The sequence below is a fragment of the Mytilus trossulus genome, chromosome 7, assembly GCF_036588685.1.
Source record: "Mytilus trossulus isolate FHL-02 chromosome 7, PNRI_Mtr1.1.1.hap1, whole genome shotgun sequence".
In the NCBI taxonomy this organism is placed as follows: Eukaryota; Metazoa; Mollusca; class Bivalvia; order Mytilida; family Mytilidae; genus Mytilus; species Mytilus trossulus.
Window position 1 is genome coordinate 79,331,196 of NC_086379.1, and position 72,089 is coordinate 79,403,284.

Below are 72,089 nucleotides of genomic sequence, written 5' to 3' on the forward strand. Positions count from 1 at the left end.
GACCTGTCATAAGATATATCTTAGGACATATCTTATGATATATCTTAGAACATGTCTTATGATCCTGTTATGTCTATCTATGGTCATATTTTAAATTGATGAAGTATAATTGTGAGTGTCCACTTTAAAGGCAATAGTAAAATACTTTCATTCAAGTTGACACAAAAAGACATAAGAAGATAGCCAGGATAGATGTCCACAAATAAAATTTAGAATGCAAATGGGGTATGTGTCTAAAAGATAACAACCCGCCCATGGAGCAGACAACATCCAAATGCCACAAAAACATGTTTTCAAAGTAGAGGATATATATTTAAAACATCAAAATGACATTTGCCTCATGCAATGATCTTATACTGATTTTTTGTTTATAAAAAAAAAATGAGTTATAAATTTACATAAGTGACACGCTGAAGGCCAAAAATGTTGAAGAGAAATCCAAAGACATTGATAATGAAGTGTGGTCCAATGAAAACTATTCCAGCTCTCTCTTGCTTTTACAGAGTAAGCATAAGACATTGTTTAAGTCTTTGCATGCTATACAACGAGAGGGAGGAATATTACCCAAAATTATTAGGCATTGTTCTTAAATTTTGTGGAAGAATTTAGTTACTAGAACCAGTATTTAATGTAATTGTCATTTAGGAAATGCAAGCTTATAGTAAATAGTGTCACACTTATTTAAGCCATGATGGACTGCATATAACATACAATTACATGAAAACACATTTTGCCAATAGAAGTCATGAAACAAAAATTCCTGAAACTTTGTGATCATTGTCCTCTACGGAATAAAATACGTTCTGGACTTTTTATTGTTGTTCTTTATGCATTGGTGAATTTAAATGTATATTTTACTTCATTAAGATTTATCTTAAATTTTGTACAAGTTAAAACCATTTTAAAGCAGTACAGGTTATAACATGTATGAGGTACTTTTGTACATGTTATAACTTGTATTTTTGCTTTATACAAGTTATAACATGTACAACATTTTTGTACATGTTATAACCTGTACAAAATCGCAACTTGTACACGACATATATATTTACAATTACAAGGAAGGATCAAATAGAACACGGAAACTGGAGACATTTTATTATCGCAAAGAAATATGGAGTATAGAATAAATCTCGTCTAATTGGACTTTATAATCAGTGCATACAGGGAGAACATGTCTTATTAATTAGTTTGGAAGTAGCTATTGGTGACTTCGAGCGAGAACTCTCATATCCATCACGGAAGGTTGACCGAATTTAGCGGGTTTTTCTGTCCCTTTTGGTTGTACATGTATGATGATAATGGTAAATGAATAAAAAAAAACTATATCATACTGCTAAAATGTTTTGCTAGTAAGGATGGTTTTACATATTTACATCCCTTTTATTCAAATGTTATGTGCCAGAGCAGTGGCCAGAGCGATTTTGGTGAAGGTAAATACACTTTGAACGCATGAAATTTATTTAGACGTACCGCACGAACGTTACGCACGATGTTCCTACAACACGACGTTACAACACCACGACGTCAAAGAGAGTTTTCTGAAACTTTTGACGTACATTTATTCAATTTGCAAGTTGCCTTTGCTTTTTTATGTAGTTGGTTGATTCTATATCTGTCTCTATTAATTTTGTGATGTCTATTTACCATGAATTTTATATTTATTTCAAATTGTGGTAATCGATTAAATAATTTTTACCCTTAATTCACCTTAAAATGGTGTATTGCCGTAAGTAATGAACTTGAAGGAAGGAAAAATGGGACAGAAGTATACAGTTTTCAATAAATGAATTATAACAAGACTTGAATCGCAGGCTGCTAAAATTGTTTGGTGAATATCATGTCTTTGTTAATTTTTCATATCTTGATTCAACCCTAATATAAATATATCCGACACTCTGTAAGTAAATAAATACATAATTATTTACCCTTGAATAATTTGAATTGAATTGTATTAAAAATTTGCTTGGCACATACATTGTCGAAATAAAACCATTAGAGAAAATTATTACAACCCGATCTTGAAAACTATTTTCCAAGTCATTTGAAGTGGCTTGCTTTTAAAATGTACTTATCTTCTCCTGAATCTTCCGTATAATACAGGGTTGCATTAATTCAATGAAACTGTTTTTGTCGCTGTTTCCAATAAGTCTTTCAGTTACCTCCGTTTCATGCACAACATGCACCGTGGTTTTTTTTTCGACAACCAGCAATTTTTTTTTAAATTTCACCACACAATTGTATCAGGAATATATATTGGAACATAATTTGGCACATGTAACGTCGGAATAAATCGTTTGTTTGGATTTTTCGACGTTTGGACAAAATGGCTACCGTTTTGTAATGTTTCGTAGCGTTTTATTTCTTTTGAGACCCAAACATGCAGTAAATAAAAAAAAGAATCTAGACTTTATGTTCTTTTCGTGTATCTATCTTTTGTTTTGGTAAACGATAAGTTACTTATTCAAATATCAGGTAAAAAAAACCCGCATTAATTGCTTGGACATATGAAATAACAACTTGGACAAATGAAATATCAACTTGGACAAATGAAATATCAACTTGAACAAATGAAATATCAACTTGGACAAATGAAATATCAACTTGGACAAAATGGCTACCGCTTGAAAAACGACTGTGTAGAGATGGTTTTATAGAATCTACAATTTATGAACGACCAAGAGCTATAAGAACATAAGGGAAAACATATACTGAATTAGTTTTTACAGTGGTTAGTGTTTGTTAACATTTTATTTTGTTTTGCGGAGGAAAGTTCGAAGATTCTGTTTTAAATCATAGGGGTTGTAGGAACAGCGTGCGTGACGTTACGGTGTTCGGTTTAATAGTGGTACCATTGCGCGACGTCGTTTTTCTTTCATATTTGCCAATCTCTGTACAAAAAGCCAAATAGTTATCAAAGGTACCAGGATTATAATTTAGTACGCAAAACTTTGCAATTTTTAAAACAAGATTTCATTTTCATTCCTAAGTTTTTATGTAAAAAGATGAAGACTGTTTAGATGACTGATTATACATTTTTGACACATAAATCTGTATTAATTCATTATCCTAATTTATTAAAGCATACAATTTACATATTTATCACTTTTAAAGACTATCAATTATTGCAAGATGTGTATCCTCGAGCATGGTCATGATTCCTTCAACTTCGTACTTTATTTGGCCTTTTTAACTTGTTTGGATTCGAGCGTCACTGATAAGTCTTTTGAAGACGAAACGCGCGTCTGGTGTATATACTTAGTTTAGTCCTGGTATCTATGACGAGAGTTTAGTCCTGGTATCTATGATGAGTTTATTCATTACTTGCATCTAAGTCCATGCATATTAATCTCGTTTAAACAGCAGGTACCGAAGCTGTTTTGCGCTGCAGAAGTTTTACCATTCCATCTTTAACTGTCAATTTGTTAAAGTAAAGTCCGAGAATAATTTCACTACCTTTTAGAAAATGTGCACCCCATTTATCAGTGGTATCAACGCTTTTAACTTGTGTTTTCCCCGAAGCTTTCAAAAAATATGATCATCGTTAGGATCATCAACAACAACGGCAATGGTACATCCTCTGTTTACTAAGTCTTTTATCTCGGTTTCATACTCGTCTTCAAAATCGTTTTCTTATTAGGCTCATCTTCTCATGTCATTGTTTTTTTGACAAAGTGAATAGTTAGCATTCAAACACGAATCACATGAGTAACAGGATATTGATTTACCGAAATAATTCCATTTTCAACGCAATGTACACCGTGAATAGACCTATTGCCTGTCACTGGTTTAAATCGCTTTAGTTCGTCACGCTCTATATTATCTAATAGTCTTAAAATTCTACGTTTAAAACTTACACTTTCATTTGGTTTTGTCAAATTGTGAATAGCGAATTGATACATATCTTCAGCAGTTTTGATATTAACTTTTTTCTCGAAGAACATTTATATCGGTCTGCCGTTTAACAAAACCACCTGCGGCGTCATGTGGTCCTTCATGTCTTAAGGAACAGTTCTGTGTTGGACCAGCCCGAATCTGAGACTCCAACGTATGTTTCAGGCATTCCACTTTTACCCGGAAACAAAAAGATATGTGTACCTATTGCATTTCCACCATCTATTACTGTCACTTTTTGTGATCTCCCTGATAATACTGATTGTATACTAGTAGTTGCCTTTTTATCTCCTCTTACACTACTTGGTTTATGTTCTGTATTGAAACCTTTTTCGTCAATGTTGAAAATGCAGTGTGGTTTCCTTCTTAAATAATTTTTATCCAGTAATTATTCAACTTTTCAAAAAATATCAACTTTTTATTTTGTGGCAGACCATAAGCTGCCGTCATCTTAACATGGTCAACCTGTTGAGCTTCTTCCTCTTGGCTAAACAGTGGAGCTGGACCAGACTTTACAGTGTCAATGTGGATTCTTCCATCAACTTGATCTCAGAGTGTTGTAAGTGGTACATGTACACTATATATAATGGAAGCTCTGTGAACTGCTATGCCCGTATAGTATATTATTATATTATGCTAATATATGAAAGAGCTTGCGTAAGAGAAATATTTGTTGAGTAGTATGGGTTATATATATATGCGTTGTAATTGCTATGGCTGTTTGTCAATTCATTTTTGACTTGTTTCCTGGATGATAAAATCTCTATCTTTGTAGTATATAGTATGACGTTTGAATGTATGAAAACAAAATTAAATTTTTCTGATCCAAAGTTTTGATTATAATGGGCTTGGGTGAAAACCGTCTTTGAGTATTTAGAAGTCCATGTAGTATTTTGTTTTTTGACCGGGAATTTTTTTCTGACGTACGAGATCTCTGGTGAAAATCGGTGTGTAGTGCAGGTTTGACTTTTTATTTCTGTCTTTAGTGGTTTGGCTGTTGTTGTTTAGGTCCTGTACAAGTTTGATTGTAGAACTTACTCTAAATATCTGTGTGTTAGACTTTCGGATTTGCCGGTTCAGATAAAAAAATATATGATTGTCTAGCCTTGCTCTGTGCTCTGTAAATTTGTCCTTGTGCCCTTGGTGTTTATTATATAGTTTGATACTATAAGGTGGACATTCCAGGAGACAGACTTTAGTATGTTTGTACCTTGCTTCCATTTGAGCTTTAAACGTTGATAATTTGGTGACTAAAGTTATCTATTTTGCAAAAACTGAAATTTTTAGATGTGTATGCTATGTTTATAAAGGAACTACGAAGGTTTATGAATGAGAACAAAACAATATCTCAAAATGTATTTTTCATAAAGTTAAAAAGAATGATATAATTGATGGAAAAAAAATAATGTTTATATTTTATTATATTCTGTGTATTTTGCTGGATACTCAGAAAGTATATCACAGGGATACTTTATTGAAGCTTGGACAAAGAAGTAAAGTTGTAACAAGCAATTTGATGAATAAAGAATATTTATTTGTTGTTAAAAAAAAAAGAAAAAAAAAGTTATCTATTTTGCTGTGATACTTAGTTGTTTTGTAAGTAAGGGTGATGAATTTCCCTTCTTTTGTTATTAGGTCACGTGGAGCTATCCACAAACATACAATTGCTCGGGTCTTTTTTTTTTTTTTTATTTATGTTGGTCTTGATTTATTTCTAGATGATATGGGTTTTGTTAGTACTAAGTCAAGGTTCGGAGTCAAGTTTGATATGTCGGCTATGAGGAGACCTTTTTTTCCTGGCGTCACCAAACATATGTTAAATATGTTTTTTCTAACTTTGACTGTTGACATATGTGTTTTGGTATTCTTCTTTTATAAATATCAGGATTTATTGACTTTCATCTCAGAGATTACTCTCAGTTTCGCTGTGGTGTGTAAAATTAAGAAATGTATCTCCCTCATGCAAAGCTCTGATTCCTTGCTCGGCTTTGCCTATTTGTTTTTTGTCCTCTGCATCCTTTCACTAAGCGTCGGATTTTAAAATATTTTGGCCTCGAGCATCACCGAAAAGACATTAATGCGCATCTAGTGCATACAAATGGGTACCGTTTACGTTATTCCTTAGATTTCGAAATCTTTTTAACGATAACTATTGAATTCAACCTTCGAATACTAACCAATACCATTACATTTATTACATTTTATTATTCTATCAAGTCGAGAATTATGATAAATAAGGAGTTGCATTAATGATGAATTTATGTATTTTCGAAATAAACATTTTGGTTTTAGTAATAGCATGTCCTTCAAACCTAAATATTGCATGTAAATTTACCGCGTTATATCCTCTCCGCCCACCAGAAAACGTTTGGAGAGATTAAGTATATTACTACAAATGTCTATTACTGAGTTTTTCATTCATGGAACGTCTGGAAATATGCATAGAATTTTTATTTCATCAATGAATAGATAGTTCAGAATAATGCTTCAGAGGATCGTCAACATTGTTATGTGTTGTAATAATGAACAACGATTAGAGTTACTTATATGTATATATTTACAATAACAAGGAAGGATCAAATAAAACACGGAAACTGGAGACATTTTATTATCGCAAAGAAATATGGAGTATAGAATAAATCTCGTCTAATTGGACTTTATAATCAGTGCATACAGGGAGAACATGTCTTATTTATTAGTTTGGAAGTAGCTATCGGTAACTTCGAGGAAGAACTCTCATATTTATCAGGTTGACCGAATTTACCTGGATTTTTCTGTCCCTTTTGGTTATACATGTGTGATGATGGTAAATGAATAAAAAAAATCGGACGCATTAAAATTATATAATACTGCTTAAAAATTTTGCTAGTAAGGATGGTTCTACATATTTACTTTACACATCCCTTTCATTCAAATGATGTGACAGAGCAATCTAGATTAAGGTTAATACACTTTGAACGCAGGAAATTTATTTAGACGTAACGCACGGTGTTCGGTTTAAGGTCAAGGAACAGTAAATGGTCTATGTCGCAGATTTTGCTAAAAATTTGCATACATCTTTGGCTCGTTGAACTACAACTGAAAATCGAAAAAATAATACATTTATCTCTTTTATTATCTGAAAAAATGCAGATTGATTTCTTTTAATATGGGTGAATATTTGTATAGAAAGCACATAAAATCGGCGAAAAACCTTCTAAAATTTGTCTTAAAATCGCCAAATCTCTAATTCTACTCCATATATTTTTCTTAAAAAACTATATATTGTTGACACATACATTTCTGTTTTAATGATATAAAATAATCATAGAGTCACCGACTTCGTTTTTTGTCTAATAATCAATTTGATACCTTGTTGGTGGTGAAAAACGTCAAAAACCAACGTTTTACGGCCTGCAACGCGATAACGTTACGATTATTTCGACGTTTTGTTGGATATTTTCACAAAGAACGCAAAATGAATGATGTATACCGTAAAAACGAAGTCGGTGACCCTATCTTTCTTTTGCATCATTATAACGGAAATTTATGTATCAGCAACATATATTTTTTTAAGAAAAATCTATGGAGTAGAATTAGAGATTTGGCGATTTTAAGACAAATTTAAGAAGGGTTTTCGCCGATTTTATGTGCTTTCTTTACAAATGTTCACCCCTTTTGTAAGAATTCAAACAGTAATATTTCAAATGATAATTGAGATAAATACATTATTTTTTCGATTTTCAGTTGAAGTTAATCGAGCCAGAGATGTATGCCAAATTTAACAGAAATCTGTGACATAGCCCATTTACATACCGCCATCTTGAATTGTACAATCACAGTAAATTATAGGTCTAGTTATTTGACTAAATCTGCAAATTTGGAGACAGATTTGCAATTTAAAGGTTAAACTGCTTAATGATATGAAGAAAACTTGGTAATTTATTGTATAAATCGAAATATTTAAACAAATGTATTTGTTTTTGCTTACAGAATGAAGGTTTTTTTTTCTTCAAATGAGCCATTTAAGGGAAGATAACTCTTTTAGTAAAAAAATAAACTGGTCTGATAGGGATTTATTTTTCTTATTACTTGCACACAAATGTGTATTCCATGAACAATCTAACCAAATTTAGGCAATTTTCAACGATCATAGCTTGAAAAATAGCACGGTGACCCATACTTTTTATAATATTTTTGAAAAGAGCATAGTAAAATTTTCATTTTGGCTAATTTTAAAAGTGGAAACATTACGAGAATTCGTTTTTCTTTCATATTTGCCAACTTCTTTACAAAACGTCAAATCTTTGCAATTTTTAAAACCAGATTTCATTTTCATTTCTAAGTATTTGTGTAAAAAGATGAAGACTGTTTAGAAGACTGACTACATTTTCGACACATCAATCTGTATTAATTCATTTTCCTAATTTGTTAAAGCACATAATTTACATAACTATCACTTTTAAAGACTGTCAATTATTGCAAGATGTGTATCCTCGGGCATGGTCATGATTCCTTCATTACTTGTATCTAAGTCCATGCATATAAATCTCGTTGAAACAGCAGATACCAAAGCTGTTTTGCGATGCAGGAGTTTAAGTTTTACCATTCAACCTTAAACTGTCAATTTGTTAAAGTAAAGTCCGTGAATAATATAACGGAATTTGATGAGACTGTTATTAAAGTGAGAGGGTTAGCGCTATAGAACCAGGTTTAATCCACCATTTTCTACATTTGAAAATGCCTGTTCCAAGTCAGGAAAATGACAGTTCTTGTCCATTCGTTTTTGATGCGTTTTGTTATTCGATTTTGCCATGTGGTTATGGACTTTCCGAATTGATTTTCATTTAAGTTCAGTATTTTTGTGATTTTACTTTTCACTACCTTTTAGAAAATGTGCAACCCATTTATCAGTGGTATCAACGCTTAACACTTGTCTTTTTCCCGAAGCTTTCAACAAAAAATGATCATCGTTTGGATTATCAGCAACAACGTCAATGATACATCGTCTTTTATCCTGGTTTCATACTTGTCTTCAAAATCGTTTTCCTATTAGGCCCACCTTCTCTTGTTATTGTTATTTCACGTTCAGTTCCGGTGATATGAAAATTTTGACAAAATGAAAAGTTACCATTTAAACACGAATCACATGAGTAACAGGAAATTTTTTTACCGAAATTATTCTATTTTCAACGCAATCTTCACGGTTAATGGACCTATTGTCTGTCACTGGTTTAAATCGCTTTATTTTGTCACGCTTTAAATTATATTATCTAATAGTCTAAAAATTCTACGTTTACAACTTGCACTTTTATTGATTTTGTCAAATTTTGAACAGCGAAATGATACATATCTTCAGCAGTTCGGATATTAAGAACATTAATATCGGCCTACCGTTTTACTAAACCACCTGCGGCTTCATGTGGCCCTTTAGCTTGCCTGGTTTTAAAACCATTGCGAAAGTATTGATCAAATCCAAAATCTTCTCTAGAATAACTAAAGTTACCGGCTTTTGTATTGAGCTTGACAACCGTCCGTAAAATCATGAAGCGTAGTAACAGATGTAGAAATGGAACTTAAATAATTGGTTACAAGTTTTTCAACATCATGCTTGAAATTCATGTCGGGTGAGTCATCTGGACTAAAAAAATAAATGTTCTGTTATTATAGATGGGTTTGCAACGGTACTTTCTTCTCCGTCAATTTCTAATACTGCGTGTCGATATATTAATGTACCATGAATAGATATTTCGAGTCTTGCAAAATAAGAAGATTGAATTTCAGTTTTTTCGAAGCACCGATAATTTTCTGAAAAATTGTGTACAAAAAGGCAGTGTTATTGTGAATGATTTGAATTGAGTTTTTTGCCAGTTTTTGCGAAAGGTTTAAACATATCTGTGTTGAAGTAGGTCAACATTTCACCAGGCTTTGTTGTTTTGTTGATAAGCATTTACTACCTACGGGACGAACCTTTTGTTTTGACATTAACATACTCGTATCGTTCCTATTAAATATCTGGAGCCAATTCAGATTTTGTTTTCTTGAATTAAAATCAAACTGTGAATACCGCAATTGTCACAATTTCTATCGAGATACTCAATTTTGTAATTTTTTTTTATGAGAGTCTTTCTCTCACAAAGATGTTTTAATCAAATCTGAAAGCATCTCGAATACCTCAATGTGGAGTGTATCGGCAACATCATGATTTGTCAAAACATTTTTTCGGAACTTTTCCGGGCTTCTATATGGTATTTACAACAGCAAGTAGACCTGTCTTGTTATCTAGCTGCTCTTACAAGGTGTGGTTTCAAGTTTTCAAACTTTCGCTGTGTAATTTTATTATCAGGATGTGTTGTTCGGAATTTGTAAAAATGCTTCTGTTTGTGTTTTATTTAATACACGTATCATGTGGCTAAAGTAAATTTTGGGTCTAATCTTACGCGTTGTATGCCTTTTTTGGTTCCGGTGGGCCGAGATATTGATGGAGAAAGGCAAAAGTCATAAACCGTTTCTTTTCATCTTCATACATTGCGTCAGATCTAGTTTTTGTTGAAGTATACGTCCGACTTGATTTTTCAGTTTGTAGAACACTCATTCTCGACTGTTGACCTTTTGCCAAAGTTTTTGAAGGTATTCCTAAATTTCTGGCTATTTTTAGTACTTCGTTTCAATTTACAGCTGAGGTTATAATAGATACCGTTTTTTGTGCATCGTCGCTTCTTTGTCCGTTTGAATGGTCTAGTGTAATTTTTTATTATCTTTAATGATAGATGAACCCATCGTGCACATTTATTTCTGTTCATTAGATGTTAATATTTGAAGTTTCTGTAAAGTAGCGATAGTTGGTGATATACTCGCACGTATTATATGGATATATGAAGATATCAATGCTGCAAGTTTTGTTTGGGTTTTTGGTAAAGTGTCCTTCATGTTTTTCAATGACCTGCATTTTGACATTTTAGTATTTAAAAAGTTATCAAGTTCCTTCATTGAATATGTCCTGACTATCACCTCCCTGCGTTTTCCTCTATGTTTTCTTACATACTGTTGTTTTTTTTCCTTTACCTTATTCTTGTTATGCCTTTGTTTTCTTATGACAAGCGCCTCAACAAGGGTTGAGACTACAAGCGCCTCAACAAGGGTTGAGACTAACATTATACTAATTTTTTTATGTTTTTATTTGGAATTATTTTTCTGTTCTTTACGCTTCTCAATTGTTTTTGGACTTGTATCATATTATTCTTTCACTTTCAGTTTAAAAATTTGGTAGTCGTTGACCCTGTACACTCATCTTCATACAAAAATAAGAAAGACAAGGTTTCTATGACTTTGATCTTCAGTGCTGTACAACTTTGTACTTTTTTCACTTTCGATCTTTTATATCTGGGCGTCACTGGTGAGTCTTGTGTGGACAAGGCGCGTTTTGCGTATTGAATTTTAAACCTGATGCTTTTTGTTATCTATTAATCATGTTTTTCTGTGTCTAATATGTTCTCCTATTTATTTGTATTGTAGTCCTGTAATATTATGTTGTCATTTCAATGTTATATTTAACTTTGCCATTAAAGTGCGAGGTTTGGCATGCTTTAAAACCAGGTGCAACCCACCACTTTTATTCCCCTTTAAAAGTGTCCTGTACCAAGTCAGGAAGATGGTCATTGTTATAATATTGTTCGTTTCTCTTTGTGTTGTATTTTAACGTTGAGTCGTTTGTGTTTTCTCTTATTTTTGAGATATTGAGATAAGACGTGGCACGGTACTTGTCTATCCCAAATTCATGTATTTGTTATTCTCGTGGTGTTTTGTCTGATGATTGGTCTGTTTCTGTGTGTGTTGCGTTTCGGTGTTGTGTCGTTGTTCTCCTCTTATATTAATGCGTTTCGCTCTGTTTTGGTTTGTTACCCCGAATTTGTTTTTTGTCCATGGATTAATGAGTTTTGAACAGCGGTATACTACTGTTGCCTTTATTTGGGTAAAAAAATAACTAATGATTTTTTTTCATAACTTGTTCTATACATGTTTTATAGTAAAAGTTGAATTTTCAGTGGCAGATGTATTAGACATACTTGTATTCCATTCGATAAGATTACTGCGAGATTTGCAAATATTATTAACTTTACATGAATGTAACATTTGTCACTGGACTTCATGCAAACAACAATTAAATGAGTAAGAATGTAACGACAGTATTCCGGTAATAAAACTTTGATTAGTGAAAATACCTATTGTTTATTTGACGCGAATTTTAATTTTCAAATAAACTGCATGATAATGCATAATTTTTTCAGAAAATATCTGATCGGAAATGTTTATGTTTTCTCTGCATGATAATCGTTATTTTTTTTCGGAAAATATCTGATCGGAAATGTCGATGTTTTATCATTAAGTGTTAAGGGTCCATGAAAAACATTTTTTTCCAGCGTCTTATATTTAAGCGCATTAAAATGGAAATCTTACTAGTAAAGACTTTAAAACAAAATGTATACATCTATAATGTTATTTATAAAAGCTTGTGCGACTGTAAAATACAAGTTTTAGTTAATAAAAATAAGACAACTGTGTTGATACATGCGAAACTTTCGGTAAATGTTACAAAATTATAACGCTTAGTTGACGTTACCGTGCGAAAACGTTCTTTTTTCACTTGATAACATTTTTGGGAGCCACAAATAACTTAATAGAAATTAAGGATATTTTGTGCGATTCCCTAAAACTTAAGGCTTCAGTTACTGCTTTCCCACTTGTAATTTTGAATAATGTTTTCATAGGTTTTGATGGCTTTTTTGTTGGCACTTTTGAAACACGTACAGTGGAGAATGTGTTTAAGTCTTGTAAGGGGATGTCATTTTAATGTTCCTGGTTAGCATTTTGGTCCTCTTCAGCCAGTGTGTGAATAACTGTATTTTTCTGGATTAACACGATAGATACAGAATTGTTTGATGTCAAATTAATAGGCTCAGTTCTATAAGTTCTTGAAATACTTCAGAAGGTTTCAGTACTGATTTGTCGAAAGCTTGTGGATTAAATTGATCAATACCAGTAAGTTTGAAGGAAGAAAGAATGTTACTAATGAAATTAACGGTACCAATTTTCTTGCACAAGATGCGCATTTCGACAATATATGTCTCTTCAGTGATGCTCGTTGCCAAAATATTTGAAATCCAAATCTTATATAAAAGATGAAGAGCTATAATCCAAAAGGTCCAAAAAGTACTAAGTGATATCACGTATGCTTTTAAGGCAAGACTATACATTTCTTATCTTGTGACTCCTATATTACCACTCATATAGCTCTGGCATTTCTGATTCTATTTTTTTTGCATTGGTCCAAAAACAGGTAACATATAAAGGCTGAGGAAAATGACTACAGCGTGCAGGTAAAAGTTGTATAAAAGTGTGGTGACAGCGGGCCCATTCCAAGAGTTCAATTAAAACAGGAGATTCATAGCCATAATATATTACCAAAATTAAATTGTCTGCATTGCAAGATGGAACATATTTAATGAAGTTTTCCTGCATATATCTTAGGAACAGTTCTGTGTTGAACCAACCTGAATCTGAGACTCCACTATTTGTTTCAGGCATTCCATCGCTAAGTAATTTGCTTAACATTCTTTTACCTGAAAACACAAAGAAAGGGATGTACATGTTTACCTATTGCATTTCCACCAGCTATTACTGTCACTGTTTGTGATCTCCCTAATGTTATTGATTGTATAGTTGCCTTTTTTTTCTCCTACTACATTACTTGGTTTATGTTTCGTATTGAACTTTTTTCGTAAATGTTGAAAATGCAGTATGGTTTCCTACTTAAAATCATATTTATCCAGTAATTTCTTCAACTCTTCAAAATAAATATCAACTTTTTCTTTTGTGGCAGACTACCTCTTATACTCTTGGTTTGACTTATTTTATTTCTTATGACCATCTACTCATAAAGTTGTAGTACCACTGATTCGTATGTAGTTTCTTTTTTGGGCGTTTATGGAGGTAGACGGCAAAATCAGAGACCATCATAATAGATTCTGACCTTTAGTAACTATAACCATAATCTGCTATCATCTTAACATGGTCTACCAGTTTGGCTTCTTCTTCTCGGCTACACACTAGAGCTGGACCAGACTTTACAGTGTCAATGTGGATTCTTACATCAACTTGATCTCAGAGTGTTGTAAGTGGTACACTATACATAATGGAAGCCCTGTGAACTGCTATGCCCGTGTAGTATGTTATGCTAATATATGAAAGAGCTCGAGTATGATAGCTGATAAATATTTGTTGAGTAGTATGGGTTATGCATGCCTTGTAGTTGCTATGGCTGTATAACAAGTCTCTTTTAACTGTTGTTTTTCTGGCTGATTAAATCTCTTATTTATCTTTATAGTATGTAGTATATAGTATGAATGTTTGTAGGAAAAAATAAAGTTTGCAAGCTAAAACGTTGCTTAAAACTGTATTCCGTAAGCTAATAGCAGAGTTTTACCACTCGTTTTAAGATTTTTCTGATTCAAAGTTAAAATAATTAATGGGCTTAGGTGAAGACCGTCTTTCAGTATTTTGAAGTCTGTGTAGTATTTTGTTTTTTTATGAAATTTTGTCTGACGTAGGAGATCTCTGGTGAAATTCTGTGAGTAGTTCAGGTTAGACTATATTTCTGTCTTTTGTGGTTTGGCTGTTATTGCTTAGGTCCTTCACAGGTTAGATTGTAGATCTTACTGTAAATATCTGTGTGTTAAGCCTTCGTATTTGGCGGTTCAGATAAAAAAAAATATATGATTTTCTAGCCTGCCTGTGCTCTGTAAATTTGTCCTCGTGCCCTTGGTGTTTATTATATAGTTTGATACTATATGATGGACATTCCAGGAGTCAGACTTTAGTATGCTCGTACCTTGCTTCTATTTGAGCTTTTAACGTTGATAATTTGGTGACTAAGTTATCTATTTTGATGTGGTACTTTGTTGTGTTGTAAGTAAGGGAGATGAATTTCCCTGCTTTTGTTGTAAGGTCACATGGAACTATCCACAAAACTAAAATTGCTCGGTCTTTTTTAAGTTTATGTTAGTCTTGATTGATTTCTAAATGATATGGGTTATTTAAGTACTAAGTCCACGTTTGGAGAATATTTTGATATCAACGAATTTCTCAATTGATATTTCGTCCGCCAAATATCTGTTTGTGCTGTCGGCTATGAGGAGGGCTTTTTTCCTGGCGTCACCCAAACATATGTTAAATTTGTTTTTTTCTAACTTTGACTGTTGACATGTGTGTTTTTGTATGGTTCTTTTTTGTATATATCCGGATCTGGTGTACTAAAAAAATATTGACACCGTATGTTTGTGGCACAACATCGTGGCCACAAGTTAAATTTTTTCTGTTTAGTATTAAATGTAAATTAAGATCTATTTTGTTACATCTTGTGATCAATTTTATTTGGCAATCGCCAATGGCAGTCAGCAGGGTTAAAGAACATCAATTGTTCGACCTGTTAGTCTAATGCGTTTTGTTAAAATAAACTTTTTCACTTTTTTCGTCTTTTGGAAATTGTTGTTTGTGCTGTTTTTAGACCCTTGAATAACGAAATTTGTTTTACATGCACACGTATGAAAATTGCGGTTTTTATCCAACGCAATCATAGGTTTGAACGTTGTTTCAATAATATTTCGTTTGAGTCGAACTATGTGTATCTCGAAATATTTCTCCGGTCCGGCTGACTTCGAGATAACGAGAGTCGACTGTATATATAACAAGTCTAAAGGTACAACATCACCATTAAATAACTATAAAATGAACAAATATTAGATATTTCGAATGACAGATATCCTTCTTCAATAATAGCACGATGTCAAATGAATCATGTAAATATATTCAAACCGAAAAACGTTTTTTTAAATTTTAAAATTTATACAATTTAAGCGAACACCACAGACGCCGATACAATTTTAAAATTTCCTAACACGGCGCACAGATTACAAAGATATGCCAAATGAAATAGTTATTTTCGATGTGAACTGGCACAACTCTAAATTTCCAAAGGTTTTGACAGTGTTTATGTTAACAACTTTGAGGGCAGTCCTCAAACAAAAAAAATATCAAAAATATCCTAACCGATCCAAGTTGGTATAATATTTCAAATATGACATCGGTAGGGCAATTGCAACAGAAACTACATATTTAAGCCTCCCAAACGAATAGCAGTCTAATAATGATTAGAAAAATAAGTTTAATCTAATGAGATAAAATATTTGAACGTGGCTTCGTACTTATACATCCATCCCGAATGAATAGAGCCCTATAATTTAAACTGGTATTTTAAAAAAAAATCGTACTGTAAAGCCAGTACTACAGTCGGAGTTACTGGAAATAAATGATGACAGGAACATGAGGGACTCATTCTCATGTATGCCCTCTGGGGAAACTCCGCAACTTTCTTATCCAAAATCTTTCCTGAGCGACTCTGTCGACCTTCGACCAACCCTCGGTGTGATCTACGAGTGTGATGCAAGGTTTTTGAGATCAGCTTGTGTGTGCCCAGGTGATCTCAAATGACGACTTGCAGGTAGGTCAGACTTGCAAGTGTAGTCACTTCGATGATCATTCATGCGTTTGTTGAATGGCTGTTATGTCTCGCCAATATACTGCATGCCACATCAGTTGAAAATCAAGCAGAATGTATTTGAAGATAAAGTAGTGACCTGGTTTTGTAATAGTTCCACCTCTTTCAGAGCTGCCTGTAACTTTTCCTCTGTAAACAAGAGTTTCGACAACATAGTCTTGATCATTCTTGACGAATGGGGTAACAATCTTTTCTCCAAAAATCTTATTTGCCTCATCGGGTCTGGTGCTTGTACATGACAGCTTCGGTGCTTTAGCAATACTGAAAATATAAACAAGAAATCAAAATTGAAAACCAGATACAGGCAAGAATATTGTGATGAAAAAAATAATAGTAGAAAAACTATTTTTTGCCCACACTAGCTAGCATAATATACCTACTATGAAGAGAAGATAATTCTGTAAACGGGAGATATATCCTGTTTTCCGCAATTAATGGAGAATAATGAGTTTAAAATGACTTTTAGACTAATAGCTTGTCAAACATGGACCTATAATATTGTTTACAGTGCTATTAAAAAAATTTAATAAACAGCTACTTACCTGTACACCCATTCATCACTGATAAAAAAAAACAGATACTTTTCAGGAAAATCAACAATAAATTTAACTTTGTACACAAATAAAATTGCACTTTTTTGTTGTAGGCCAGAACCATTTCCTCCATTCCGATATATACTGTTTCATATTCAAAATGCATGTAATATTTCAAATCATATGCTTTTATTTACATTTTTTAGTGCCATAAAGTTTATTGTAAAATGAATTTAAATGGAATGAACAACATGCACAACAGGAAGGTTAAACATTTTAACAAAAACATTAGTGGGGAAGTCTAAATTTGAATTTACATGATTAAAAAGATCACGACACAGTACATTGATATGAACGTCCTGTGTGGGAGTCGAACCCACTGGCCAAAAAAAATTATTGCAATTAATGGTAATTCTAAGGGGTATTGAATGGAGTCAGCAATGCTAAATCTTTCGTCTTCAACTTTAATAGGTGATCTGAAGATGTGCTGTGGTGTCTATGTACATGTATACAATTCAAAAAAAAAGAATGCTGAAAAAAATTACATTTGATGAAAATAAGTTAGTAGATTAATTAGAAGTCTGTATTCAATCAATACATTAATATATTCTTATCAATACCAATAATAAAATAGACAAGAAAAGTGTGATCCATACATATATCATTTATACACATTTAAATCAAAAAATAATTTGATCATTATATTTATTATGATGAGTTACATTTTATTAAGTCACATCCCTCAGTTTTCTAATTATAAATCTGTCAATCAAAAGAACAAAAGTCTTTTATTTATTCTTTTTAATTTTTTATATGTAAACAAGTGTAAATATAATTATGAAACAACACGAACAACTTACTTGTCATCAAAATTCTGTACTAATCTCCGACTTGGCCCCGGTCTTTTGGGTCACTTATTGACCATGCAAATAGGGAAGGAACTGCACCTTGGGCCAATTTTCTCTTTCCAGTCAATGTTTTCTGTATTTCCGTAGTAAGAAAATGTGAAGAACACACTCTTGTAGCATCTGAGATCTAAAATGTATCATATATCATGTATCCGGGAGATATTCTTACAAATTCCAACGCTTTTCATTACCATTCCCTGATTATGACAAATAACACAGAATTTAAAACCAATTTAGTTTTCATCATGACACACAATGACAATTAATAATAAAATAGGGCAACCAAATGGAAGTACAGCTGTGGTAGTATCAATGATATACCATGTCTAGTTTAAATATTTGTACCTGTTTCCACCTGACTAAACATTTTGATGGTCAAAGGGACATAGCTCCCCCTAAAAATAATTGGACAGTCCTGATATTCGAACTTGTCTATAGTCTTCACAGTACTGAGTAGTACATTAGTAATACCCTCTGGTAAAATTTCATTGGAATCCATAGGGAATTGTAAACACACGCTCATGTAACACATGGCCATTCATGCATTATTTTAAGAAACTGTATTGTGCCAAAACTGGGTGATTTAATGTTGATCTGATGCATTTTGACCTGGGTTGGGGTGCGTGAAGACTGAAGCCAGTGAAAGTTTGCAAGGTCACTGTTATAATCACCCTGAAATTTGCTCCTAGGTCGCGTTTGATCTTTATGATCCAAGTCTTCCTCACAGAGGCATCTTAAGGGAGCTTATGAAAGGAAATTTTCCTCTCGGGATTGTATCGAAAGTCGTTGGTGCACTTTGGTACGCAGCAATGATACGTTCCGCCTAAGGAGGCATCCATTTTGTTTGTATCCCTAGCCTCGTTTTCGACTACGCAATGGCGACCGATCCCTGACTAAGGAGTATTGTTGTATAAACATATTTGTCCTATAACATTTGGTTTTACATGAAACTTGTCCCTTTTTATAATAACCTTGGAACTTTTTCTAAACAGTCATTTTTTTTTATTGTGTAGTGCTGGTTCCCTGTTTTACTTTGACCTGATCCGGAAAATCAGCGCATGCGCAGTCTCTCCACGTCGACTACCAAAATGAAACAGACAGCCTTGTAAGTGCAAATACTAAATCCGTTCTATCTAAGAGAACACTTAGATCGGAACAGCCATCGTTGATAGCCACACTCAGAATAATATTCATACATTCTATCAATTGTATTACTTTCAAGATTTCGGAAAATTAATTTAAGAAGGGAATGCTTCTTTTTGTAGTCATTGGGATGCAAAAGCGTTGACCGAAGTCAATTTTGTATAGAGCTCGGAGTTTTAAAAAAGTCAACGGTTTTACAACCCTATGAAATTACTATAAGAAACATTCATCACTTATGATTACATTTTTCGCTATGATGATAAAAACACGATTAGTTTACTATCAAGTTTTATCTTATAACTTCCAACAAGATGCCCTTTATTGAGGGTGGCAAGGGGTTTAACTGTTATGTTGTTATCTGTTATTGTGATAATGTATTTGCTGTTAACTGTTATTGAAAATTGGAATGTAAACATTTTTTTTTTGACAGTCAATATTCAGTATAAATTGAAGATCATTGGACATTGGGGTCTACCACTACTAATATGTTTGTCCCGTATTCAGAGTAGGATTCCATTAACATATATCCATCACAGAAGTGAGGTCCAGGACAATTCATGTAAAATGTATATCTTATGGTTATCCTTTGTAATAAATTCCATTTTTTTTTATGAATGCGTATTTAGACTTATTTTTTTGTTTGAGAATAATGTTCCTTGTTTCCCCTACGAACATATTAAATTAAAACAATTCCTAATATGACAAAAAGGAAACCATATGGCCAGGAATATCTGATCAGGATCTCAATTAAGGACTAGGTCCTAACAACCACTTAACCTTTTATATAATATGGTACATAGACTCAGCTCTGTGATTCTTTTCAAATCAGAACCAAGTGCATTGTACAATAAAAGTTTCAACCATGTACTTGGGTCCGAAGCTGCACATAACTCATTACAAACAAATATTTATTTCGTTTCAAGCCATTGTTTCCCTACTAAACTATGTATTCTATTTACTGGTACACTTTGTACAATCAAAAACCTGATTAAAAATTGTTTAAGGTAAGGTTTGAAAATAGTGGAATGAACTGCTTTTGGAGCGCCAACGTTGTACTTGATAAATTGCATGATTATAATTGGTGTTTTTGATTTTTCTACCCTATATACCACTTATAGTCTTATTAAGAAAAATTTACACACCTCATTAAATGGTCATTTAGAAAAAGTCAGAATATTCAAATCCTTTTGGTCATTTTTTTTATTAGCAACAAAGGGAGCTTCCGGAAGTACACCACTAATTCATGGTCCCATTGCTTTCTATGTTAAATTCCTCCGTTTCAAGCAGGCACACCTCTTTTATTTTAAGTTCAAATAAAGTGGCAATCATTGCATTTCAAAGCAACACTGTATGGTGTCTTGTACTGAAAAAATCAACATACCTTACATGGCACATAAGAAAGAACTGGTTCCCGGAACTTCAGATGTACCAAAACAGGTACTTCAGATCTGACAAACAGACACAATGTACCCTCTTTTTAAAATTTTGTGCAGTTTTTTTAATATTCAAAATTAAAAGTCCAAAAGTGTTCTACAATGATCACCAGTCCTTCAGCTTTCATTTGATACCAAAAATACCTAAATATTCTACATATTTTGAAAGTTACACTCATGCGTAGGAACTATTTTGTGTTAAATATGTACTACTTTCTGGTATGTGCTTTCTGGCCGGGCCTGAATTAGTGGTGTTACACCTTCAGCCAATATATATAAACAATACCTCAACGTTTCATGGGAACTGCTGAAAATATTTTTGAGTTATTTTTGAAAACTAGAAAATACCACCCATCTCTTTCTTGTGAATAAATCCCTTAAATCAATAACATAAAATCAAAAATTAATAAAAATCGAAAGGGAGTTTACAACAATAGATATAAACATTACTGCAAAGTTTCATGAGAACTGCTGAAAACATTTTTGTGTTAATGTCTGAAAACTAGATAATTCACCCTTTTTAATTAATAAAACCCGTTAACTCGGAAACGTAAAATTAAAATTAAAAATTAAAAGTGACCTCATTTTAATAGATATAAACAATTCACCAAAATTCCTTGCTTTGTGAAAGCATTTTTGAAACATTATCAGAAAACTGGGAAAAAAAACACAAATTATATTGAATAAAAACCCATTACCCAGAAACTTAAAATCTAAAATTGGAAAAAAAGGGAGCTCCCGTCAATAGATGTTAACAATTTCCCAAAGTTTAATGCAAATTGGTTAAAGAGTTTTTGACTCTTTATGTTTTGGCTTTTTCACTATTTTGATCTGAGCGTCACTGATGAGTCTTATGTAGACGAAACGCGCGTCTGGCGTACGAAATTATAATCCTGGTACTTTTGATAACTATTTGAGTTAATGTCCAACATGTTGACAACAGACGGACAACAGTATACCATAGTACATTCCGTTAACGAGTGTATAAAAAATATCATAATATATTGAGTAGTAATGTAAACACATTCTAGAAACATAAATTAATACTAAAAACATAGTGACTGTCATAGAAAATGGAATGCATTACAAAGTAATAAAAACGGTAATAAGACCGAATTATTTTAATATTTCATTTACTGTTATCTGTTTTTGTCCCATTTCAATTCCTTGTTATCTGTTATGAGCCAAATCAATTTGCTGTTATTGGGACCCCCCTCTTTATTGAGGAAACGTTTATGTCATCTTGTATCTTACAACTCGTGAAATCTATTTTGAAATAAAGAATGAAGCGAGATTGTTTTATGCCAAACTTAAAAAGATGCCAATTCAAACAGTCGGCTCATATCAATGAGAGATATTTGTTATCTATACATATTGTTGGATAATTATTTTATATAATCTTTATTGCAAAATTACACCCATGAGGGTCAAGCAATACAATTAAACAATAATTTTATACTATACAATGCAATACAATGAAAAACAATGTAATACAATGAAATACAAAATAATACAATACATATATAGAATAATAGAACATTAGAGTTTAATTATAAATGTATGTAAAAAAAAACACCATCATAACCTTGCCTGACAGGGGTCTGACTCTCTCAGTTCTAAAGACTGTTTAATGAAGACTCCAATATGAGAAACAAGTTCAGGGATGGGACTTAGAATGTGTTTAAGTTTATTGAATGCATTAAGATGTTGAAATAATGGTACATAGTCTTTTAGATAAGCAAAAAGATTAGAACGCAAAGATATGTTAATGTCACAATACAAAAAGAAATGAAATTCATCATCTAGGACTTCACATTTTTTACATAATCTTTGTGCTCTTGGAATGTTTCTGTACCTTCCTAATTCAAAGCCTAGGGAATGATCACTTAGTCTAAATTTAGAGAGTAACTGCCTATGTATAAAATTATTGCAATTTAAATATTCCTCAGACTGACAATTATTTTTTAATTTCCCATAAAGACAAAGTTTGGATGAGGAATCCATTTTTATATATCTTTTAGTCGCTGTCAGCTGAAATTCGTAGCGGTTATCGGTTAAGCCTCGATCACACCTTACCGGATAAGACGAACGGACGCCGAACGGATGAAAATAAAAGTTGTCCGTTGACAAAATTGTTATCCGTTGGGAGTCCGTTGATGTACTGAACAACTAAAACGGACGAATGCATAACTGACGAGACACGGCGGACAGAACGGATATCGAACGTACATCCAACAAACAAGTACTGCATAAAACGGACGCCTAACGGAAGCGTACCGGATAAAACGGATAAATAAAGGCAACAGTAGTATACCGCTGTTCAAAACTCATAAATCCATGGACAAAAAACAAAATCGGGGCAACAAACCAAAACCGAGGGAAACGCATTAAATATAAGAGAACAACGACATAACACCGAAACGTAACACACACAGAAACGGACCAAGCATCAGACAAAACACCACGAGAATAACAAATATAACATGAATTTGGGATAGACAAGTACCGTGCCACGTTATAACTCAATATATCAAAAATAAGAGAAAACACAAACGACTCAACGTTCAAATGCAACACACACAGAAACGAACAATAATATAACAATGGCCATCTTCCTGACTTGGTACAGGACACTTTTAAAGGGGAATAAAAGTGGTATCGGATAAAACAAGATATACGAAAATATTAAAGGCGACAACCACAATACATGTAAATCGCATTAATATTGAAAATGTTTCTGTGTTACTGGTTCTGGTCTGTTCTTCTAAATGCCGCTAATTATAAAGGACAATGTCTGACCTTAATAACAGCTGCTTGATTGTGAAGATGTGCCCTTATTCTAAGATAGATTCTGTACTAAGTCAGGAATATGACAGTTGTGATCCATTCGTTTGATGTGTTTGGACTTTTGATTTTGGATTTTCCTTTTTGAATTTTCCTCGGAGTTCGGTATTTTTGTGTTTTTACTTTTTATGAATAATAAGAATTCAAGAACCTTAAGAAATATAATTGGCATTTCTGACGAGAAATTTTCAATTGGCATATATCCGTTTCAGATCCGTTTTATCCGTTATACGTCCGGTAGAAGTCTGTTTCACATTCGTTCAACATCCGTTTTATTCCGTTAGAAGTCCGTTGGTGAATTTATCTGCCAGACCTCCAACGGATGTATAACGGACACGTAATGGATACAAAATGGAAACGAAACGGACGAGTACCGTACAAAAAGGACGTCTAACGGACATTTTGTCCGTTGGACGTCCGTTCAAAGTTTTGGACATGCTCAAAAGTTTCCACCGGACATGCAACGGATATGGACGGATTGGAAAAAAGTTATCCGTTAAGCGTCCGTTTGAGCTATCCGGTAAGGTGTGACCGAGGCTTTAAACATAATCTAAACTATCAATCGCGTTCACTCGAGATATAGTTTTTCACATTCCATTCATAATTCGCAAAACCAAAAACCACTACTGACCTACCTTTTAAGTGATCACAAGTTGTAATAATCCTGACCTTCACATTTTTTAGAATGTTTTCCATTGTAATTCCGCCATCTTCGTTTCTATGAGGATCATTTGTTTACATATGACATTCGTCACTTACGCAGTTTCCTGAACTGTTCTTTTCATTGATGTGATAAGATTCCCCGCGCTTTATGCAAGTTTTATGAAATTAAACTCCACGGATTCCACCATTCAACATCGTCTTGGAAAATGTTAAGGTCAGGATTATCACAGAGCAATCACTTAAAAGGTAGGTCAGTAGAGGTTTTTCTTTTGGCGATTTATAAATAGAATGTGAAAAACTATATCACGAGTGAACGTGGTTGATAGTTTAGATTATTTTTACCGATACCCGCTCCGAATTTCAGCTGACGGCGACTTTTTTTTTAATAGTTCTGTTGTACATTCCTTATTCCAAAGAGAAAACAGGGATGTGCTGTTAATTTTTTCACTGAAATAATAATAATATCAATAAAGAATACCTAATATACAGATGTTTGTTATAAAAGTAATCAAAGGTAACAGGATTATAATTTAAAACGTTTCGTTTCATCAGCGACGCTCCGATCTAAATAGTTGTAAAGCCAAAACAAGTACGCAGTTAAACCAGGCGACGTCTCAGCCTGTTTGTTCTTTGTTTTCATCATGCATAAAGCAACCAAGTTAATGATGCCCTCGGGGAATAATCCACAAGCAGTAAGGTTCATTCTAAGAATACTTTCAGATATGTACTAAAGTGTCATATTGTTGTTTGAATGTACAAGTACCCTGCCCTACTGTTGTTAGATTGATCTCTATATGTATCTACCTGATAAGTAGATTTTTTTCAGCAGATTTTTATAGTTCGTTATTATGTACATCAGTAGTTGCCGTTTGTTGCGATACATATTTAATTTTCAATTGGGAAGTTTTCTAGTTTGAATTGTTTTTAACATTCTTCATTTATAGGGCCATTTCGACTTTCATGACTGATAATGCGTTATAAACATAACTCACTTATTACCGTCCAGTGACCTATAGTTGTTAACTTCTATGTCATTTTTTTAATGGCATTTACACCACATCTTCGTTTTTTTATATTTTCAAGTTTGCAATCAACATAAATAAACTCATAGATGCCAGGACTAAATTGAATATCAGATGTATTGAAGAATATACCATTTAGATCTGACAATGACAACATTGAATGTATAAAAAGATGTATATTATTTAGTAGCTTTTCCGCTTCACATTTTAAGGGAACGACCATTCAATTTCCAAAAATTGTGGAAAAGAAGGGGTCATTGTATTTTACTGACCCCTATTATTTGATGGAAAAAACCCTATTCTGAATGCAGAGTTTCATCAAACCAAAGTCAAATTTTGAATTTTTAAAACAACATGTTAATGGTTTTGCCCGCCATTATAAGGAAATGGTTGCTAACATAGAATATGAAGTATCAATCCTTGATGCGGAATCAACACATTCACAGCGGAAAACACTATGACGTATGATTGCTGTTCATCTTCTCAAAGTCACAATGAGGCTTCCAAGATGGAGTAAAAATTACCAACAGTATAACCGGCATAATCCTATGCTGCACCAAATCTTTATAACCAGGGCTAACAGGCATACTTCAATTATCAAGTTACTATTAAATTTAGTTGATGTTCATGTAACCACCACGTTAAAAGTCGCTTGTCAATTATTGATGACATTTTAAGTATAAGGTAATTCAGGCATCATGATGCTAAAGTACAACTATAGGTTAAGATTAATGTGTACCTAACAATAATTCCATCGCCTTAAAAAACTTGAAGCACTTATCCAGTTGAGTTTAATTTCTAGTCGTGTTAAACCCATAATTAATATCGATATTTTATTGTAGAAGTTGTTAATGTGGTGGTTCACGAACTGATTATTGACATTTAAATGAGAGTTATGCCAAATTTAGTCTGGTTTCCAAATGGTAGGAAATTATCTTACTAGAACACGACATTCCTTTTGCCTTTTTTACTCGGAAAATAAATTAAAACTTGTATACCACCGTAATGAATTCGATGATCAATCACGATTTACAGCTCTTAAAATTACGATATCCTACAGAACATTAATGACGGTGCGAAAATGCAACAACCAAATAATTTAGCCGATAAACCGAGAGCTACCACTGGTAAAGAGTGTTCGTCCAATTTGCGTTTTTCACGATAGTCCTGACCAGACTGAGTGAGCCAAATACAAATCAAAGGTTTAAATTGATCATACCTTAGACATGGCAGGGTAGGCAAAATTGAGAGACCATCAATGTCCACTCCTGATACCATCTTGAATATCCCCTGCATATTTTTAAAAAGGTATCTCAGTAGTCCCAACTTATGGTATGACATGCCCTAAAAAACCAAATTCATCTCAACTGACTAGGACCTGTCACTACATGTAGAGGGTATTTCCTAACGGATTCCGTTTCCAGTTGCAGACTCACAATAGAAACACAGGTATATACTGAGTCCATACCTCTATCCTAAAACTCGTCAGAATAAGTGGTCGACCGCTAAGTGGATAAGAAATAATCTGTGTGTGTGTGTTACTTACCTCTTATGTTTACGATAGTGTTGTTATTCATTCGTATGAGCTTTTTATTTTGTCATTTGATAAGGACTTGTATCTAGTAACTGACTATGGGGGTCGGATAGAAACAATAATTTACAAGAGATGAGTTTGACCTTTTCATTTTTTAACCAAGAGCTCCAAATGATGTAGTTGAAATCATATATATTACGGACGCCATTACGAGTTGGTTGACTGTTATGAAGTATCTGTTGTACAGTAAAGATGATATCGGATATGTTCCTCATGTCGTAACTACATTGATTGATTGAGTATTGGTTGCTTAACGTCCAGTGGCAAATATTTCATGCATATTCAGGACGAGAACAAATTCACAATAAATACAAAAAGTAGGTTGATACGATAGAGGCCATCTGGGATGATGGGAAAATTTGGACTGCCACAGGAAAATGAGGGTATTTTGGATAGGGACAGAAAGTTTGCCTTGCAACAGCCCGCTTTCGGACCCCTAAAAAGAGTTGTTGCAAGGATTCTTAACGTGCAAAGAGCGTGGCACTCTCTTCACACGAGGCATCGGATTTAACGTCCCCTTCTGACTGGACGTGACTGCGAACTTGATATATCCCGCAAAGCCAAACGGACGCCCCACTTCGGCGAGCGTTTTACTGCCGGTCGGGAGAAGACCAAGTTACCAGATTTCTATACCCAGTCACCCTTGGGGGCTGTCGAAACTACAATCGCGTTCCCTTTTCATGAATGTGAACTACCGAATAAGACTATTTACCGCCTTTGTGATAACATGAACAACACGACGTGTGCCACAAGTGGAGCAGGATCTGCTTACCTTTCCGGAGTATCTGAAATCAACCCCAGATTTTGGTGGACTTCGTGTTTGTGTACCCCTATTTGTGTCACTTTGTTCACGCATCTTTGTCAATATAATGGAATTTGATGCGACTGTCGTACAGGTTAGAGGTTTAGCGCTTTTACCAGGTTCAATCCATCATTTTCTACATTGGAGGATGCAGGTACCAAGTCAGAAACATGACAGTTGTCCATTCGTTTGATTTGTTCTATCTTGATAGGGACTTTTCGTTTTGAATTTTCCTTATATTAAATATTTTTGTTATTTTACCTTTTTCTATTGCCCATAACTCAGTTTAATGAAATTAAAAATACTACCTGAATACATTAATATAACAAAACAATTAATAAATTTAATTTTGTTACTCATTAAACGCAACACGCATGACTTGATTGTATTGTTCTAACCGTATCACTATACCCTGGTAGGCTGCTTAAAAAGTAACTGCATGAACATGTTTACCTCTTAAACGGCACTGGAACACTGCGCTATTGATTTATTCGGATGACCTGTCACCAGAGTTTTTTTAGTGCAGCTATTTGCACTCTGAAATCTTGATTTTAGCGATGTTGTCATCAATTCAATTACTAGATTACTGCAAGACTAAGATTAAAAAACCAATAGAATATGTCCCGTACCAAGTTAAGATTGTGGCATTTGTTTTGGAATAGTCCGTTACAATGTATGTTGGCTTTTGTTGCAGTTTCAGTGTATCTGTTTATAATTGATGTGTTCCTTCGGTTTTAGTTTGTTAACCGATATTTTTATATAGCATAATCGATTTTATTACTATTGAACAGCGATATACTACCGTTTCCTTTATTTTACTCATAAAATGTACAGAATGAGAACATAAATCCAAGACCTAGGGAACACATCAACTATAAGAGAAAAACAAATGCAACATAAAAAATTAATTGACAACTGCCATACTCCTGACTTAATACAGGACATTTTAAGAAGAAAATGTAGGCTAAACCTAGTTTTGTGGCTAGCCAAACCTCGCTTAGCTAGCTTTAAATCTAGTTTGGCGTTTGTTTTTGAAGTAGTCTCGTGTTTCTGTTTGTTCCGTTTTTTGCCTTATATAGTTGAAGTGTTCCCCTTAGTTTTGGTTATTAACCCAGATTACTTTCATTTATATTAACTTATCCATCTCTTGATCAGAATAACATTAACGGTACCAATTTTCCTGCACCAGATGCGCATTTCGACAAAACATGTCTCTTCAGTGAAGCTCGTGGCCAAAATATTTGAAATCCAAAGCTTATATAAAAGATGAAGAGCTATAATCCAAAAGGTCTAAAAAGTAAAGCCAAATCCGTGAAAAGAATGAGAGCTTTGCATGAGGGAGATACATTCCTTAATATATAATAATTTCTAAAGTTTTGTAACAGCAAATTTTAATAACACAAAACAATCCGTATTTTCATGCCAATACCGAAGTCCTGGCTACTGGGCTGGTGATACCCTCGGGGCTAGTCCACCAGCAAAGACATCGACCCAGTGGTAGTAATAAAATTAACGGTTCCAATTTTCCTGCATAGATGCGCATTTCGACAAAACATGTCTCCTCAGTAATGCTCGTGGCCAAAATATTTGAAATCCAAAGCTTATATAAAAGATGGAGAGCTATAACCCAAAAGGTCTTAAAAGTAAAGCCAAATCCGTGAAAAGAATCAGAGCTTTGCATGAGGGAGATACATTCCTTAATTTATAATAATTTCTATTAAAATTTTGTAACAGCAAATACCACGAAGTACTGGCTACTGGGAAGTTACTTTTGCCTTTATAAAGATTCCATTTTTATATATATGAAAAAAGATAAATAACAAAAATAATGACCTCCGAGGTAAATTCAAAACGGATAGTCCTTAATTAAATGGCAAAATCAAATGATGAAATATATAAAACGAATAGACAACAACTGTCATATTCCTGACTTGGTACAGCATTGTCAAATGTAGAAAATGCCTGTATCAAGTTAGTTATATCACAATTGTTAACCAAAGATATGTTTGGTGTGCTTATATTTTTCATTTTACGATTTGATTAGGAACTCTTTGTTTTGAATTTACATCATAGTTTTTTATACTTGTTTATTTACTCGCTACTGTTACCGATAATGACATATATGGATTCTTAGTTTCTGTATTGTTTTGCTGACCGTTCTGTTTTTTGTGTTGGCTTAAATTTTTGTGTTTTTTTTTACTATTGATTTCCCTTCTTTTTCTGTTAGTACTGTTTTCTATCTAGTATCGATATTTGTAGAGCACCGTTGCTCTTCGGAACTGCTCGGCCAATTTAATATGTATGAAATAAAATGTTAAATATAAGTCATTGAGAAAGCAACTGCATGTTCAACCCACCATTATCTGCTTAAGAAAATGCCTGTACCAAGTCAGGAACAGACCGATGGTAACGCGCGTCTGGCGTATATACAAAATGTTGTCCTGGTATCTATGATGAGTATTTATATACATTCTTTAGGTGTGTTGAGCTTTTGATTTTGCTATTTGATAAGGGACTTTCCGTTTTTATTTTTTTCCTCAGATTACAGTATTTTTGTGATTTTACTTTTTTGTATGTTACAGTTTTATCTATCGTAAGTTATGAGTTTGAATATCCCTCTGGCATCTTTCGTCCCTATTTTACTTTTACTAAATTGTGTATTAAGTCCGATTGAGACCATATAGGAGTTAAAATCTTGGATGTGTTTGGCATTATAATAAATTGATCTACTAATCGATATTGGGAAGTTTGCAAGAGGAGAAACCCTTACAAAAACTTATAGAGAGACGCTTTTGTGGCTGTTAGGCGAAGATTCTGCCCTTTTCCAATATAGATTTAGGAAGATGTGGTATGAGTGCCAACTCGCCATCCAAGTAACAATACATAAAGGTAAACCATTACAGGTCAAGGTACGGCCTTCAAAACGAGGCATTGGCTCACACCAAACAGCAAGCTATAAAGCCCCCCCCCCCAAAAAAAAATAAATAAATAAAAAAATAGTGTAAAACCTTTCAAGCGGGAAAAACAACGGTCTAATCTATAGAAGAAGACGGAAGACAACCAATGATTATCAGATTCCTGACCGAGGACAGGTGCAAACAATTCTAGCGGGATTAAACGTTTTAATGGCACTAATCTGAAACAATATTATACCATCACAACATAGAAAGACACACTATAAAATATCAAGTGACAGGCTTAACGCGATCAAAAAACGTAGTAACACAAATTAACACACAATGAACGAATAAATTTGATTTGTCATACAATGCAAATACATAGTGAATAAAAAAAAAGAAGGTATGAATAGCTAGTGTTAAAGTATAAAAACGCTGTGAAATGTTAAACATTTTTAAAAAAAACATCAATTTTGAAAAAAAACAAATACGTCTTAGTTACACAGATAAATGAAAATAATGTTGTTCTTAAATATACTTCTTCTGTGCATATAATCTTCCGTTTAGGAATATAAAGAAATTTCTTGTACCTCAATAAAACTAATCTAAAACTAGGTACATATGGAGTGAATATCAATAATATAACTATACAATTGGTTATCCATTAAACTTTCAAGTTCCATGTTAACATTAAATAACAAAAAAAAAGCGTTACAAATAATATCAACAGGCCAAATTAACAAGTACGATTTGAGAGTACGCACAGTTACCGACAGCTAATTAAAAGCCAAAACAATTACTAATAAATAAAATCAAGCATCAGAGACTAAATTAATGCATTATAGGCACATTTTCTTACGGCTGGGTTCTATTGGGCAGCCGTTATCTTAGTCGATCCACTTTATTGCTGGTTTATTTATCGTTAATTTGACTTCGTCCTCAACATTGATGAAATATTAGCCACTCGACGATTAGCAAAATAACAATCAATTGATTAACAATCCCGCATAGATTTGTTATTTACTGGAAATTAAATTCCACGTTGCAGGTTATTGCCCTATTATTTCCTACTTTTAAATTGTACTTTAGGAAATACAATAACCATTTCCGTGTGACTGACATTACCATATTCAAATTGAGGAAGTCGGTGACTTTTGATTTAGTTAAATACATTGGACGAGAGAACCTTTAGTGTTAATCACTACTTTTAAGTTTCATTTGTTTGTAGTGTTTTTACCACTCTGTTGAGGGTTTTAAAGTGAACTTTACCTATAAGCCCTGACATGGATCAGAATATATATACCGGTTACATTTGTATGAGTATTTACTGCGCTCAGTTCGTGTTTCCAAACGTGAAACCGATACATTATGGGGACTGTTTCTGTTTCTTGAAATATCTTGATTAGTCCTTGGGATGATCGTTACGTTTTGAAATAATTTATACTAAACGTCTTTTGTTCAATTGACTACATAGACAATTAATTTCAACTCATTTTTCATTACATTGTATTCAGTCTAGATATCATCATTAGATTAACTTTGAGAGATAAAAATTGCATTGACAAAAGCTGATTTATTATTCTTGTCAGACTTCCATTTCAGTTGAAAGAGTCAAGATTAACGAGTTCTAGCACTAATATACCATATAAGATGAGATATGCACTTTGAAAAAGCAAGAGTCAGAAATCTTACCGCAAAATTGACGGAAATTAAAAAAGGCATAATTGTTGAATAGAATCTCTGTCTTTGATGGACACTCTATATGTATATTTAATTCCGAAACCACAGAAAACCAGCAACGTATATTCTCAGACGTTGGCATTTAATCGTAACGTTTTGAAATTACATCGGAGTTCGATATTGTTGTTATTTTACTTTTTGTTAAAGACAAAAATTTAATGAATGGGGTCTTTGTTGTTTTATTTTGTATTTTGTACCAGGTTTTAGAAGTTCTAACAGACAATGAGTAATAACGTATATCAGTTTGGAAACGTTGGTGCATGACTTTGGGATAGATAAGTACCGTGACACATTTGATAGTAATGTGAATCCACACTCAAAAATAAGAGAAAACAAACGACACAACGTTAAAATGTAACACACACACACACGAAAACGAACAATAAAATAACAATGGCCATATTTCTGACTTGAGATAAGACATTTTTAAAGGATTATTGGTGGGTTGAACCTGGAAATATAACATTAAAATGACAACACAACATTACAGGACTACAATACAAATAGATAGAAGAACACAATTGTTAAAGAAACACACGAATATACACTCTTATTCTCCTATAAGATATTTTTGTTAAGCCTAGTTTTTTTAAGTCTCTCTGAATAGCTCATGTCTTTGAGACCTAGCAGTTGTTTTGTTACCCTTCTTTGTAATCCTATAATATCAATATCTTTTTTCTTGTATGGAGACCAAACTAAGCTGTATAGTCCAAATTAGTTAATTAACCATATGTTTATATAATTTTATGAATGTCTCGTATCAAAAATATTTAAGTACAGCTCTTTATAAGAACCAGGCAGAATGCCATATACATGTGATATATGGGGGGGGTTCCAGATTTTATCTATAATTGGCCTCATAGAAGCAAAAAATGAATACTGCTAAAAAAAAACCAAGTGGAGAAAATTGCACTTTTCTAAAAAAAACACCAGAATTTGAAAATTTCGCCGAAATCCCAATTTCCGAAAAGTTGGAAATAAGCATTTTTGCGCAAATTTTTTCCAAATAATTACAAATGTGGTTGACATGCAATCTTCACTTTTAAAATGAAGCTTAAACCAAGTTCTATCAATGTCACATATGAACATTAATGAATATGATGTTGTTTTGTTATACCACTGTTCCAGGTTAGGGGGAGGGTTGGTATCCCGCTAACATGTTTAACCCCGCCATTATAATGAAATGACAGTACATTGAAATTAATATTATTAAAGCTAAAAAGCTACTAAATGCACCTTTATTTCTATATCATTCATATATTCAATTTTATATCTTTAATTTCTTAAATCTGATTTTTTTTCTTCTTTTATAGTGTCCGTCAATTATGCAGTATACGGCTCCATTTGTTAAAAAGTCATGGTCACTGAGGAGAGTGGACTCAACAACTGCATGATAGATACTTATATGTATATAATGTTTGTTCTTTTGTTGTTATTTTTGTATGATGTATTGTGTTCATTTATATATGCCTTCAACCCCATTGGGGTATAAATGTGCATTTATTCAATAAACATTAACATTCTAAATTCTTTTTTATATTATTATAATTCTCTAATGTATCAATATGGTTACTACTCGCTGTCGTTTTTCTTCAGGTGCAATAATTTAGTAAAAATAAGTACATGATACAAACATGTTGTTTTAAAAATGAGTTATTAATTTAAATTTATTATTTTAGATAGCTGACTGGAGACCATTTAGTTTAATATGAGACCTCTAAATCAATGTTGGAGTTTATAAAACTTAAACTTTTCTTCATAGTATATTTTTTAATTAATTTTTCTGAGTTTACATTTGAAATATTTTGAAAATAGTCATACTTTTGATCTGAGTTAACTATTTGAAACATCATTCCAGTCAGCTAAGAGGTATTTTTGAAAAATTAATTCTGTTTTGTCTTTATGTTTGTGCATGTATTGCTTTGTTTGAATGTAATATATTGTACCTTGCTTTGTGGAGAGGGCTTACATAGGCTATGCCTGTTGCCCAATCCAATTCAATTTATTTGAATAAAATATTGTTTAAACTAAAATTAACCCCGCCACATTATGTACGTATGTACCTGTCCCAAGTCGGGAGCCTATAATTCAGTGGTTGTCGTTTGTTTATGTGTTAAATATTTGTTATTTTCTATGTTTTTTTCTGAAATAAGGCCGTTAGTTTTCTCGTTTGAATTGTCTTATTGGGGCCAATTATAACTGACTATGCGGTATGGGCTTTGCGCATTGTTGAAGGAAGGCCGTACTACGGTAACCTATATTTGTTAATGTCTGTGTCATTTTTGTCTTTTGTGGATAGTTGTCTAATTGGCAATCATACCATATCTTCTCTTTTATCTTAATGAACCATACATGATCCTTTTTATAATCAGGCTCTGAATTGTGGTGAGTTAGCTGATTTTTGAAAGATTTAACCACGCTTTGCAACCCAAAAATAGAGTCTGTTACCATGGTAACCACTCATATTTCCCACTCAAAATTATTTTAAGAGCAGTATTCATTTATTACTTCTACTCGGCCAATTATAGATAAAATCTGAAACCTTCATGTATCGCACTCTGCCTGGTTCTTACAAAGAGCTGTACTCAAATGTTCTCCTGAGAACTGTAAATATGGAGTTGGCCTTATTCACTTTTTCGCTTATGTAATTTTGAGTTAGTTCCGAGTCGATAAGGAGCTTTTACCTTTTAAACTTTGATATGTGATGATTTAATAGATTATAATTTGTATACTTACTAGTACATATTTTCATGTATTTACATTTTTCAGGGTGAAATCGTAATAACCAACAATGCCTTTGATAGCATCATCTGTTGCTTGGTGAATGTTGCTTGGAATCAAAGTCGATGCCCTTACAACGGAAGCAGCATGTTCACCAAACCTTATATTGAACTGCTGAATCACGGAGTCTCAGAATTGTAAAAAACCTGTACGTCGAAAATACATTTTTTTCCTGTCATTACATCTGAACTTTCATAAAGTACAGTAAAATACGGCTTTTTCAAAAGCCAGATGCATTTTACGATCACAGGCTTCTACCCTGTTGTCCTTGGCTATAATGGTCTCCGACTGTTGATACTGCATACATCTGTATCATGTTTGTCAGACCTCTTTTTTCTTTCAGATGGTAAGACATTTTTATATCTCCCATATACGATACGATACGATATTCCCGTGCTTGCATTTCCTATCATGATTTTCTTGATAGAGGGTTGCTGCTCACAAGGAAGCTATTAAACCAAGAGTTCCAAATGGTGAAGTTGAAATCATCCCTTCGTAAATTTTACGGACGCCATCACGAGTTGGTTGACCGTTATGGAATAAAAGTTTCACAAATGATATCAGATATGTTCCTTACGTCGTAACTACAACCCCCTTCCCGTTCATGAATGTGACCTACCGAATTAAGACTATTTACCGGATTTATAATCACATAAGCAACACCACGGGTGCCACATGTGAAGCAGGATCTGCTTACCCTTCCGGAGCACCTGAGATCACCTCTAGTTTTTGGTGGGGTTCGTGTTGTTTATTCTTTAGTTTTCTATGTTGTGTCATGTGTACTATTGTTTTTCTGGTTGGTCTTTTTTATTTTTAGCCATGGCTTTGTCAGTTTGTTTTGGGTTTATGAGTTTGACTGTCCCTTTAATATCTTTCGCCACGCTTTTAAAATACGAATACAGTCAGATTTTGAGTCAAATTTGACAAACAATCGCTTATGTTACCCTCAAGTATATGAAAACATCACTATTTTATTTTTCATATATTTAACATACAATATATATGCATTAATATAAATATAGATATATAATGTGTTTTTATATTTTTTTACAAACTTGACAAAAGAATTTACACTGAAATCATCCCTTAATGTACACGAGACCTGTGTTTAACATTCATGTAAATAAACTCTTCATAGATACGAGAATTAAATTATGTATGTAGGCCAGAGGCGCGTTTGGTCTAAAAAAAATACTCGTCAATAACGCTCGAATCCAAAAACGTTAAAAAGAGCAAATAAAGTACGAAGTCATAATTTATACACCAATAGACCAAGTGAAAATATTAATCGTAATCCCTAGTAAGAATTATATACAAGAATCCTTTAGACCTTTCCTACAAAGTTTGGCTATTCCTCTCCAGAAAGGCCCTTTATTGAGATAAGCATTCAATCTATATCCCCATCACTATTGCGAAAGGAGGCAATACTGTAAAACCCTTTTTTGTCTGCTGTGAGCTTTTCATCTTTTGGAAACTATGTTTCCTGTACACTGATGAGTCTTATGGACGCGAAACGCGCGTCTGGCGTACTAAATTATTATCCTTGTACCTTTGATAACTATTCACACCACTGGGTCGATGACACCGCTTGTTGACGTTTCGCCCCCGAGGGTAACACCAGCCTAGTTGACATGAATATCAATAATGTGGTAATTTTTATAACTTACCTGATTACAAAACTTTGATTTTTTTGAAAAACTAAGGATTTTCTATGCCAGGCATAGATTACCTTAGCCGTGTTTGCCACATCTTTTGGGAATGTTGGATCCTCAATGCTCTTCATCTTTGTACTTGTTTGGTGATATTAATATTTTGATATGAGCGTCATTGATGAGTGTTATGGAGACGAAACGCGCGTCTGGCGTACTAAATCATAATCCTGGTACCTTTGATAACTGTTGTACAATCATTAATGGCAGAGCATCCACTATGTATAATCCTTTATACTGATTAGTGGATATCCCATTAATATCTACCCCTCTAACTGGATTCACTAGCCCAGTAGTCAGCACTTCGGTGTTGGCATGAATATCAATTATATGGTCATTTTTATAAATATTCTGTTTACAAAACTTAGAATTTTTCGAAAACCTAAGGATTTTCTAACCCCAGGAGTAGATTACCTTAACCGTATTTGGCACAACTTTTTGGAATTTTGGGTCCTCAATGCTCTTCAACTTTGTATTTATTTGGCTTTTTAACTATTTTGATATGAGCGTCACTGATGAGTCTGATGTAGACGAAACGCTAGTCTGGCGAATAAAAAAGTAATCCTGGTACTTTTGATAACTATTTACACCACTGGGTCGATGCCACTGCTGGTGGACGTTTCGTCCCCGAGAGTATCACCAGCCCAGTAGTCAGCACTTCGGTGTTGGCATGAATATCTATTATATGGTCATTTTTATAAATTTTCTGTTTACAAAACTTAGAATTTTTCGAAAACCTAAGGATTTTCTAACCCAAGGAGTAGATTACCTTAACCGTATTTGGCACAACTTTTTGGAATTTTGGGTCCTCAATGCTCTTCAACTTTGTATTTATTTGGTTTTTAAACTATTTTGATATGAGCGTCACTGATGAGTCTTATGTAGACGAAACGCGCGTCTGGCGTATAAAATTGTAATCCTGGTACTTTTGATAACTATATATTCCCCTTTTGCCAGAAATATTAAGAGTTGTCAGAACATACAAATCCATTGCAACGTTTAGACAGGCTTATTTTCACTAAAGTGTGATACAACATTCTGAAACTATTACGTTTTATTAAGATTGCACATTTAACAATAAATATGAACTGTTTCTCTTCAGTACAAGCTTTCACCACCTGTAAATTTGTTTGTTCCTTGTAATCCCTGTCCATGTTTCTGTAAATCTCTTGAAGATATGTGTTGTTTATAAGATCTTTTAGGTTACTAGTCAATCGATTATCATCTTTAAACATCCTAGTTTGTTTATCCACCGGCTTTTCAGTGTTCTGGGAGTTCGATTTCCTTTCAACGTTTCCCCTCACTTCTACTTTGTTTGTTGATTTCTTATTCAGAACTGTTTTTTCGGCGTTACTGTGTTTTTGTCCGTCAAGTTCTGTATCTTTATTGCCGATGGAGTTTTCTGATATTTACCAATTAATTAGTTGTCTCTTGTAATTGCTTGTTTTGGTTTTTTTGTCCCGACGTTCTTCAAGTCTAAGAACTCATATCCTTCCTTGTGACTTCACAATGGCCAGATGTTATGGACTTTAAAACGGCAAATTCTTGTACAACAGTGATGTGATCTTTCAACTGGACGGACAATTCATCCAAACGATTAGTGGTCTCCCCATGAAATTGTTTATGTTTCAGTATTTGAAACCTTTTTTCATTTTTTGTGTTTCCACGTACAACATCAGAGGGATAAGTACTGTAATACACCATTTGTTGTTCCGTGTCTGGATAGATCCCACAGAAGAATGTTTGTCCATAATGGTATTGTTGGTATATACAATTTGTGTATTTTATCTAGTAGGACGGGAGAATATCTCTTGATTTCGGCGTTACTGTGCTTTTATCCTTTAAGTTCTGTATCGTTTTTGCCAATGGAGTTTTCTGATATTTACCAATTAATTTATCACTGATGAGTTTTATTTAGACAAAACGCGCGTCTGGCGTACTAAATTATAATCCTGGTACCTTTGATAACTATTTACACTACTGGGTCAAGGTCGATGCCACTGCTGGTGGATGTTTCGTCCCCTAGGGTATCACCAGCCCATTATTTCGCACTTCCGTGTTAACATTAATATCAATTGTGTGGTCATTTTTATAAATTTTACTGTAAACAAAACTTTCAATTTATCGAAAAAACTAAGGATTTTCTATAGATATAGGAAGATGTGGTGTGAGTGCCAATGAGACAACTCTCCATCCAAATAACAATTTAAAAATTAAACCATTATAGGTTAAAGTACGGCCTTCAACACGGAGCCTTGGCTCACACCGAACAACAAGCTATATGCCAGTAATAAAGAACCTTAGCTGTGTTTGGCACAACTTTTGGAATTTTGGATCCACAAAGCTCTAAAACTTCGTAATAGTTTGGTTTGATATTTTTTTTTAATATGAGCGTCACTGATGAGTCTTATGTCGACGACACGCGCGTTTGGCATACTAAATTCTAATCCTGGTACCTTTGATAACTATTTGACCATAGGTAATTTTTTTGTGTTTCCACGTACAACATCAGAGGAATAAGTTCTGTTGTACACCATTTGATGTTCCGTGTCAAGATAGACCTCACAGAAGAATGTGTGTCCATAATGCTATTGTTGGTATATACAATTTGTGTATTTTATCTAGTAGGACGGGGGAATATCTCTTGTTTTCGGCGTTACTGTGCTTTCATCCTTTTAGTTCTGTATCGTTATTGACGATGGAGTTTTGTGATATTTACCAATTAATTTGTTGTCTCTTGTAGTTGCTTGTTTTTTCACCCCAACTTTCTTCAATATTCTTAGTACTCCTACCCTTCCTTGTGACTACCCGATGTCCAGATTTGATGGACTTTAAAACGTCAAGTTCTTGTGCAACAGTGATGTTATCTTTCAATCGACCGATATTTCATCCAAACGATTAGTGGTCTTCCCATTTATTTGTATATGTTTCATTATTTGAAACTTTTTATCAATTTTTGTGTTTCCATGTACATCATCAGAAGGATAAGTATGTAATACACCTTTGTTGTTCCGTGTCTGGATAGGTCCCCCAGAAGTAGGTCTGTCCATAATGGTATTGTTGGTATGTACAATTTTTGTATTTTATATAGTGTGACGGGAGAATATCTCTTGTTTCGAGGTAACTATTCAAGTATCGGTTATTCCTCAAGCTCATTCCTCACTGTCTGCAAAATGTTATTGGCCACATAACAAAATTCATGTCTAGTGGACCTCATATCAAAATCTAAAGTCTAAAGTAGAAAAAAGTACAATCACAAAAACACTGAAACTTTTTCTTGAATGTACTCAATGGACTACAATGTTTTTTTGTCTAAAACTGTTGATGACAAAACGTAGTAAATTGCCCTTAATCGTTCCTCTAAATCTCTAAGTGTTGCCGAGTTTAGCAAATTAAAGTATTAAAGCAGTACATTCCGAAATCATATTGGTTTGTAGTGATCGTTGCTAATTTTGCGAAATGAACACATCACATGAGACAGACAGGCATGAGGGAAAATTCCATCAAAATCTTTATCTGTGGCAGCACCAGTTACTGTTCTATATGCCCTGTTTCTTAATGAGTTCAGGTTTTCATTGTTAAATTCAGATAAAGAAGCCTGGGCGAAATCCCTGCTTCTGTCGCTGCTTACTTGATGGGGGTTAGGTGCATTTGCATGGCCATATATCTTTTCTCGGACCTACCAAAATCTAAAAAATGCAGTGGAATGTAGAGCGAAATCATTGACAAAACAGGTATTTTTTTTTTATTCTTATTTTTGTTTCTAAAGTGAACATTGATTGGTTAAATATTTCTCAGTGATGTCCTGTGTTTGAATTTGTTTGTTAGCTTTTTGGTCATGAATGTTTGTCTCTAATATTTAATTAACTGTGCATTTGTATTCAGATATCGCAGATCAAATTTATTCGTTCATTGTGTAATCATACGTTTTTTGATTGAGTTAAGTCTGCCAATTGATATTTTATCGTATGTTTTTCTATGTTGTGATGTTATGCTATTGTTTCAGGAAAAAGGGAGAAGGTTTGGATCCATTAAAACGTTTAATCCCGCTGCAAATGTTTGCACCTGTCCTAAGTCAGGAATCTGATGTACAGTAGTTGTCGTTTGTTTATGTAATATATACGTGTTTCTCGTTTTGTTTATATAGATTAGACCGTTGGTTTTCCCGTTTGAATGGTTTTACACTAGTAATTTTGGGGCCCCTTATAGCTTGTTGTTCGGTGTGAGCCAAGGCTCCGTGTTGAAGGCCGTACTTTAACCTATAATGGTTTACTTTTTAAATTGTTATTTGGATGGAGAGTTGTCTCATTGGCACTCACACCACATCTTCCTATATCTAATTACTGGTTGTCCTGCTACATGATTAAAACATGCTAATTCATAGTAATAATACTTCAAGTTGTCGTTGCGATGGCTTGAAATACTACCTGTTGCATCCCAATATATAGTGCTCAACTTTGCCATGTCGTGCCAAATGCGCATATCCATTTCAGTCCAGTACATAATGTAAGGTGGTAGCACTGCTATATGTTGTATAAATCCAGAAATCTTTTTCCCCACAATTTGATCTTTCGTTTCCTTTCCATGCATACACAAACTTTCAAATTCAAATTCATCCAATTTGTTCTGGTATTTTAATTAGAAAAATTGCCAGCCATTTTAATATCAACAGGTTTGTTTTTTAATTTAATGAAGATAATGTTTGTACGGTTTTTGCCGTGTTTGACACACTGACTTTTTGGAATTTTGAATCCTCACTGCTCTTCAACTTTGTAATTGTTTTGGCTTGATAAATATTTTGATATGAGCGTGACTGATGAGTCTTAGAACTCCTACCCTTCCTTGTGACTTCCCAATGGCCAGAATTTATGATTTTTAAAACGGCAAGTTCTTGTACAACAGTGATGTGATCTTTCAACTGGACGGACATTTCATCCAAACGATTAGTGGTCTTCCCATGAATTTTTTTATGTTTCAGTATTTGAAACCTTTTTTCATTTTTTGTGTTTCCACGTACAACATCAGAGGGATAAGTTCTGTTATACACCATTTGTTGTTCCGTGTCTGTATAGATCCCACAGAAGAATGTTTGTTCATAATGCTATTGTTGGTATATACAATTTGTGTATTTTATCTAGTAGGACGGGAGAATATCTCTTGTTTTCGGCGATACTGTGCTTTCATTCTTTAAGTTCTGTATCGTTTTTGCCGATTGAGTTTTCTGATATTTAACAATTAATTTGTCACTGATGAGTTTTATTCAGACAAAACGCGCGTCTGGCGTACTAAATTATAATCCTGGTACACTACTGGGTCAAGGTCGATGCCTTTGCTGGTGGACGTTTCGTCCCCGAGGGTATCACCAGCCCATTATTCCGCACTTCCGTCTTGACATTAATATCAATTGTGTGGTCATTTTTATAAATTTTACTGTTTACAAAACTTATCGAAAAACTAAGGATTTTCTATGCCAGTAATAAATAACCTTAGCCGTGTTTGGCACAACTTTTGGAATTTTGGATCCTCAATGCTCTTCAACTTCGTAACTGTTTGGTTTGATATTTTTTTTAATATGAGCGTCACTGATGAGTCTTATGGAGACGACACGCGCGTCTGGAGTACTAAATTCTAATCCTGGTACCTTTGATAACTATTTGACCATAGGTAAAATTTTTGTGTTTCCACGTACAACATCAGAGGGATAATAGATATAGGAAGATGTGGTGTGATAAGTTCTGTTATACACCATTTGATGTTCCGTGTCTGGATAGATCCCACAGAAGAATGTGTGTCCACAATGCTATTGTTGGTATATACAATTTGTGTATTTTATCTAGTAGGACGGCAGAATATCTCTTTGTTTTCGGCGATACTGTGGTTTCATCCTTTAAGTTCTGTATCGTTATTGCCGATGGAGTTTTTTGATATTTACCAATAAATTAGTTGTCTCCTTCAGTTGCTTGTTTTTTCCCCCCAACTTTCTTCAATATTCTTAGTACTCCTTCCCTTCCTTGTGACTACCCGATGGCCAGATTTGATGGACTTTAAAACGTCAAGTTCATGTACAACAGTGATGTGATCTTTCAATCGACCGATATTTCATCCAAACGATTAGTGGTCTTCCCATTTATTTGTATATTTTTCATTATTTGAAACTTTTTATCAATTTTTGTGTTTCCATGTTCAACATCAGAAGAATAAGTTCTGTAATACACCTTTGTTGTTCCGTGTCTGGATAGGTCCCCCAGAAGTAGGTCTGTCCATAATGGTATTGTTGGTATGTACAATTTTTGTATTTTATCTAGTGGGACGGGAGAATATCTCTTGTTTCGAGGTTACTATTCAAGTATCGGTTATTCCTCAAGCTCATTCCTCACTGTCTGCAAAATGTTATTGGCCACATAACAAAATTCATGTCTAGTGGACCTCATATCAAAATCTAAAGTCTAAAGTAGAAAAAAGTACAATCACAAAAACACTGAAACTTTTTCTTGAATGTACTCAATGGACTACAATGTCTTTTTGTCTAAAACTGTTGATGACAAAACGTAGTAAATTTCCCTTAATCTTTCCTCTAAATCTGTAAGTGTTGCCGAGTTTAGCAAATTAAAAGTATTAAAGCAGTACATTCCGAAATCATATTAGTTTGTAGTGATCGTTGCTAATTTTGCGAAATGAACCCATCACATGAGACAGACAGGCATGAGGGAAAATTCAATCAAAATCTTTTTCTGTGGCAGCACCAGTTACTGTTCTATATGCCCTGTTTCTTAATGAGTTCAGGTTTTCATTGTTAAATTCGGATAAAGAAGCCTGGGCGAAATCCCTACTTCTGTCGCTGCTTACTTGATGGGGGTTAGGTGCATTTGCATGGCCATATATCTTTTCTCGGACCTACCAAAATTTAAAAAATGCAGTGGAATGAAGAGCGAAATCATTGACTAAACAGGTATTACTGGTTGTCCTGCCACAGGATTAAAACATGCTAATTCATAGTAATAATATTTCAAGTTGTCATTGCGATGGCTTGAAATACTACCTGTTGCATCCCAATATATAGTGCTCAACTTTGCCATGTCGTGCCAAATGGCATATCCATTTCAGTCCAGTACATAATGTAAGGTGGTAGCACTGCTATATTTTGTATAAATCCAGAAATCTTTTTCCCCACAATTTGATCTTTCATTTCCTTTCCATGCATACACAAACTTTCAAATTCAAATTTATCCAATTTGTTCTGGTATTTTAATTAGAAATATTGCCAGCCATTTTAATATCAACAGGTGTTTTTTTTATTTTAATGAAGATAATGTTTGTACGGTTTTTGCCGTGTTTGACACACTGACTTTTTGGAATTTTGAATCCTCACTGCTCTTCAACTTTGTAATTGTTTTGGCTTGATAAATATTTTGATATGAGCGTGACTGATGAGTCTTAGTACTCCTACCCTTCCTTGTGACTTCCCAATGGCCAGATTTTATGGACTTTAAATTCTTGTACAACAGCGATGTGATCTTTCAACTGGACGGACATTTCATCCAAACGAGTAGTGGTCTTCCCATGAAATTGTTTATGTTTCAGTATTTGAAACCTTTTTTCTTTTTTGTGTTTCCACGTACAACATCAGAGGGATAAGTTCTGTTATACACCATTTGTTGTTCCGTGTCTGGATAGATCCCACAGAAGAATGTTTGTCCATAATGCTATTGTTGGTATATACAATTTGTGTATTTTATCTAGTAGGACGGGAGAATATCTCTTGTTTTCGGCGTTACTGTGCTTTTATCCTTTAAGTTTTGTATCGTTTATGCCGATGGAGTTTTCTGATATTTAGCAACTAATTTGTCACTGATGAGTTTTATTTAGACAAAACGCGCGTCTGGCGTACTAAATTATAATCCTGGTACCTTTGATAACTATTTACACTACTGTGTCAAGGTCGATGCCACTGCTGGTCGACGTTTCGTCCCCGAGGGTATCACCAGCCCATTATTCCGCACTTCCGTGTTGACATAAATATCAATTGTGTGGTCATTTTTATAAATTTTACTGTTTAAAAAACCTTCAATTTATCGAAAAACTAAGGATTTTCTATGCCAGTAATAAATAACCTTAGCCGTGTTTGGCACAACTTTTGGAATTTTGGATCCTCAATGCTCTTCAAATTCGTAACTGTTTGATATTTTATTTAATATGAGCGTCATTAATGAGTCTTATGGAGACGACACGCGCGTCTGGAGTACTACATTCTAATCCTGGTACCTTTGATAACTATTTGACCATAGGTATTTTTTTTGTGTTTCCACGTACAACATCAGAGGGATAAGTTCTGTTATACACCATTTGATGTTCCGTGTCAAGATAGACCTCATACAAGAATGTGTGTCCATAATGCTATTGTTGGTATATACAATTTGTGTATTTTATCTAGTAGGACGGGAGAAAATCTCTTGTTTTCGGCGATACTGTGCTTTCATCCTTTCAGTTCTGTATCGTAATTGCCGATGGCGTTTTCTGATATTTACCAATTAATTTGTTGTCTCTTGTAGTTGCTTGTTTTTTTCCCCAACTTTCTTCAATATTCTTAGTACTCCTACCCTTCCTTGTGACTACCCGATGTCAAGATTTGATGGACTTTAAAACGTCAAGTTCTTGTACAACAGTGATGTGATCTTTCAATCGACCGATATTTCATCCAAACGATAAGTGGTCTTCCCATTTATTTGTATATGTTTCATTATTTGAAACTTTTTATCATTTTTTGTGTTTCCATGTACATCATCAGAAGGATAAGTATGTTATACACCTTTGTTGTTCCGTGTCTGGATAGGTCCCCCAGAAGTAGGTCTGTCCATAATGGTATTGTTGGTATGTACAATTTTTGTATTTGATATAGTGTGACGGGAGAATATCTCTTGTTTCGAGGTAACTATTCAAGTATCGGTTATTCCTCAAGCTCATTCCTCACTGTCTGCAAAATGTTATTGGCCACATAACAAAATTCATGTCTAATGGAACTAATATCAAAATCGAAAGTCTAAAGTAGAAAAAAGTACAATCACAAAAACACTGAAACTTTTTCTTGAATGTACTCAATGGACTACAATGTCTTTTTGTCTAAAACTGTTGATGACAAAACGTAGTAAATTGCCCTTAATCTTTCCTCTAAATCTCTAAGTGTTGCCGAGTTTAGCAAATTAAAGTATTAAAGCAGTCATTCCGAAATCATATTGGTTTGTAGTGATCGTTGCTAATTTTGCGAAATGAACCCATCACATGAGACAGACAGGCATGAGGGAAAATTCCATCAAAATCTTTATCTGTGGCAGCACCAGTTACTGTTCTATATGCCCTGTTTCTTAACGAGTTCAGGTTTTCATTGTTAAATTCGGATAAAGAAGCCTGGGCGAAATCCCTGCTTCTGTCGCTGCTTACTTGATGGGGGTTAGGTGCATTTGCATGGCCATATATCTTTTCTCGGACCTACCAAAATCTAAAAAATGCAGTGGAATGTAGAGCGAAATCATTGACAAAACAGGTATTTTTTTATTTTATTCTTATTTTTTTTTCTAAAGTGAACATTGATTGGTTAAATATTTCTCAGTGATGTCCTGTGTTTGAATTTGTTTGTTAGCTTTTTGGTCATGAATGTTTGTCTCTAATATTTAATTAACTGTGCATTTGTATTCAGATATCGCAGATCAAATTTATTCGTTCATTGTGTAATCATACGTTTTTTGATTGAGTTAAGTCTGCCAATTGATATTTTATCGTATGTTTTTCTATGTTGTGATGTTATGCTATTGTTTCAGGAAAAAGGGAGAAGGTTTGGATCCATTAAAACGTTTAATCCCGCTGCAAATGTTTGCACCTGTCCTAAGTCAGGAATCTGATGTACAGTAGTTGTCGTTTGTTTATGTAATATATACGTGTTTCTCGTTTTGTTTATATAGATTAGACCGTTGGTTTTCCCGTTTGAATGGTTTTACACTAGTAATTTTGGGGCCCCTTATAGCTTGTTGTTCGGTGTGAGCCAAGGCTCCGTGTTGAAGGCCGTACTTTAACCTATAATGGTTTACTTTTTAAATTGTTATTTGGATGGAGAGTTGTCTCATTGGCACTCACACCACATCTTCCTATATCTAATTACTGGTTGTCCTGCTACATGATTAAAACATGCTAATTCATAGTAATAATACTTCAAGTTGTCGTTGCGATGGCTTAAAATACTCCCTGTTGCATCCCAATATATAGTGCTCAACTTTGCCATGTCGTGCCAAATGCGCATATCCATTTCAGTCCAGTACATAATGTAAGGTGGTAGCACTGCTATATGTTGTATAAATCCAGAAATCTTTTTCCCCACAATTTGATCTTTCGTTTCCTTTCCATGCATACACAAACTTTCAAATTCAAATTCATCCAATTTGTTCTGGTATTTTAATTAGAAAAATTGCCAGCCATTTTAATATCAACAGGTGTTTTTTTTTAATTTAATGAAGATAATGTTTGTACGGTTTTTGCCGTGTTTGACACACTGACTTTTTGGAATTTTGAATCCTCACTGCTCTTCAACTTCGTAATTGTTTGGCTTGATAAATATTTTGATATGAGCGTGACTGATGAGTCTTAGTACTCCTACCCTTCCTTGTGACTTCCCAATGTCCAGATTTTATGGACTTTAAAACGGCAAGTTCTTGTACAACAGTGATGTGATCTTTCAACTGGACGGACATTTCATCCAAACGATTAGTGGTCTTCCCATGAAATTTTTTATGTTTCAGTATTTGAAACCTTTTTTAATTTTTTGTGTTTCCACGTACAACATCAGAGGGATAAGTTCTGTTATACACCATTTGTTGTTCCGTGTCTGGATAGATCCCACAGAAGAATGTTTGTTCATAATGCTATTGTTGGTATATACAATTTGTGTATTTTATCTAGTAGGACGGGAGAATATCTCTTGTTTTCGGCGATACTGTGCTTTCATCCTTTAAGTTCTGTATCGTTTTTGCCGATGGAGTTTTCTGATATTTACCAATTAATTTGTCACTGATGAGTTTTATTTAGACAAAACTTGCGTCTGGCGTACTAAATTATAATCCTGGTACATTTGATAACTATGTACACTACTGGGTCAAGGTCGATGCCACTGCTGGTGGACGTTTCGTCCCCGAGGGTATCACCAGCCCATTATTCCGCACTTCCGTCTTGACATTAATATTAATTGTGTGGTAATTTTTATAAATTTTACTGTTTACAAAACTTATCGAAAAACTAAGGATTTCTATGCCAGTAATAAATAACCTTAGCTGTGTTTGGCACAACTTTTGGAATTTTGGATCCTCAATGCTCTTCAACTTCGTAACTGTTTGGTTTGATATTTTTTTTAATATGAGCGTCACTGATGAGTCTTATGGAGACGACACGCGCGTCTGGAGTACTAAATTATAATCCTGGTACCTTTGATAACTTTTTGACCATAGGTAAAATTTTTGTGTTTCCACGTACAACATCAGAGGGATAAGTTCTGTTATACACCATTTGATGTTCCGTGTCTGGATAGATCCCACAGAAGAATGTGTGTCCACAATGCTATTGTTGGTATATACAATTTGTGTATTTTATCTAGTAGGACGGCAGAATCTCTTGTTTTCGGCGATACTGTGGTTTCATCCTTTAAGTTCTGTATCGTTATTGCCGATGGAGTTTTTTGATATTTACCAATGAATTAGTTGTCTCCTTCAGTTGCTTGTTTTTTTCCCCCAAACTTTCTTCAATATTCTTAGTACTCCTACCCTTCCTTGTGACTACCCGATGTCCAGATTTGATGGACTTTAAAACGTCAAGTTCATGTACAACAGTGATGTGATCTTTCAATCGACCGATATTTCATCCAAACGATTAGTGGTCTTCCCATTTATTTGTATATGTTTCATTATTTGGAACTTTTTATCAATTTTTGTGTTTCCATGTTCAACATCAGAAGGATAAGTTCTGTAATACACCTTTGTTGTTCCGTGTCTGGATAGGTCCCCCAGAAGTAGGTCTGTCCATAATGGTATTGTTGGTATGTACAATTTTTGTATTTTATCTAGTGGGACGGGAGAATATCTCTTGTTTCGAGGTAACTATTCAAGTATCGGTTATTCCTCAAGCTCATTCCTCACTGTCTGCAAAATGTTATTGGCCACATAACAAAATTCATGTCTAGTGGACCTCATATCAAAATCTAAAGTCTAAAGTAGAAAAAAGTACAATCACAAAAACACTGAAACTTTTTCTTGAATGTACTCAATGGACTACAATGTCTTTTTGTCTAAAACTGTTGATGACAAAACGTAGTAAATTGCCCTTAATCTTTCCTCTAAATCTGTAAGTGTTGCCGAGTTAAGCAAATTAAAGTATTAAAGCAGTACATTCCGAAATCATATTGGTTTGTAGTGATCGTTGCTAATTTTGCGAAATGAACCCATCACATGAGACAGACAGGCATGAGGGAAAATTCCATCAAAATCTTTATCTGTGGCAGCACCAGTTACTGTTCTATATGCCCTGTTTCTTAATGAGTTCAGGTTTTCATTGTTAAATTCGGATAAAGAAGCCTGGCCGTGTAGAAACGCTCGTTTTCGCAGTTAGACTTAAGACAGCACTTGAAGGCCGTACGGTGATCTATAGTTGTTAATGTTTGTGTCATTTTGGTCTTTTGTGGATAGTTGTCTTAAAGGCAATCATACCACATCTTCTTTTTATACTCACTATCAAATTGTGTTTAAGTATTCGGTTGTCTAAGTACGCATATGCAATCCGTGCTACGAAAACCAACATTGCACTTATTAAAGAATGCATAGAAGGAATGAGGAATAGGTTCATTACGACAAAGTCATCCTAGGAAAACGACTTATTGAAAAACAGTAACAAAAGACCATGTTGGGGATCCTCAAAAAAAATTTCTTCTATTCATCATTATTGTTTTATTTGCGTGTCGTTGACGGGTCGTATCTCGTTTCTGATTTACAAAATCGGTATTTGTGATATTTTTATTAATGGAACATGGCAAAAACAACAAAACAAACTCCGAAGCATTAATTTGCGACACGATCCTTCCATTTTATACACAATCATTATTCTGGAAAAACGTTGGTTGTTTCGTCTAATAAGCTTTTTTGTTGTTACAGGGCCAGATTGTGGAGGAGACGTATGATAAACTTCTACTGTACGGTTATATATTAAATCCAAACCCGAATGAGTGAAAAAAAATTAGTCTAACAAACATTTCAATTTTATCCCATCCCTTCTTCCCTAGATTTTATTACACGACAAGTTAAAAGGTTAGTTTTATGTGCTTAGTAACTCATTGTTTATATTCACAAGCAAGCTATTAGTCGTCATCGATGTGTACACTTATGCATTATACTATTGGAAAAGTTATAGATTTGAACTAAATATATTTGTCTAAACTCATGCTAGGCTTGAAAAATTAGATTTAGCTGCAATTTATATACTTTTCGAAATTGCAAATATTAAACATTCGTATTCGTCGTTTATTATGTCATACTGGTTAATAGTCCATTTATCACGTCTATTACTTCCTATTGCAGAAGATCATGCAGTCTGGTGATGTCGGTCAATCTACTTGGAATACATGTCACTAACCGTTTAATCAAATAAAACCAAACAAATAAAAGAGAAGATACTCTCCTTAAGGTAGTTCGGGGGTTTAAATCTTCGCGCCGTCTGCGCATAAAGTTGCGCATTGATATCGTAAGTGATGTACATTGTCGTAATTTTCCATAACAGTAAAATATGATTATTTAAATAATCTTTTTATTCAAATGCATTGATAAAGAGTTGAATAACTTTTAAATGCAATTTTAAAACTTAATAAAATTTATTGTTACAATTTTTCATTGTTGAAATAGGACTTCCGTTCTAAAAATAGACGTATTTACACTTGTATGCACATTTGTCCGCCATTACATAAAGTCACACAGGTTCCCGTAAACTTTGACATCATAATTTAAAATATTTGACGTCACAATTTAAAATTGTTTGTTGCTTGACGTCAAAAGGTGATTTGGAGTCGATCTAAGGTCATTTGGAGGCAGGATACAGCTAAATACCGAAAGTGTAAATAAGCATGTTTTTGACGAAGGAGAAGAATGAAAAGAGAATAACTCACATTTATCGAACACGTGAACTGCTTTTCATGAATACTGTAATGCAGATCGAAATTATAGATATCGATCTTCATTTTGGTAGCTTATGAAGCAGTTTCACTCTTGTCTTACACTAGAAAAGGTCCGACAAACATGCGAAAGATGATGTAAACAAATCATGACAAAGTGGAAATTTAAACTGACAAGTAAGTACTAATGAATTGAATATACATGTTCAAAGAGCGATTCACGACCACTGACAAATAACATGTAAGCGTAAATAATTTCAAAACAATATCCGTGTCGAACAACAAAACAATGACCCCTCCCCCTCCCCCTTTCCCTTTTTTCAGGCTGAAACCTTGTTGTAAACCTGGAGTATTCGAATGTGAATGCAGTTGATTTTGCCCGGATTCCAGTTATAGCATTTTTGGTTAAGCATGCACACTTAAAATTTAGACACGTTAGAAGAAAACCCATCTACATGTATATACAAATGTAAAAAAGATGTGGAATGATTACTTGGATGAGACAACTTCAATGTATCCAAAAGAGACCAAAATGGCACCTACATAAACAGCTATAGGTCATCATACGGCCTTCAACAATAAGCAAAGCCCATACCGCATACTTGTATATATTAGTCAGCAATGAAAGGCCCAGATTTGACAATGTACATGATGTTCATGTACGTACAACAATTCAAACAATAAAACAAACGACCTTATTTGTATATAAAAAAAATGAATGAACAACAAATATAATACACATAAACAAATGACAACCACTGAATTACAGGCTCCTGACTTGGGACAGACACATACATGAATAATGTGGCGAGTTTAAATAAGTTAGCAGGTTCTAGACCATATAATTTTTTTTTTAAATGTATCATTTCACAAAACTACCTTTCTCACCAATATTCTGGATTGAGGGTCCTTCATTTCATTCCTATATAATTCTTTATACCATTTATCTCTATTTATTTTCCCCATTTTTCTGTACTTCTTATAATTTAACAATCCGTTTTTCTTTATTGTTACATGCATGTCTATTTTCTTTATTTACAAATGTATTGTGAACATTACATGCATTATTCTCTATTCTTTAAAACTTTTCCTTACCCCCTATATAATATATTTGATCCTACAGAATCTTCATGAGAGAAAAACAAAACGTTTACTCCCTAAACAGGAAAAGTGGTCTTGTCATTAAGTGATATTTTTCTAAATTTAAAAGCTTGTTAGGGGTTTACACAGTTATTTCGAAGTGCATTTCTTTAATATGTTAAAGACATTAAATGCAAACTTTTAAAAATTACACCTGCGCTGAGTGGGTGTCATACTCTCTTGATGGCTTCAGACATTTTTTAATGTTTTTTAGCTGGTCCATTCATGACCAAAAGTTACAGTATAATTTCAACTCTTTAAATACGTCCTCTTTAAGGCATATTTATTAAAGGTGTATGAAAAAAATATTTCATGATATGTTATCAAATTTACAAAAATGATTATATAATTGATTTTCATGTGGAACGCATGGTAATGTTCCAACAAGAGTCTTTATTTTGCAAATAAAGATAAATCAAAAGATGTTCCTAAAATGTATCTAATAGAATAGTAGGAACTAACTGATCTTAACCAACTTTGTGTGACCAGAGATTACCAAATTAAAAGCCTACGGACCAAGTTTCATGGCAATTATAAGATATACACATGTATTATAGACAAAATGTTTTTAAAGACTAATTTGATGTACATGTATCTGACATGTAGAATGTTTGATAAATATTCAAAAGTCAAAATTATACAAATGTATAAGTATGTGCCTTTTAGCATGTTTAGTAGGTTTTTTAATGAAAAAAAGGGGGGGCTTGTATGAAGAGGTGATATTGTCCTGCAATTTAAAACTCGTGAATGTTTTTGTTGTATAAAAAATCCCAGTGGCGAATCCATAATTTTTCATAAGTGGGGACTCACTGACTGCCTAAAAGGGGACCCTCTCAGGTCATGCTGCAGTTATTCCCTAAATAATTAACCAAATTTTTCTCAGGGCTGCCTCCGAATCCTCCCATATGTTTAAAATGTTCTATAAATAAAACGGAAATTACAAATGGCATAGTATATTACAATGTACATGTAATAATTTAATAGTACGTTATGTATTCAAAAGTCTTAGGCCAAAACACTTGAAATAATTCAGGGTCAATTTAGGCCCCTAGCACATACATTACATTTAAAAATGCATACTACAACTGAAGTTATTAAAATTTGCTTTTTTTTGGGGGGGGGAGGGGCTGATTTCTATTGCATGTAATTTAAGTCTCAAGAGGCATACATGTATATTTGAACCACTTACTATCCTACAGTAGAAAAGAAAAATAACATGTGAAATACAGCAGTTACAGAAAATATTGTAAAATGCGAATATACTGAAACCTTTAATTTTATGACAGACTTAATGTACATACAAACCTCATCACATTTTTCTTGCTCCATAAAGTTTGCAAGACAAGGGTCCCGACTATTCATACAACTCATTCTGCAAATTTATCTGTGATAATCTACTTTTCGCTAGATTTAGATTTTAAAAATACAAATTGACAAAACCCCTATGTTGTACCAAATTACACCACTGTCCCAGGCAGAGGCGGATTTAGGGGGGGGGGGGGTCGGGCCCCCCCTTTTTGGAAAAAAATTTGGTTGCTTATATAGGGAATCACTGAAGCGTGACTGGAGCGGGCCCCCTCTTAGGTCAGTCAGTGGGCCCCCACTTATGAAAATTTCTAGATCCGTCACTGCCAGGTTAAGGGGAAGGGTTGTCACCTTCAAACATTAACCACACAACATTATGTATGTGCCTGTCCCAAGTCATGAACCTGTAATTCAGACAGTGGTTGTCGTTTTTGTGTCACATATTTTTTTAGTTCATCACTTTGTACATTAATATGCCTTCAGTTTTCTCATTTGAATTGTTTTTCATTTGTCATTGAAGGGCCTTTTATATCTCACTATGCGATAACAGCTTTTGACCTGTAGCTGTTAACTTTTGTGTCATTTGGTCTATTGCGGAGAGTTGCCTCATTAACAATCAATTATCATACCACATCTTCCTTTTGTATTGAAACACAAATATTGACACATAAAAACCTTTTAGATAGAAAGTCAGAATGAAACTTCTGGATAAAAACTAAGCAGACTGTCAGCTCACACTTTTCATATGTTGTCACAAATATGGTTTAAGCACCATAATAACCAGAGGCTCCACAGGACGCAGCTTTATACAACAGCAAAGGTCAACCCCGCTTTGAACAATGAACAACTTCTGTCATTTATTTTGCTAAAAAAAATCTCTTTTATTTCAATATTATAAAATAAAGACATCAAGCTATACAGTATGAAATTATGAGCCACTTCTGTCATTTATTTTGCTCTGAAAATTCAATCAAAGAGAATTTATGTCTTTTTTTCCTATATTTAGCCTATTTGCACTCATTTTCAGAGGTCAAAAAATCTCTTGGATCGCCGGTGACCCCCGAATTTTATTTCAATTTTATAAAATAGAGACATCAAGCTATACAGTATGAAAAAATGAGCCACTTCTGTCATTTAATTTGCTCTGAAAATTAAATCAAAGAGATTTTATGTCTGTTTTTCCTATATTTAGCCTATTTGCACTCATTTTCAGAGGTCAAAAAATCTCTTGGATCGCCGGTGACCCCCCAAATTTTATTTCAGTTTTATAAAATAGAGACATCAAGCTGTACAGTATGAAAAAATGAGCTACTTCTGTCATTTATTTTGCTCTGAAAATCCAATCAAAGAGATTTCATGTCCTGTTTTTCCTATATTTAGTCTATTTGCACTCATTTTCAGAGGTCAAAAAATCTCTTGGATGGCCGGTGACCCCCAAATTTTAATTCAATTTAAAAAAAATAGAGACATCAAGCTATACAGTGTGAAAAAAATAGCCACTTCTGTCATTTATTTTGCTCTGAAATTTCTATCAAAGAAATTTTATGTCTGTGTTCCCTATATTTAGCCTATTTGCACTCATTTTCAGAGGTCAAAAAATCTCTTGGATGGCCGGTAACCCCCGAATATTATTTCAATTTTGTAAAATAGAGACATCAAGCTTTACAGTATGCAAAAAATAGCAACTTCTGTCATTTATTTTGCTTTGAAAATTCAATCAAAGTGTATTTGTGTCCATTTTCCCTATAATTCCCTATAACCTATTTGCACTCATTTTCAGAGGTCAAAATATCTCTTATATGGCCGGTGACCCCCAATTTTTTTTTACATTTTTTCATTAACAATACTTCAAAGTCAAATTTGACAAAGTATAAGAAAATTCTGTCATTTTTTTTCTATACCCCTGAACTACCTTAAGAGACAAAATGACACAGAAATTAACAGCTATATATATCCGTTCGGCCTTTAACAATAAGAAAAGACCACACCGCACAGTCCGCTATAAAGGGCCCAAAACGGCCTAATTAATGTACAGGTTTTTTTTTAATGAAAATCCAAATTGATACACAGCAACAAACGACAACCACCGAATTACAGGCACCTGACTTGGGACCGGCACATTAATACAGAGTGTTACAGGCTTAAACATGTTGACGGGATCCTAAACATCCCCATTATCTGGCACTGTGGTGTAACAGATCAACACAAGAACGAAAATTAGTTGAAAAAGCTTTCACTCATCAGATGGATACATATAGAAAAACAAGTGGACGTGGACGGGTACTTGTAAATCCCAACAACTAAAAGACAGATCTGAGCGTACTCGCAGTAAATAACAGCTATTTCAAAGTAAATAACAGCTATATCAAAGCAAATAACAACTAAATAAAATCATGAATTTTGATTAAATAATCAGTCAGTGCACATACCATTATTTTGAAAGTTGGGAAACCTTGGATAACTCTGTTCTATGTTCCTTTGGATTGTCAACCAAAGAAAAGAACTGGGTCTCACATCACTCCATTGAATATCTAAACTGCAAAAGTGTCCTTACAAACAACGGTATATTGCTGTGTGTTCAAAGTGCTCCACGAAACTTCTTTCTAAATTATTAACATCCATTTCATCAGCTAAGTTATTGTGAAACTGCCTATTCTCGAGGTGGCGTGAATCAGATGTGGATACTTAAAAATTCCAAACTAAAGGACAAATTGAAAGAGTTGGTATTGCTTTGTTTCATAAAAAAAAATAACCAACCTAGATACAAGTATCTTGTCTTAGGGAGGGATAAATCCTACTTTGTTAAGGATCACTCTGATTCAAACAAACAAAAAATCTCTGTTACTGACATTATCAAGTGCTTGATTTCTTGATCGACAACATTTTTGTTACGTTCGGAAGGCGTGTTTTTCAACAGACTCGACATTCCAATGGGACCAAATTGTGCCCCTCTTCTTGTCGACTTGTTTCTTTATTATTATGCGGCTGACTTCATACGAAGAAAGATAAGAAGTTAACGATATCCTTTAACTCTACTTTCCGCTATATACATGAAGTGCTTTCACTTAATAGTTCCAAATTTGGTTACTGTGGAACTCGTCTTTCCCATCGAACTAGCGATAAAGGATACTACAGATACAGTTAAATCGGCCTCATATCTTGACTTACATGTAGGAATTTGAGGGTCGGCTGAAAACAAAACTTCACGACACAAGAGATGATTTCAGCTTTCCAATTGTCAATTTTCCATTTCTAAGAAGCAACATTCCAGCAGCACCTGCATACGGGGTATATATCTCCCAATTGATACGATATTCCCGTGCTTTCATTTCCTATCATGATTTTCTTCATAGAGGGTTGTTGCTCACAAGAAAACTATTAAACTAAGAGTTCCAAATGGTTAAGTTGAAATCACCCCTTTGTAAATTTTACGGACGCCATCAGAGTTGGTTGACCGTTATGGAATAACTATCACAAATGATATCGGATATGTTCCTTACGTCGTACCTTCAATCCCCTTCCCTTTCATGATGAATGTGACCTACCTAATAGGACTATTTATCAGATGTTTTTATCACATAAGCAACACGAGGGGTGCAACATGTGGAGCAGGATCTGCTTACCATTCCGGAGCACATGAGTTCACTCCTAGTTTTTGGCGGAGTTCGTGTTGCTTATTCTTTAGTTTTCTATGTTGTGTCATGTGTACTATCATTTGTCTGTTTGTAATTTTCATTTTTAGTCGTGGCGTTGTCAGTTTTTTTTTTCGATTTATGAGTTTGACGGTCTCTTTGGTATCTTTCGTCCCTCCTTTAATGGCAGAATAAGTTTTGCGTTGGCTATTTAATACGCCAGACGCGCGTTTCGTCTACATAAGACTCATCAGTGACGTTCATATCAAAATAATTTAAAAGCTAAACAAAGTACAAGGTTTTATAATGGATGAAAATGCGCTGGTCTACATAAGGATAAAAAATAACATCATAATATATGATACTAATAGTAATCAAAAGTACCAGGATTACAATTGATGTACGCCAGACGCGCGTTTCGTCTACACAAGACTCATCAGTGACGCTCATATCAAAATATTTATAAAGCCAAAAAAGTACAAAGTTGAAGAGCATTGAGGATCCCAAATTCCAAAAAGTTGTGCCAAATACGGCTAAGTAATCTTTACTTGGGATAAGAAAATCCTTAGTTTTTCGAAAAACTCAAAGTTTTGTAAACAGGAAATTTATAAAAATGACCACATAATTGATATTCATGTCAACACCGAAATAATATTTTGACTATATAATATGTGTACAATTAAAAAAATATATAAACTTTCTGTATGATTTTTCTGGCATGCCGCAAAACCAGGTTCAACCCACCACTTTTATTCCCCTTTAAAAGTGTCCTGTACCAAGTCAGGAAGATGGTCATTGTTATATTATTGTTCGTTTATGTGTGTGTTGCATTTTAACGTTGAGTCGTTTGAGTTTTCTCTTATTTTTGAGATATTGAGATAAGACGTGGCACGGTACTTGTCTATCCCAAATTCATGTATTTGGTTTTCATGTTATATTTGTTATTCTCGTGGTGTTTTGTCTGATGCTTGGTCCGTTTCTGTGTGTGTTACGTTTCGGTGTTATGTCGATGTTCTCTTATATTTAATGCGTTTCCCTCGGTTTTAGTTTGATACCCCGATTTTGTTTTTGTCCATGGATTTATGAGTAGCGGTATACTACTGTTGCCTTTATTTGTCAGCTAGAAAAGTGCTGCAAACAAACGTTGTAAATGTATAAACTGTTTCGATTAGGATTTTGATATAGTCATCACTAGAAGGTGCATTGTGTTCTGGGCAAACAGACTTAATTGCTCTTACCTTCTTCATAGCTGGCACATCTACTTTAACACACATTACATAGTGTTTAGAAATGACATTCATCTATATCACACTCAAGCCATATAGCTTTCTTCCTCACATTTTTTCTTTTTGAAAGTCTTGTCTGCAGCACTGTCAAATATGTTTTTACATATGCTGCATTTGTTTCGTATTCTTTTCATGCTACGGGAAAGAAACATTTTCTTTGCCCTGTTTTTCCCCAGGCAGATTTTTGATTTTGTATTACTGTTTTGTTTCATTAAAATAGATCTCTCTTTGGGAGGCCCCCTACCGCTGGTGTCTGTATAATATGTGTACAATTAAAAAAATATATAAACTTTCTGTATTTGTCAGCTAGAAAAGTGCTGCAAACAAACGTTGTAAATGTATAAACTGTTTCGATTAGGATTTTGATATAGTCATCACTAGAAGGTGCATTGTGTTCTGGGCAAACAGACTTAATTGCTCTTACCTTCTTCATAGCTGGCACATCTACTTTAACACACATTACATAGTGTTTAGAAATGACATTCATCCATATCACACTCAAGCCATATAGCTTTCTTCCTCCCATTTTTCTTTTTGAAAGCCTTGTCTGCAGCACTGTCAAATATGTTTTTACATATGCTGCATTTGTTTCGTATTCTTTTCATGCTACGGGAAAGGACATTTTCTTTGACCAGACTAAAACTGATAAAGAACAGAGCAAATACTTAAGATACGAAGAGGTGATCCCTGTCCGGGCAATGTTGAGGGCAAATCAATATTTGATGCGTGTAACAAAAAAAATAAAGAGAACAGAAGTCAGTTTAAATCCCGACCTTGCAAACTTCAATGCAATTGCTGAAGGACTGAAGTTAAATATATGCAATCATTCCTGGATGGAAATGACGATTACATAAGTAAGAGTGTCATATATGTAACATCAGATGAAATGAAAGAAAATATCAAAACTGAAAATATGACTAAAAAGGAAATTCAGCGGAAGATCTTCATGCCAGAAAATGTTCCTGGAAGTTGTTTTTTTTATATAACCATAACCGCTTTATACTAGTCTTTTTTGAAAACTGAACATTTAGGTCAAGCGATAATTACGGATGAGTGTTGATTTCCATATCATAAGTTCCTTATTAAAAAAAAACATTTTTTTTCTCTAAATACTATTTAGACAAAATTTGTCTTAGAATGAAAATACTACCTGTGTGACAAGAGACTTAATTCTTTTACTGTAGGTTTTCCGTCTCTTTCTTGGAGATGTTATATATCCTTCAGATATTGGCCCGTTATTGCGATTCTTCATCACCTACAAAAAAAAACCATTTGACCTGTAAATATCTGCTAGTGATAATATGTATATGTATTTAATACATCAAAAAATTAAAATAAAAAAAAATGCAAATTATTTAAAAAAAAACATAAAAAGTTCACACAGAATTATGAAAAATACATAAAGATCTAAAAAATTATATGTTGGGATTTATTCTCAGTGCTGTGTTGAGTGTTGAGACTTCCTCCTCTGCCCAGACTCCCAAAAATGGAAAGTCGTAACAAACGTTAATTTTAGCTATACAGACAAAAGAAAATAAATATATAAAAAACAATTTGGTATAGTTCTAGTACCTTACAATAGTCATTTCTTAATCCTTTTGGTCATAGCAAACTTTTATAAGTTCCTCTATTTTAAAAAGGAAACATAACTACTTTATAATGACAACATGATTGAACATCGCTTTTGTTGATATATCTTATTCTGTATATGTTATTGCTCCTTAACCTCCAACCTTGAACAAGCCCCATGTCTCACAACACATTGTGAATGTTAGCTTTTAGTGTGTAGTTTTATCTGAGTGAACTATAATGTGTTTTTTATTAAAGAAATTCCTCAGGTGTAAGATTGATCTTTCAGTGAAACCGAGGAAGCCAATTGTGAAAGAAAATAAAGTCATTTTAGTGTACAATATACATTATTTTTTTAAATAATAAAAAAAAAAATAAGTACACATACCAAAGCATATCCATGTTCAGTATCTGGTGCTGGGGGTAATGACGAATCTACAAAGTCCATCTCTATGAAAAAAGTATACAATAATTAATCAATGCTTTTTTTTGCAAAAACTTTAAAAATAGTATAGTGTTATAGTAAGATATAGTGATTAGATTTGTTTTAGGTTTCTAGTCATAAAAAAAAATTCAGGTAAGAAAGCCTAACAAGTGAGTAAGTGTAGTTTTTCTTTTTCTGCTAAACCTGATATGTGATTTATTTTTACTAGAAGTTGTTTTATTGTTTCATGTGGTGTTCTTTTAAGTACAAGGAATAATCAAAACATAAATGATCATTGATATATAATTGTTGTGCGACTGATTAAAGAAGTTGAAAGAAATGGAAATAATTGTTAATAAGTTTATGAATATAAAAACTTATAATATGAACATGGACATCCTGGCTTAACTTTACTCCAACCCCGACCCTCTGATTCGCAGTTATATATGCTGCACCAGTTGGGTAACTGATCACATTTAACACAGGATGGATATTAAAAAATATTGAGGTTAAATCTTATTTTCAATGGTTCACATTTCTTTCTCAGAGTGTTTCCGTTTACATCTTTACATGCCGTATTTAACAACAATCCGGAATTCGTTTTCCATTTACATACAACGCAATGGCCGACTATGAATGGGGACAGAAACTTGGAAGACCCTATTTAACAAACATGCATACAAAAAATGATACATATTTGCAGAAGTAACAAGATACAGAAAATAATATGTAATATTATCTTTTTTGTGTATTTGGGAAACATTAACTTAAAAATTTGACGGTGCACCATTTATAAACAACAGGAAACTACTCACCCTTTTCGTCTGTCTCCAAATATGTAATTTAAAAAGGCGCCGATTTGTACTTTTTCCGCCAACGCAGGTTTATATTATATATTTCATATTAGGTCTCCTGATTTGGGTTACAATCTCCCAATCAGGAGACAAATAACATAATTCCATGTCAACCAATTTGTAGACATCTCCCGATTGGGGAATATTGCATGGCTGCAGGTCGAGAAAAAAAAAACCATTTGTTCAATTAACAATTGACGGTTTTTCCACACTAATTACTAAAATAGTATACAACTTGGATTAGAACAGTATGACTGCTGTTTTAAAAAAATTGTGTATATCAAATTGACTCTGACAATACTTATGTAAAACGACACTTTTTCATAAATTAGGGGGAGATAATAGTTATCAAAGGTACCAGGATTATTATATAGTACGCCAGACGCGCGTTTCGTCTACATAAGACTCATCAGTGACGCTCATATCAAAATATTTATAAAGCCAAACAAGTACAAAGTTGAAGAACATTGAGGATCCAAAATTCCAAAAAGTTGTGCCAAATACGGCTAAGGTAATTTAGGCCTGGGATAAGAAAATCCTTAGATTTTTCAAAAATTTAAAGTTTGGTAAACAGGAAATTTATAAAAATGACAATAAGCCACTTCCGGTTGAATCAGAGTGACTTCCAGTGTCGAATAAATTGCAATTTCTTACAAACACAATTTACTTTCCGGTATAATTAGTTTTCAAAAGTACCAGGATTATAATTTTATACGCCAGACGCGCGTTTCGTCTACATAAGACTCATCAGTGACGCTCAAATCAAAAGAGTTAAAAAAGCCAAATAAATACAAAGTTGAAGAGCATTGAGGACCCAAAATTCCAAAAAGTTGTGCCAAATACGGCTAAGGTAATCTACTCCTGGGGTAAGAAAATCCTTAGTTTTTCGAAAAATTCAAAGTTTTTTACACAGAAAATTTATAAAAATGACCATATAATTGATATTCATGTCAACACCGAAGTGCTGACTACTGGGCTGGTGATACCCTCGGGGACGAAACGTCCACCAGCAGTGGCATCGACCCAGTGGTGTAAATAGTTTTCAAAAGTACCAGGATTATAATTTTATACGCCAGACGCGCGTTTCGTCTACATAAGACTCATCAGTGACGCTCAAATCAAAAGAGTTAAAAAAGCCAAATAAATACAAAGTTGAAGAGCATTGAGGACCCAAAATTCCAAAAAGTTGTGCCAAATACGGCTAAGGTAATCTACTCCTGGGGTAAGAAAATCCTTAGTTTTTCGAAAAATTCAAAGTTTTTTACACAGAAAATTTATAAAAATGACCATATAATTGATATTCATGTCAACAACTAGTTGGCTAGTTTACAATGTTTACAAAATATACGGTTCTATGAACTTCTAAATATTATCGGTGAAGAAAACAGTAGCTTCCGGTATACATACGGCCAATTCCGGTTGAAATTTTCCAGATCATAGGTCTTCCAATGTAAATACCCCATGGAGTTTTTAGCAATGTTAGAATTTAAAATTCACATAAGCTCCCTTACCATTTTATAAATATAAAAGGTACTTGGTACTCAGAAAGTGTGTTCTGAACAAGATAGAATGAATGGATGAAAAATTAAGACAACAAACTGGGTTAAATTTGAGGTAGCCTTAATAGTGCCAATTTTTTTGTGCAATTTTATTTATTATTTGGGGGGAAAAGGGGGGGGGGGTATTTGACAGGGCTCACATTATTTATAGTTGATCATATAATTTCATTAAAAGACAAGTAAAAAGAGCAACGGATGTCGTGCTCTAAAGCGCAGTCCTTTATTATATATATCTTTCGTCACGTATAGACACTATTTTTAACTTGTTCTCTGTTGTCCTTCTTTTCAGTACAGTTCCTTGGGGTTTCATTTCTATGGCCGAGTTCACTTGACACTCTTCAATCGACTTCAGAGTTAATAGATTAACTCAAAGTAACTCTAAGGTAAGGCCCTGACCAAGCATAATAATAAAATATTCTCATTGGTTTAACACATTCAAAAGTTTTTCGAGTTTAACCCTGGCTCGGTGAGGTTATAACCAGGGTACGAGGGGTTAACTTGAGTGGTTCAAGTAAAATCGTTTTGTTGAAACCCGAGTAAGTAAAGTTAACTCGAGAGTTTCAAGTGAACTCGGCCTATATTACTATCCACTAGAATGGGTAGCCATGTTTTTTTTTGCGAATCTACCAAGTTTGGCTTTAGAATTTAGCTCGTTAAATGAGTAGGCGGGTGTCTGATGGTTTATAATTATCTAAAATAGCATGTAAAGCAATGAGGGATCATTAGCCACATCTTCGAATAAGGAGCTACCCTGAAAAATCAAGTAACAAGTCAATCGATTTTTAGTTTATTTTTATTGAGTAATTTTTTCTAACAATTTGTGTACAGTTCACTAATAATTGTCATAAGATTATCATCAAAATCAAAATCCACAAGTATCAAATGTATCATGTATTCGTAGATAGAAGATGTTTTTGTGTTCGGTTAAATTGTCCCCTTTTAAAATTGTTATACGATGATGACTGATGTACCCATATTTTGACTATTTTATTAATTGTGACTGTTTATTTAACGCATCATGTAAATATAACGGAATTTGATGAGACTGTTATTAAAGTGAGAGGGTTAGCGCTATAGAACCAGGTTAAATCCACCATTTTCTACATTAGAAAATGCCTGTACCAAGTCAGGAATATGACAGTTGTTACCCATTCGTTTGATGTGATGGACTTTTGATTTTGCCTTTTGATTTTTGATTTTCTTTTTTGAATTTTCCTCGGAGTTCGGTATTTTTGTGTTTTTACTTTTTATGGACTTTCCTAATTGATTTTCCTCTGAGTTCGGTATTTTTGTGATTTTTCCTTTTTTTTGGCACTCAGTAAATAAAGGCAACAGTAGTATACCGCTGTTCAAAACTCACAAATCCATGGACAAAAAACAAAATCGGGGTAACAAACCAAAACCGAGCGAAACGCATTAAATATAAGAGGAGAACAACGACACAACACCGAAACGCAACACACACAGAAACAGACCAATCATCAGACAAAACACCACGAGAATAACAAATGTAATATGAGAACCAAACACATGAATTTGGGATAGACAAGTACCGTGCCACGTCTCATCTCAACATCTCAAAAATAAGAGAAAACACAAACGACTCAACGTTAAAATGCAACACAAAGAGAAACGAACAATATTATAACAATGACCATCTTCCTGACTTGGTACAGGACACTTTTAAAGGGTAATAAAAGTGGTGGGTTGAACCTGGTTTTAAGGCATGCCAAACCTCGCACTTTAATGGCAAAGTTAAATATAACATTGAAATGACAACATAATATTACAGGACTACAATACAAATAAATAGGAGAACATATTAGACACAGAAAAACATGATTAATAGATAACAAAAAGCATCAGGTTTAAAATTCAATACGCCAAAAACGCGCCTTGTCCACACAAGACTCACCAGTGACGCAGAGATATAAAAGATCGAAAATGAAAAAAGTACAAAGTTGTACAGCACTGAAGATCAAAAGTTGAAAAGGTTTCGCAAAATACGGCATTGTTTTTATGCCCGGGATAAGAACATTCTTATTATATAGAACAATTCATGCTATTGCAAACAGTGAATTTGATCAAATGAATATGAAAGAGATATACACAACGAAACTAAAGTATTAACTAATTACAGAAAACTAAACCTGAATACATAACGCCTAGATATAAAAGATCGAACGTGAAAAAGGTACACAGTTGTACAACACTGAAGATCAAAAGTTGAAAAGGTTTTGACAAATACGGCATTGTTTTTATGCACGGGATAAGAACATCCTTATTATATAGAATACTTAATGCTATTGCAAACAGTAAATTTTAACAAATGAATATGAAAGAGATATACATTATGAAACTGAAATATTAACTAATTACAGAAAACTAAACCCAAGTTTATCACAAAATACACACATCCGAATCAGTCCAGGCGTCAACGTAATTAAAAAAATTGTGACGTCACATACGATGGCGAAAAGGCAGAAACGTTATGCCACATTTGAATTTATGAAATTTAGAAACAGCATGACGTCACATATGAAAAACTACCATTCAAAAATGAGATAGAATTAGGATTGATTTAGAACTAAATACTGATAATTCATTTAAACAAAATGCATATTGCAATACTTATTAATAGCAATTAACTGTAATATATATATATGTCCAGTTTGTTATGAATCCAACTTCAAACGTAAATAATCGTACAAATTTAATATAATTAATAAAGAGGAGGTGATTCATTTTTCTATACGTCATACCTAAATATATAATAAGAAGACGTCAACACATTTGACAAAATCTGATGAGAATTACAAATATAACATTTAATATCTAAACTAAATACATGAATTTGGGATAAACAAGTAAAATTCTTAGCAGTATCATGAATTTCAGTCTAACTCCTTCTACAGCGTTTAAATTTATATATTATAAAGTGCATGATATATTCAATGGACATTAAGAACTAAATTTGTTTCTAGCACCGTTTGCCACGGAAATCTATACCTTCGGACCATTTTCTCATCATCGTACATATCTATCGAGTTTTCCTCATCTAAATCAATCTGAACTTCACCAAGAAACACTTTCGCAGATATCAGTGAAGACTTTTTTCGGGGGAGTAGCACAATGTATAAACGGCAGCGCCTTCATGAACTGTAATATGTTTCACATTCAACATTGTATCCATTACATTATTTTGACAAAAGTCAAGTTGATTCTCGTCGGCCGTGTAGAAACGCTCGTCTTCGCAGTCAGACTAAAGCCGACACCCACCATCGAATTCTGTTTAAGTATTCGGTAGTCAAAGTACACATATTCAATCCGTGCTACAAAAACCAACATTGTACTTATTAAAGAATGCACAGAAGGAATGAGGAATAGGTTCATTACGACAAAGTCATCATAGGAAAATAGTAACAAAAGACCATGTTGAAAGGAGTAGGTTCAGTAAGACCCCTATTTGGCCCCAAAATATAGCAGTTTTACAAAATTGTTAAAATTTAAACTTTTAGTTATTTATTGGAAAGGAGAATGCTTTGCTCCATAAATATGGGCTGTTTTTGATAATACATTGCACATATATCGGGAATTAGCATCATTAAGTCAAGCTTAAATACTGAAATCTTCACAATTATAGAATTGTAGACGGTTTCCGTCTTAAATGAAAGTGGCCACATTCGTGTTCATTCTTAATATTGAAATGTAAATTGTATTTGATGATAATACATAACATCAATAAAGGTTGCGGATGAACACTGCGGATGTCAAAATCCATATGAAAAGTGACATTTTTTGGAATATTTGATAGTTTTCTATATTTAAGCTTGAATCGGAGCGTTTTTAAAGACTAAATCAGTTGAAATCTTTCACTTAAACTAATTGAATCAAGTGAAATAGACACTTAAGTGTTTAAAAAGTGTTAAAAATCTTTCGTTAGATGAACCTGAAATTTGAGGCCAAAATCGTGCATACCGGACCTACTCTTTTGGAATCCTCACCAAATTTTTTTTCTTCTATTTATCATTATTTTTTTATTTGAGTGTCATTGAAATGTCGTATCTCGTGTCTGATTTACAAAATCTGGTATCTGTAATATGTTTATTAATGGAACATGGCAAAAACAATAAAACAAACTCAAAAGCATTAATTTGCAACACGATCCTTTCATTTTATACACAATCATTATTTTGGAAAAAGTTGGTTGTTTCATCTAAGCTTTTTTGTTGTTGCAGGGCCAGATGGTGGAGGAGACGTATGATAAAACTTCTTCTCTACGGTTATATATTAGAACCAAAACCGAATGAGTGAAAAAAAATCCGTAAGCAGTTTCATTTATAAGTTATAGTCGAACAAACATTTCAATTTTTATCCCATCCCTTATTCCCTAGATTTTATTACACGACAAATTAAAAGGTTAGTTTTATGTGCTTAGTAACTCATTGTTTATATTCACAAGCAAGCTATTAGACGCCATCGATGTGTACACTTATGCATTAAAATATTGGAAAAGTTATAGATTTGAACTTAATATATTTGTCTAAACGCATGCTAGGCTTAACAAATTAGATTTTGCTGCAATTTATATACTTTTCGAAATTGCAAATATTAAACATTCGTATTCGTCGTTTTTTATGTCATACTGGTTAATATTCCATTTATCACATCTATTAGTTCCCATTGCAGAAGATCATGCAGTCTGGTGATGTCGGTCAATCTACTTGGAATACTTGTCACTAACCGTTTGATTGAATAAAACCAAACATATAAAAAAGAAGATTCTCTCCTCAAGAGACAAAATGACATAGAAATTAACAGCTATATATCCCCGCACGGCCTTCGCCAATAAGAAAAGCCCACACCGCACAGTCCGCTATAAAGGTCCCCGAAATCACAAATGTACAATAATTCAAAGGAGAAAAACAACAGCATAATTAATGTACAGACTTTTTTTTTAAATGAAAATCCAAAATGATACACAGCAACAAACGACAACCACAATTACAGGCTCCTGATTTGATACCGGCACATTCATACAGATTGTTGCAAGCTTTAACATGTTGACGGGATCCCAAACATCCCCCTTATCTGGGATTGTGGTGTAACAGATCAACATAAGAACGAAAAATAAGTTGAAAAAGCTTTCACTCATCAGATGGATACATATAGAAAAACAAGTGGACGTGGACGGGTACTTGTAAATCCCAACAACTAAAAGACGGATCTGAGCGTAGTCGCAGTTACTAACAGCTATTTCAAAGCAAATAACAACTAAATAAAATCACGAATTTAAGATTAAATAATCAGTCAGTGCACATACCATTTTTTTTAAAGTTGGGAAACCCTGGATAATGAAAATTCTGTTCTATGCTAATGTCAACCAAAGAAAAGAACTGAGTCTTCCATCACTCCATTGAATATCTAAACTGCAAAAGTGTCCTTACCAACATCGGTATATTGCAGGGTGTTTCAAGTGCTCCACGAAACTTCTTTCTAAATTATTAACATTCATTTAATCAGCTACCAAAGACGGTCTTTTAAGTTATTGTGAAACTGCCTATTCTCGAGGTGGCATGAATCAGATGTGGATACTTAAAAATTCCAAAAACTATAAGACAAATTGAAAGAGTTGGTATTGCTGTGTTTCATAAAAAAATGACCAATTGCAACCTAAATACAAATATCTCGTCTTAGGGAGGGATCACTGATTCAAACAAAAAAAATATGTTACTGAAATTATCAAGCTGCTTGATTTCTTGATCGACAACATATTTGTTACGTTCGGAGGACGTGTTTTTCAACAGACTGTCGACAGTCGAATGGGAACAAATTGTGCCCCTCTTCTTGTCGATTTGTTTCTGTATTATTATGCGGCTGACTTCATACGAAGAAAGATAAGAAGTTAACAATATCATTTAACTCTACCATCCGCTATAAAGATGAAGAAGTTCTTTCACTTAATAGTTCCAAATTTGGTGACTCTGTGGAACGCATCTATCCCATCGAACTAGAGCTAAAGGATACTACAGTTACAGTTAAATCGGCCTCATATCTTGACTTACATCTAGAAATTGACAACGATGGTCGGTCGAAAACAAAACTTGACAACAAAAGAGATGATTTCAGCTTTCCTATTGTAAACTTTCCATTTCTAAGTAGCAACATTCCAGCAGCACCTGCATACGGGGTATATATCTCCCAATTTATACGATATTCCCGTGCTTTCATTTCCTAAAATGACTTTCTTGATAGAAGGTTGTTTTTCACAAGAAAGCCATTAAACTAAGAGTTCCAAATGGTTAAGTTGAAATCACCCCTTTGTAAATTTTACGGATGCCTTAGAGTTGGTTGACCGTTATGGAATAACTATCACAAATGATATCGGATATGCTCCTTACGTCGTAACTACAATCCCCTTCCCTTTCATGATGAATGTGACCTTCCGAATAGGACTATTTACCAGAATTTTTTTATCACATACACAACACGAAAGGTGCCATGTGTGGAGCAGGATCTGCTTACCCTTCCGGAGCACATGAGATCACCCCTAGTTTTGGGTGGGGTTCGTGTTGATTATTCTTTAGTTTTCTTTGTTGTGTCATGTGTATTATTATTTGTCTGTTTGAAATTTTCATTTTTAGTCATGGCGTTGTCAGTTTATTTTCGATTTATGAGTTTGACTGTCTCTCTAGTATCTTTCGTCCCTCCTTAAATGGCAGAATAAGTTGTGCGTTGGCTATTTTATACGCCAGACGCGCGTTTCGTCTACATAAGACTCATCAGTGACGCACAGATCAAAATAGTTTTAAAGCTAAACGAAGTACAAGGTTTCATAATTTTCGAAAATGACCACATTATTGATATTCATGTCAAAAAAGGCAACAGTAGTATACCGCTGTTCAAAAGAACAACACCGAAAAAATATTTTGTCTTTATAATATGTGTACGATTAAAAAAAAACATAAAATATATAATCTTTGTGTATGATTTGTCAGCTAGAAAAGTGCTGCAAACAAAGGTTGTAAATGTATAAACTGTTGCGATTAGGATTTTGATTTAGTCATCACTAGAAGGTGCATTGTGTTCTGGGCAAACAAACTTAATTGTTCTTACCTTCTTCAGAGCTGCCACATCTACTTTGACACACATTGCATGTGTTCAGAAATGACATTCATCCATATCACACCCAAGCCATATAGCTTTCTTTCTTCCATTTTTCTTTTTGAAAGCCTTGTCAGCAGCACTGTCAACTATGATTTTACATATGCTGCATTTGTTTCTTATTCTTTTCGTGCTACGGGAAAGGACATTTTATTTGCCCTTTTCTCCCCCAGGCATATTTTTGATTGTTTTTTGTAATACTGTTTTGATTCTTAAAAATAGATCTCTTTTTGGGAGTCCCTCCTCCCACTGGTGCTAAGGGTTCAGTTATTTCTGACACTGGTTTGATTGAACTTTCACATGCCTGTTGCATGACAGATCTTGTCATAAATGGTGGAATTGACATAGACCTTGTTTTTCCAAATTCATTAGTCATTTCTATTTTCATTTTTGCACCACACATGGAGTGAAGTCTGTAACCCTACAAAATATAGCTTTTAATTAAATCAAGGTCAAGAAGAATTTAATAGAAATGGTAAACTGATAGAGAACAGAGCAAATATTTAAGATACGAAGAGGTGATCCCTGTCCGGGCATTGATAAGGGCAAATCAATATTTGATGTGTGGAACGAAAAAAAAGAGCACAGAAGTGTTGATGGTAAAATCAGTTTAAATCCCGACCTTGCAAACTTCAATGTAATTGCTGAAGGCCTGAAAGTTAAATATATGCAATCATTCAAGGTTGGAAATGAGGATTACACAAGTAAGAGTGGCATATATGTAACATCTGATGAAATGGAAGAAATTATCAAAATTGAAAAGGATGTCTTCGTCGCTTTATACTATAGTCTTTATGAAAGTCCAGCAATAATTACTGATGAGTGTTGTTAATTTCCATATTATAAGTCCCTTATTATTAATATTTTATTTCTCTAAATACTAAGACAAGATTAGTCTTAGAATGAAAACACTACCTGTGTGAATTAACTCTTTTACTGTTGGTTTTCTGTCTCTTTCTTAGAGATGTTATATATCCTTCAGATATTGGCCCCTTATTATGATTCTTTATCACCTACAAAAAAAGTGTTGACCTATAAATATCTGTAAGTGATAATATATAAATGTATTTAAGAAATCAAAAAATTAAAATTAAAAAAAATGCAAATTATTTAGAAAAACTTAAAAATGTTCACACAGAAGCTCAGCTGAATTATGAAAAATGCATAGAGATCTTCAATATGTTGTTGGGATTTATTCTCGGTACAATTAATTTGATATTGTGGTGTAAATCCTTTTACCTTCTTCCTTTGCGTAGCTTTGCAGCTGAACGAAGGGGACCTCTTTTTTTTTGTCATCATCATCCTCATCTATAATTTTAACGCTCTCAGACACGTGTTCAAATGTTGAGACTTCCTCCTCTGCCGAGACTCCCAAAAAATGGAAAGTCGTAACAAACGTTTATTTTAGCTATACAGACAAAAGAGAATATATATATAAAAAAACAATTTGGTATAGTTCTAGTACCTTACAATAGTCACTTCTTAATCCTTTTGGTCATAGCAAACTTTATAAGTTCCTCTATTTTAAAAAAGGAAACAGAACTACTTAATAATACTGCCAACATGATTGAACATCGCTTTTGTTGATAATATATCTTATTCTGTAAAAGTTATTGCTCCTTAGGGATGTTCGCTGCTCAGTTTGAAAATAAATAACTTTTCATGAAACTAGTATATATTGATAAGGCATTAATTGAGGTTTCAAAAAAGCAAAATAAATATAGGGGTCAATGCATCGTTTTCGAGATATTAGCTATTGGAATTTTGGCGGGAAAATGTACTCTCTTGATTTTTCATAGCTTTATCATTGACCAATCAAGGTCATCAAACACTGTGAAAATATAAATGAAATTTTATGAGACTAATACAAATGGCTTATAATTATACATGTAAAATATTTATAAAAATAAAATGGGGGTTCGTGGGCAAATTTTTTTAAATATTTAAGATACGAAGAGGTGAATTTAATGGAAATTCAGCGGCAAATCTTCATAAACTTACAGGAAATGTTACTGGAGGAGCTTTTCATAAAACCATAAAGACAAAGGATGCCTTCGTCGCTTTATACTATAGTCTTTTTGAAAACTGAACATTTATGTCAAGCGATAATTACTGATGAGTGTTGATTTCCATATTATAAGTCCCTTATTCAAAAAACATTTTATTTCCCTAATAACTGAAACAAGATTTGTCTTAGAATGAAAATACTACCTGAGTGACAAGAGACTTCATTCTTTTACTGTAGGTTTTCCGTCTCTTTCTTGGAGATGTTATATATCCTTCAGATATTGGCCCCTTATTGTGATTCTTAATCTTCTACAAAAAAAAATTGACCTGTAAATATCTGTAAGTGATAATATGTATGTGTATTTAATACATACAAAACTAAAATAAATCAAAATGCAAACTATTT